Source organism: Lactuca virosa, chromosome 8, assembly GCF_052849685.1.
Source record: "Lactuca virosa cultivar CGN04683 chromosome 8, Lactuca_virosa_CGN04683_v6, whole genome shotgun sequence".
Classification (NCBI taxonomy): domain Eukaryota; kingdom Viridiplantae; phylum Streptophyta; class Magnoliopsida; order Asterales; family Asteraceae; genus Lactuca; species Lactuca virosa.
The window spans coordinates 202,231,681-202,303,769 of record NC_136433.1 but is presented as its reverse complement, the minus strand read 5'-3'; the positions used below and the strand labels follow the sequence as shown (position 1 = coordinate 202,303,769).

General features: G+C 38.6%; 2 protein-coding genes across 2 annotated transcripts; both read left to right on the top strand.

Annotated features, from left to right (window-relative positions):
* The first annotated feature begins 40,346 nt into the window (after positions 1-40,346).
* LOC145131205 (zinc finger BED domain-containing protein RICESLEEPER 2-like) lies at positions 40,347-41,038 on the top strand. Its single transcript, XM_079065929.1, has 2 exons — positions 40,347-40,706; positions 40,814-41,038. The coding sequence occupies exons 1-2, from the start codon at positions 40,347-40,349 to the stop codon at positions 41,036-41,038; spliced, it is 585 nt and encodes a 194-aa protein (XP_078922055.1).
* A 33-nt stretch (positions 41,039-41,071) lies between these two features.
* On the top strand, positions 41,072-41,665 carry LOC145131204 (zinc finger BED domain-containing protein RICESLEEPER 2-like). The gene is made up of 3 exons (XM_079065928.1): positions 41,072-41,420; positions 41,489-41,550; positions 41,636-41,665. Exons 1-3 carry the CDS (start codon positions 41,072-41,074, stop codon positions 41,663-41,665), a joined length of 441 nt encoding a protein of 146 aa, XP_078922054.1.
* The last annotated feature ends 30,424 nt before the right edge of the window (positions 41,666-72,089 follow it).

The following is a 72,089-nucleotide window of genomic DNA, read 5'->3' as shown; positions in this document are numbered from 1 at the left end:
GGAGGTGTCAATTGTGAGACAATCCCACATTCCTTAAGATAGTCAAGGAACTCAGTACTAAGATACTCACCACCACGATCGGATCGAAGCATCTTAATGTTCCTGCCCAACTGATTCTCCACTTCTTGCTTAAACTCTTTGAATTTCTCAAAGGTTTCTGAATTATGCTTGATTAGGTAGACATATCCATATCTACTAAAATCATCAGTAAAAGTCACATAGAACCGATTAGCATCTCTTGTGGTGGTTCTGAAGGGTCCACACACATCCATGTGTATGAGGTCCAACAAACCTTCACCCCTAGCACAAGTGCCAGTAAAAGGTGACTTTGTCATTTTACCAAGCAAACAAGATTCACAACTATCATCTGACTTTAGGTCAAATGACTCCAAGACTCCATCCTTATGGAGTTGGCCTATGCGTTTCTTGCTTACATGTCCAAGACGACAATGCCATAAGGATGCTTTATCTAAGCTAGTGGAAGAGTTAATACACAATACATTATTTCCTAGATTATCTACAACACATACAGTTTCATACACGCCATCACAAGGTAATGCTTTAAAATAAAGAACATTATTAAAGAAAGCATCAATACTACCCTTATTATTATCAAAATAAAAGGTAAAACCTTGTTTATACAATGCATGAAAGGAAATAACATTTCTTGCCATTTCTGGCGAATAATAACATTTATTCAAATCTAATGTAAACCCACTATTTAGCACTAAGGAATAAACTCCTATCTTGGTGACATGTGAAGCTTTCCTGTTTCCCATGATCAAGTTTATCTTTCCCTGCTCCACATTCTCACTTCTTTTTAGTCCCTGCAAATCACAACATGTGTGAATACCGAAACTTGTATCAAGGACCCAAGAATTAGAATGAGGTGAGTTATTAGACAATATAGTGTATATACCTGCATGGTTGGGTTTTACTTTCCCATCCTTCAAATATTGCTGGTACTTCGGGCAGTGTCGCTTCCAGTGCGACTTTTCATGGCAATAGAAGCATTCAGCCTCATTAGGGTTAGCAGAAGGAGTGATAAAACCTTTCTTGGTTTTGCTTGAAGAGGAGCCTTCAAGGGTCTTACCCTTGGTACCCTTAGAAGGGTTCTTTCTCTTCTTCCCTTTGCCATGTCCGATTGCCAAGACATTGGCCGCAGTTGGAGTAGGAGTAGGAGTAGTAACAACCGACTTACCCTTTAGACCACTTTCGGCAGTCTTCAAGAGTCCTTGAAGTTTGTTGAGGGTGACTTCTTCCTTGTTCATGTGATATGTCATGCGGAATTGATCATAACATGATGGCAAGGAGTGCAAAATGATGTCTATTGCTAACTCCTCAGGGAAGTTCACATTCAGCTTCATTAAACGGTCCACATACCTTTGCATTTTCTGCATGTGGCCAGTGATGGGTTCACCATCCTTCATTCGGGTTGTTATCATGGAGGAGATTATTTCATATCGCTCTTGACGAGCACTTTGATGGTAGCGGTCCATCAAGTCCTGGTGCATCTCAAAAGGATAATAGTCCTTATAGGACTTTTGGAGCTCGGCTGTCATGGTGGCCATCATGATGCATGCAACTTTTGTAGCATCTCTTTCATGTACCTCATATTCAACAAGCTCTTTAGGAGTAGCAGTTGGCTCGGGTACCTTCAGCTCCTTGTCGAGAACATATTCTTTGTTCTCATACCGAGTGACCATCCTGATGTTTCTGGTCCAATCTGTAAAGTTGGACCCATCAAAGATGACTCTCCCACAAAGATTCATGAGAGAGAAGGAGCTAGTAGGGTTTGAGCCAGAAGCATTGTTATTGGAAGACATTTGAAAAGAAGAGGGAATAGATTAGATTAGATATAGAGATAGTCCTTAACAAAACACCCAAATGTAATATTAAGGCTAGGACCCAACACAATATTTTATAACTTAGAAGAGGGATGCCGTAATCTAAGCTATAAGATATTTGAAGGTAGGTGAATGACGATTCACCAATTTCCACCATGAAAAATGAAATATTTAATTAGGTTTTAATTGGTTTAGAAACTCCTAGATTCTTTGAGATTCATTGAACTTTCTTCAATGGCATGTTTCAATCTCGAGTGTGCCCTTCAAGTTTTGTGACTGGGATGCCGAGGATCACAAAACAAGGTGTGAAGTAACCATGCAAATTACTTGGTACCCTTAATGTATTACCCCTCAATCGATGTGCCGGTTAACCACACACGCTCCATCGATACTATGATAAACATTAAGTCACCCTTTACCTACCTTGTTAAGTTCAAGTTAGTGTGCCGGTTAACCACACACGCTCCACTAACGACTTAAACAAAGTGTAAAGTGTAATTTCATGGATTAGCACCTTATTCACATTTTCCTAAAATAACTAAGATTGGGAATTCAATAAAGTTTAGTTACTTTAGTATTATCATTATACTTTTAATGAGAATTTATAAGTCCTTGTCCTACCCGTTCGGCTAACGACCCTCCACCGATCAAGGAAGCGGTGGGTGAGAGTGGACACCCATTAAGTTGCCATTTTATAGGCAACAACCTTATACCCCCCTTATAGACCGGCTTCGTGAATGAGGCGTACTAGCGGTAAGACGACTTGAACTTATACATATATAAATATTATTAAACTTATAATATTATAAAGTATAAGGGTTGAATTTTAACTTTTTAAAATTCTAGGGGTTGGAACTAAAGTTTTTAATATGACTTTACATGTTCCAAAACTTGAGGGCAAGTTTTGTAAACTTTCCAAACTTTTCATTTCTCATAACTTATGAGTTAATGGTTATTAAAAATGAAGACTCTTCATTTTTTGTAGCCTATGTGTTCTTTTAATGGTTATTTATAAATGTGACTTTTGGTTATCCATAACTTAAGAACTAGTTATGGACTCCATTAAAACACATAAAGATCAAGAATTAATCTAATCAATTATTAGCACATAATTTCTATGATATTCTAAACTCATATGTTTATGAATGTTCATATCAAAAATTTCAAGAATCGTAAGTACATATACAAAACTTGAAATTTTGATACGAGCTTTTGAACAAAACTTCGATTTTCAAGTTTTTTTTTTCATCAAGTATCAAATAAACAAACCTGTCTCTGATACCACTGATGGGTTTTGAGCATTCTAACACTCCTATGGTGTACATGCAACCCTATAAACCTTGGATCTATGTTTGACTAAGATACATGCAAATAATTATTTTTCCAAGGTTGTTATCCTAACTAGCATGGCATGGGATACTTGAATCAAATAAAACTAGTAGAATTACTTACCTTGTAGTAGTAGTTGATTGCTTGGAGTTTGAGAGCCTAGCACCAATAATGTGGAGGCCTCAAATGGAAGTCACAAATCACCACAAACTTGGAAACTTGAGAGAATAGTCACAAACTTCTTGAAATCGGCCCTCTTGGTTTACACACATCAACTAGTACAATTTCAAGAACCAAAGCCTCCTTTATATAGTGTGGTGGATTAGGGTTACATCCATGTAAACCCTAATACCCATGTCTTTTCATTTCCATGAGATCCATGGGTTAAAGCTCCATGGAGTATCCATGGACTTTCCATGCAAGCCTAGCCCATTCCAAATAAGCATTAGCCCACACTATATAAATACAATAGCCCATATTTAATTAGTCATACTTTTGATCTCTAAATTAATTCTAAATTAATTATAGATCAATACTAATTAAATAATATGATTTTATATTAATATATTAGGACTTATAATATATTAATAAATCATAACTTATACTATTCTCAAACGATTATCCATAAATTGTTCGGGTGAAGTGCAACCCAAATGGACCATGCCGGGTCGGGTCAAGTACATACAAAATATAGTTATGGACTTAGACACTATATCCAACAGTAACTTCAGATCTGGACTCCTCCAAGTTATCATAGTCATAAAGTTATTGAATTTATCAAGATTTGGCCCTTCTCTTTGGCTTGAACCTCTTCCTTAGCTTGGTTTTGGCATTTAAGGCCTTGCATGCATGTAAATTTTGCAACTTTATGTGGTAACCATGCCCTAGGAGGCCAGATCTACAATTTGGAGCCTTGGTCTTGCTTAAAAGCGTCTGAATAAGGAAAGGATTGAAGGGACTCGACGAGTTGCATGGTTAACTCGACGAGTCGGATGAAGATTGCCTGTTTTTGGTTCTGCATGGACTCGGCGAGTCAGTGAGATGACTCGACAAGTTGGTTAGTGTTTTCTTGTCATTCTGGACACTGCATGGACTTGCCGAGTTGTCTGGAATCTCGGCCAGTTGACTAGGGTTTTCACGACTTCTTGAGTTCTGAAGGAACTCAAAGAGTCAGTGAATTGCACTCGATGAGTTGGGTCAACATGGACTGTTGACCTTGACCGTTGACTTTGACTTAGACTAAGGGTTGACCAGTTGGACCTTTGAGGGTATTTTGGTAATTTTGGAATTTATGGAATTGGATCATTGGTGGTTATAGGTGTTGGTGTTTGGATCCGTGTTCCGGGAGTTTGATATTTTAGTTCCGATTGACATTGTGAGGTGAGTTTTCCTCACTATACACAAGGGTCGAAGGCACCAAGGCCAACCCTTTGGATTGTTATCCTGCTTTATTGCTAGTGTGATCTGTTAGATCGGTATCCTAGTAGATAGGATGTTCTGTGTGGTTAGGATCAGTTAGATCGGTATCCTGGTAGATAGGATGTTGTTATGCTTAGTGATCTGTAGGCAGGTTTGTCTGTCTGTAGATTGTTATGTGATTATTTGATATATCTGCACGTGATTGATTGATGGTTGAGGGTTATTTGCTTTGAGCGAGAGCCAACAGACCAGGGCATTCCAACCTGGTGGTTGTGGGCCAAGAGTATTCCATCCCAAGGATGATTAGACTCATAGTATGTGGGCATTCCAACCCGATGATTGTGGGCCGAGGGTATACCATCCCGAGGATGATTGGACCCGTAGTATGTGGGCATTCCAACCCGATGGTTGAGGACCTGGGGCATTCCAACCCGATGGTTGATTGGGCCCATAGTATGTTGTTATTATATGTGTGTTACTTGTTGTGTGGGTATTTTAGGGAAACTCACTAAGCTTCAGGCTTACAGGTTTGAATTTTTTTTCAGGTACTTCAGATGATCGCGGGAAGGCGAAGGCGTGATAGTGCACTTCCTCACATTTTTATGATCTTGATTTCTGGGATACTCTTATATGAAACTATTTTGAAAACATTTTGTAATAATTAAAGATGTTTGAATGCTTGAAAAAGTTTTAAATTGGCTTGAATTTTGTGGATGTTACATTCTATTTGAATATCTATAGTGTAATATTTTATTAAAATATATTTTTCTTGTATTTAAGGAAAACGGTAATTTTATTTATTCATTATTATTTTTTTTTTTTTTGGATAAAATAAATGACAAAAATAATATATATATATATATATATATATATATATATATATATATATATATATATATATATATATATATATATATATATATATATATATGTTGGATTAGGTGTCTAAGCCCATATTGGTATGTTCTTGACCCAATTATGAGCATGGTCCTTTTGAGTTGCCTTCACTCATTCAACTTGATAGGATGACGAGAAGAGAAAGAGAGTAGAATTTATTATATGAATAATAAATTCCTACTCAAAAGTGTTTTATTACTATACTACAAGATTAATATATTATTTGGAAATCATATTATTTAATTAGTATTGATCAGAAATTAATTTAGTGGTCAAAAGAGACTGACTAAATAATTGAGGGACTGTTATGCAAATCATTGATAGTTGCATAAATGAGCTAATGGACTCCATAGAGTGGAGTGGACGAATTTCTATAAGGAAGCCTTATAGAATTCGTCCATGGGCTCTAAGGAAAGGAGTTCATGGGCTGCTTGTTACCTAAGTCAGGTATTAGGGTTTCCACCTGAAAACCCTAGTAGCCACAGCCATATAAGGAACCCTCTACTAAGGATTTTCGGCCACTGATGCTTCTTGGAGTTGCCCTAGCCGATTTCCTCTCCTCTCCTAAGTCATTTTGTTGCAAGAGTGTTTGTCACTCCATTAGAGGTGCAACACTTGGAGCACTAAGGTTTCAAAGGTCAAGGAGTTCTTGTTATTACTACATAACCAATTGAGGTAATCATTCTAACTTGTTTATTATGTCAATTTACCAAATAAGCATGTGTTAGGTCATAATTATGTGGTTTGGACTAGGCAATTATCTATGTATAGGTTTTGGTTATAGGTTCGTGTTTGTAGGCTTGCGATCTTGTGTTCACGGTTAAACAGGTGTTCACGGCCGTGAACTTGTTCACGACCGTGAACCCTTTTGCGGTTGGTTGGTCCCTATAAATAGTGTCAAAGGAAACGAGTGGGTAAGTCCGTTCACGGCCTAGTGTGTGTATCCAAGGTGTACTACACGTTTTTGCGATATAAACGTATGCATGCTTGGTTTAATCCTTCTTCTACTCTATTCTTACTTTGTTTGATTGCTATTTGTTTGATCACTGGTTTGGATCCTCAGATTTAAGGACCTTACAATTGGTATCAGAGCCAATCCGGTGTCAAAACATATTCAAGGATTGTATCAAGCAATTTTTCCAGATCTGGAGCTTATTTGATCTTATTTTTGAAGGATTTATGCGTTTTTGGATAGATCTTAGCAAAATAGGGGGTTTGTTCTTTGCATTTTTCCTAAAAACGAGTTTTGGATCGAGTTTTGGAGCAAAAAAGGTGAAAAACATCGTTTTTTTCGCGATCTGAAGCAGGGTTCACGGCTATTGAAGGGTTTACGGCCGAAGGAGGGTTCTCGGCCGAAGAAGCATTTGCGGCTAGGGTTTCTCGGCGGCGGTGTTTGCGGCTAGGGTTTCTCGGAGTTTACAGCTCAAGGTTTGCGGTCCGCGGTTCACGGCCAACCTCGCCTCGGGTTCACGGCTCAACGGCTTCGGACGATCACGGCCAGCATCCTCGCACGCGTGCACGTCCTCGCATCAGCTTCGTATTAAAAAAACGTTTTGGGGTTGCCAGGGATCGAACTCGGGTCCCTTGTGTCATCAACCAATGCCTCTTCCACTTGATCTAGCAAGGAACTCGTTAATCAGCTTCCGTTTTTAAATCTTAAGGCTTCGCTGCTTCTTCTTAATTTCGCAATCTCGACATATTTTGCCCAAAAATCAAATTTTCAAAATTTTCAAATCCATTTTCAACCAAAAATATTAGTTTATAATTTTTTACTTTTATTTTGACTTTTTCCTTAAAATTTTTTTTGACTTTTAACTTTAAAGTTTGACCTTTGACTTTAAACTTTCACTTTTTCGTTTAACTTTTAAATTTTCAAATTTAGCTTTTCAGTTTAACTTTTTAAATTTGACTTTTAAGTTTGATTTTTTAAATTTGACTTTTAAGTTTGATTTTTTAAATTTGACTTTTAAGGTTGACTTTCTTGGTTTCAAGTTAAAAGGCATTTTTGGTAAACAATGAGTTCTTCAAAAATCAAACTCAATGAAATTTCCTTGGAGAATTTACATGAACATTACGAATTACTACGTAGAGAAAACGAAGAACTAAAATATGAGGGGTATCAACTGAGAAAAGGTCTGAAACCATTGAAAGACCAATTAGAGGCCAAGACAAATGACTATAAGAAATTACAAGCAAACTATAGTGACAAGTGTGTTCACTATAGATATCTTAAAAAGGATTTTGATGCTGTAACTGCGGAACTTGACACATTGAAGACTCGTTTTGCAAATACTGAATTTAACTTCAAAAAATTCGATATGTCAAGTGAAAGAGTTGCAACAATAATTGAACACCAAATGAAATGGAGGGACCAGAAGCAAGTAGGAATATATTATGAGAGTGTCCCTCCCCCATTTAATCATAATTACACTGCAATTCCTTTGACTCAAGCTGAGATTGACCGTGAACCATCTATGGTTTATGGTAAACCAGCTACTGAACAGGGAACAAAATGTAGTGCAAGGGAGTTAGATACTAACGTTTCTTCTTCCCATGTAGATACATCTTTAAGTCAAGGAAAGCAGGAGTCTGGAGAGAATTGTGCTAATAATAATTCTGTTTTGAAAAATAATGTTTCTGTTTCAGATAATATTGTTTCTAAAATTGATGATTTGATTGGTGATGATTCTGTTACTAGCACACCCACTGCACCTACACCTGTCACACAACCTGAGTCATGCAATTGCACATGTGGGAAGGTTAAAAAGTTCCATAAGAGCATGAAATTTGACAATGGCGGTACTAGGTCTAAAGATAATAAGAAAATTTGTTTCAACTGTGGTACTGCCGGCCACATTGCTCGAAATTGTTCCAATAGAGCATTTGTGCATTTTTCAACACCGAGGAAAGAAAACGAGTCTCGAGGAAGGTCTCTAACGAGAAAGTCCTCAAGATCTCGTCTTCGTGAAAATGATCGAAAAATTCATAATAATAAAAAGGGCCGATGTTAAACCGAACAAACAGGTTTTCTCTAAACCAGCCACAGGTCCTTTTCCGAAATCGACTACGGGTGAGCCAAGGTCAATTTCATCAAAAGGTGCGTCTGGATCTTCGACTAATTATAGCCGAAAATCTAAACGCTCAAAGAAAAAGAAAAATGTTTCTAAATCACATGTGAATATTTTAAAACATAACTACCAATGGGTGTCGAAATCTCAAATTGTCCGGTCATCTTCATCTTCTGTGAGTGCATCTGATAGTAAAGAAAAATAAAAAAGTCAAAAGGAAAATTATGTGAATGTCAAGGGTAAACCCAGTGTTGTAATGACCTGGATTCCAAAATCTAAATAATCTCGCGCATTGTGTAGGAACAACTGCGGAGGAATGTCGTCAGACCTTGGTACGTCGACAATGGTAGTTCCAGGCACATGACAAGAGACATCTCCCAACTGCACGTCATTCAGACTCTTAATGGGGGATATGTTTCCTTCGTGGGAGTAGATGGAGGGAAGATCACACAGAAAGGAACAGTTATAAATGGAGTGCTGAGTTTTGAGAACGTCATCTACGCTCCTGAGTTAAAGTGTAGCATGTTGAGTGTCTCACAGATCAGCTTATGGACTACGGTTTGAATTTTCTTGACCCCTATTTTCTGAAAATGATTCGTTTTGAGGACTAATTTTTGTTTTAGGTTGTTTAAATTTGCGCATTCACTTTTCTTTTCTCTCATATGCATAAATTTAGGGGGAGAAATAAAACAAAACAAAAATTAGAAAATTTTCAAAAATCCCAAAAACATTAGAAAATCAGAAAACAAAAAAAATATGTTGCTAATGATATGTGCTTGCAGGTGATGTGTTAGGAAGTGATATCAATACGTGATAACATGAAATTTTGATATGTGTAAGGTACAAAAGTTGAATTATCTAGGCTTTGTGTTCAATGCGCTGGTAGGCACGAAAGATTTAAATTGGACTTGACTAGGTGTAGATGAACTTAAGGAATCTAGAGATTTGAGAAATCTTAACCTAGATAGTTCTATTTAGCCTGACAATATGACGCTTGGGTAGATTGAGCAGGGAGATATACATGAGAATCCGTCGGTCACACTAAAGTAATATGTATCTAGAACCGTGGTTTAACTCTTCCTCGATGTACGGACTCTGTCCTTAATTCCGGTATTGATGGGGCGTGTCACACCCCCGGACCAGACGGCGGAAACGTCCGGAGGCGGGTGACTACATTGTGCAGTATCATAACAATTGAATATAAATGAAACAGAGCAATCCAAACATCATACATTGAGATAACAAACTTACATTGTTTACAAATTGAATTTGTTCTTTGAGTTACACAAAAGAGACATAAGCAGAAAAATTCCAAACTACATCTAAAAAGTCCTGCATCCGCGTCCCTTGATACCTGCTTACTAGATCCCTGAGAATACAAGTCGTTTTGAAAAGCGTCAACTAAAAAGTTGGTGAGTTCATAAGCATTTTTGTATAAGATAGTTTTTCACTTGTTTAGAATCGTTCTTATTGTACTTTCAGAAAATCCAATATTTTCTATGAAATCGTTTTGAAGCCTTTCTTTGAAAATCATGGATATATGTGTGCATGTCATTACTTTTGTTCATCCTTATAAGGAGTGATTTTGAAAATTAGTGTAATTTGTAAAAGCGAGTTGTGTTGGAGAATAGTTCTTTTGTATAGTAATAGCCAACCGTTTCCAGAAAATCCCCTATTTTCAAAAGGAGAATATAGTTGTAAATATTGTTTCTCTTATCGAGTAAAATTGAGTGAGCGTTCTAGGTTATCGTTATTGAAATCGTATAAAATCGTTACCTCCAGAAAATCCTATATTTTCTGCTATAAAATATTCGTAAGTTCTGTTTCCAACTGTGTAAACTTGCATATGTGTTTGTTAGTTTATCCCTTTCAAAAAGAATCGTTTATAACGTTTTCCATAAAGTCCTACGTTTTCTGATTCGTAAAATAGCAGTATTAGGACTCCATACTTGTTAGATGAAAGAATTAACATGGCAATTGTGGGCATTCTATGCGGTGAAAAAGGACAGTCAACACAACAAATGCGGACCATCACTTATCATGTATAGGACGGTCAACACAATGTGTCAAAATTTATTTATGAGTTTTTCCTTACATAAATTTCTAGATAACATAACATATTCTATTGAGTCGTTATAACCATACTAATCTTGACGGAATGCCTGTTTTGGCGTTTGTCAGGCGCCCTCGGTTTGGTAAAGACGTTTGTCACCCTAGACTGGCCTGTCTAGCTGTAGTGAACAGCGAAGGTGTGGGGTATCAACCATAGATCTGTACACAAATTTCCGCTCTCCCTCCAGGAGACTCTGGCTATAACTCCTTACAGGACTTTAGACGTACACTAATATTTTTATATTTAGGTACTTTTGAGATTTGTCTGACTAGAATATTAACAACCCTTTGAGTAATCGTTAGAGGTCCATTGTTTGTTAGATAAATAACGAGATTTGTACTCATTGAATAGAATTATCGTTCTCGTTCCATATCGTTATTTGTGCGTGTTAGTTAGGTATTTCGTGTTCGTTCCGTTTCGTTCATTGAAAAATAAGCCATTTTGAACGCTTATCAAAATGACCCAACATTATCGAAATTGGCAAAATGGTCTCTCCTTTATATAAATTGTCGGCTCAGACCCATATTAGTCGAAAGAAAATTCATAATTTGTGTAAATTTATGACTGCGGGTTATGACACACATTTTCTGTTTTATGACATATAAAACCTTACTTATGTTCCTAAAGCTTTTACGACAGCAGTTTATGACATGCAAATATTTTTGTCATGAAAACTCTATTTTCGTATATTTTTCTTGATAAACTATTTTTATTAAATTTATCTAAATAATCACAAATAGTTTGTAAATCTGGTAAACAAAAGACATGAGTAAGAAATAATATTCCAAGATAGCCCTTGTATTTAGGTTTGGCCAAAAATGATCCAAAATATTATTATTTCCATACTTTAATCATTTTCAAAATATCTTGTCCAACAACTTGTTTAAGCAAATATTGAAGCAAATCCTTATAGTTGTTGTTATAAAAATTTTGTGACTCATACTTGGTAACATACTAGCTCTTGATTCCAAATGTGATTTGTGAGATATAATCCAAACTCTTGAAACTTAACCAAAATCTCGAGTTTTTGGACTATTTATAAGAGTTTTCATAGTTAAACATATGCAAGATGGCATGCATACACAATAAGCAAATAAATCATGACTTACACAAGACTTTGACTTGAATTCTCCCCCCAAAAACAATAGGAATCTCGAAAAAGTGGGGGTATGAAGCTCACCTTGGTTAGCTTGCTGGGTGATTTGAAGGGATGTGAGGAAGTTTCCAAGCTCCAAAACTTGGGAGGTTCTTTAATCTTTAGAATATTCTAAGAATAATTTTATGTGTAAATATAATGAAATCTTAGGAATAATGTGGAGAATTGTTATTCAAAGAAGATAAAATACTTACAAAAAGAAATCTGGAAATTTCTTTGGAGGAGTGAGATTGGAGCTTGAATGCTCTTGGGAGCATCTTAGGAGTTCGCAGAACGTGGCTGAGTTTTTGATGGAGAATAAAGAATGAGTTTACCCACATAGAGGATAAGGGAGTGATAAGGTGTGCTTGGTTACCTGGTGGATATTGTATGTTTAACTGGGATGCATGGGAAATGAAAAATTGCATCACATCATAAAGTCAAACCTCTTTCTTTTCTTAGAATCCCCTAAAAAATCTTAGGTATTATTTTACATAAATATATATTTAAAATAATGAATTTTGGCATAAAATAGGGGTCTAAGGGGTCTAAGATATGAAAAATACGAGTTTGGAAGAATTCCCGACGTCAAAATGTCTTAAAATGACGAAAAAGTCCGAAATGGACAAAAATCTGGAGTCAAAAGGTGAATTTCGGAGCCATATAACCATTTCCGAAGTTCCTCTTAGAATTCCGGAGTGGAGGGTTAGGTATACGAGGGTCCGAAGTGGAACCCAAGGAGTTTCGGAGGCGCTGGCGAGTTCCGAAGTCACGAGCGAAGTCCGGAGTCAGGTGCGAATTTGGTCGGTCCGGACCGAGGGTTGCGAAGCTGACTTGGATTTCCGAATGGGCCTAGTCCTTCCGGATGAGAGGCTTATTCCGAAGCGAGATGGTCCGAAGCATGCTGCATTCCAGAATGAAAATCTTTTTGGCTCCTTAGAAGGTATCCGGACCAAGAGGGTTCCGGACCAATAGGGTCCTTTTGGGTTTTCTACTCCGGTTTTGAGCTGTTTTCGACTGAGGATGGTACATAGAGAGATTTGGGAGAGATTTCACATACTTATAGAGATTTGGGAGAGATTTCACATACTTAGAGAGATTTTTATATACTTAGAGAGAGTTGGGAGTGATTTCACATACTTGGAGAGATTTCATATACTTGGAGAGAGTTGGGAGAGATTTCACATACTTGGAGAGATTTGGGAGAGATTTCACATACTTGGAGAGATTTCACATACTTAGAGATATTTGGGAGAGATTCGACATACTTGGAGAGATTTAGGAGAGATTTCACATACTTGGAGAGATTTCATATACTTGGAGAGATTCGGGAGAGATATCACATACTTGGAAAGATTTGGAAAAGATTTCACATACTTGGAGACATTTGGGAGAGATTCGATATACTTGGAGAGATTTGCATTTTAACTTTACATGGTCCATTAGGAACCATAATGTACACTTTTAATGTGTTAGCACAAGTCTGACAATAGTTATTGCTTACATAAGGACGGAAGTTCCCTAGCTAAAATGCTAGTTGTGACATCATCCCCCCGTTAGAGGGAATTTCGTTCCGAAATTCTTTCGAAAGATAGGGTCATGAATAAGGGAATAGTGAAGGTACTTTTGATTTATCTGGTCTTCGCGTTCTCAAGTGAATTCCAGCTCACGCCTAGTGATCTCTCGAACCTTCACAATCGGGATGCGACTTTGTTTGGTGTGCTTAACTTTTCCGTTCATTGTCTCGATAGGCTGATCATTGATTAGGAGTTTCTAGTTTACTTTAGTCTTGCCGAGTAGAACTAGAAGGGTTTTGCCCGATAAATACTGATGGGGTTTCGAGCATTCTAACACTCCTATGGTGTACATGCAACCCTAGAAACCTTGGATCTATGTTTGACTATGATACATGCAAATAATTATTTTTCCAAGGTTCTTATCCTATCTAGCATGGCATGGGGAACTTGAATCAAATAAAGCTAGTAGAATTACTTACCTTGTAGTTGTAGTTGATTGCTTGGAGTTTTAGAGCCTAGCACCAATAGTGTGGATGCCTCAAATGGAAATCACAAATCACCACAAACTTGGAACTTTGAGAGAATAGTAATCACCTTCTCGAAATCGGCCCTCTTACTTTACTCACCACAACTCATGTGATTTCAAGAACCAAAGCCTCCTTTATATAGTGTGGTGGATTAGGGTTACATTCATGTAAACCCTAATACCCATGTCTTTTCATTTCCATGAGATCCATGGGTTAAAGCTCCATGGAGTATCCATAGACTTTCCATGCAAGCCTAACCCATTCAAAATAAGCATTAGCCCACACTATATAAATACAAGAGCCCATATTTAATTAGTCATACTTTTGATCTCTAAATTAATTCTAGATTAATTATAGATCAATACTAATTAAATAATATGATTTTATATTAATATATTAGGACTTATAATATATTAATAAATCATAACTTATACTATTCTCAAACGATTATCCATAAATTGTTCGGGTGAAGTGCAACCCAAATGGACCATGCCGGGTCGGGTCAAGTACATACCAAATATAGTTATGGACTTAGACACTATATCCAACAGTCTCCCACTTGGATAAGTCTAATAACTATAGTTGCAAGTATGACTTCAGGAACCGAGCAACAATCGTAGCTCTTTAAACTCTGTTGAACTATGAAGCGCCATTTTAGATAAGTGATCATAGAATCCTCTGTTCTAGATATCAGCCGGACAAATACATGGAACATGGTCTTGCTTATTGTCCAGCATTTGTTTCCTGATTTCCGATTTGTTTGACATAGAACTTAACTGAACACATCAATTTAGTTCTGACCGGGCCCGATACATAGGTCAAAACAAAATCATCGAGGGGCCCAGATATTGCTTCTAATCCTAGAAGGAACAGATAAACTTCGACTCATATGTTTGCTCTACTACTTGTTGAACTACACACAAAAGCACGGTTTATAACATCGAGTTACCAATGCGTTTTCGTGCAATCAATGCATAACCAACTCATAGGCAACAAATCATATCTCTAGGTTTGAAGACTTATATGATATTACCGTCTCACGATCACTCGAGATAAATTCCATGAAGTGATACAAGTGAGCGTGGGTTGAATCCAATACTCAGAACTTATGAGCACTCATGAGTGTTGTAGCCCCGCTTTGTCTAACATCTTAGACCTCTACAAGCCAACCCATGACAGTCTTGATTCATATCTACTTCCAACATATGACCGACTGTGGAGAGTTTGAATAATATGATATAAACCATAAGATAAATATTCTGGAAGTCAAAACATGCAAAAAGAAATAATAGTAAACGATTGACAAGAGATAACAACACTTTACTCATAAATAACAGCTTTTATTTATCATCAAATGTCAATTACATTTTATAAATTTCAAGATTATCTAACTACTAAAACTAATATCATCCTTCAGCCCTATGCTCCGAGCATGCTGGAGATGCTTAGCCCGAGTCAGTCCTTTCGTGAGGGGATCTGCTGGGTTCTCATCCGATGATACCCTCTTTGCCACGAGGATTCCTTCTTCTATTCGATGTCTGATGAAGTGATATTTTCTGTCAATGTGTCTGGATCTCCCATGATCTCTTGGTTCCTTGGCTAAGGCAACCGCACTATTGCTGTCACAGAAAATCTCCATTGGCTCCTTTATAGCTGGTACAACTCCAAGGTCTCCGATGAAGTTCTTTAGCCATATAGCCTCCTTTGCTACCTCGCTTGCTGCTATATACTCTGATTCACAAGTGGAATCAGCCACTGTCTCCTGGTTGGAACTTTTCCAAGTAATTGCCCCTCCGTTTAGAGTAAAGACCCAGCCCGACTGAGAGCGGAAATTATCCCTGTCAGTATGAAAGCTAGCATCACTGTACCCTACAACTCTCAAGTCCTCACTGCCACCGAGGGTAAGGACCCAGTCCTTAGTCCTCCGTAGGTACTTGAGGATATTCTTTACCGCAGTCCAGTGTGCCTTGCCAGGGATCCCCTGATACCTGCTAACCATGCTCAAAGCAAAGGCTACATCAGGTCGAGTACACGTCATAGCATACATGATCGATCCTACAGCTGAAGCATAAGGTATTCGACTCATTTCTGCTATCTCAGCCTCAGTACTAGGGCTTTGTGTCTTACTCAATCTGGCGTTACTCTGGATGGGTAACTCTCCTTTCTTGGAGTTATGCATGTTGAACCTTTTCAACACTTTGTCCACATAGGTGCTTTGACTAAGTCCAATTAGTCTTTTACTCCTGTTTCTCAAAATCCTTATCCCTAGGATATAGGCAGCTTCTCCAAGGTCCTTCATAGCGAAACACTTCCCAAGCCAGGACTTTACTTCCTGCAGGGTTGGGATGTCATTTCCTATGAGTAGTATGTCATCCACATACAGTACCAAAAAGCTGACTATACTCCCACTAGCCTTGATATAGACACAAGATTCATCTTCACTCCTTGAAAGCCAAATTCTTTGATTTTCTCATCAAAGCAAAGATTCCATCTGCGAGGTGCCTGTTTTAATCCATAAATGGATTTCTCGAGCTTACACACTCTACTGGGGTACTCTGTACTGACAAAACCCTCTGGCTGAACCATGTAAACATCTTCAGCCAACTTTCCATTAAGGAAAGCGGTTTTGACATCCATTTGTCATATTTCATAATCATGAAATGCAGCAATGGCTAATAGAACCCTAATAGACTTAATCTTGGCCACTGGTGAAAAGGTCTCATCATAATCAACTCCCGGAGTTTGAGAATAACCCTTTGCAACCAGTCGTGCCTTATAAGTGTGTACATTACCATCCATGTCGGTCTTCTTCTTAAAGATCCATTTGCACCCAACTATCTTACGATCAGGTACATTGTCAACCAAGTTCCAAACTTGATTATCATACATGGACTGTATCTCGCTATCCATAGCCTCTTTCCATTTAGCAGCCTCAGGGCCTGCCATGGCTTCCGTGTAGCTGTTAGGCTCATCTACATTTACCAGTGTGTTATCACTGATAAGTGTCTCACCTTCTGCAGTAATATGAAAACCATAATAATGCTCAGGTGCATTCCTAACTCTGGTGGAACGCCTCAGAGGTATAGATTCTTCAGTCGTCTCAACAGGAGTTCCCTCCTCAGGTTGAGGGCTAGGGTTTGAGGTTCCTTCACCACATGACTCTTGAATTTCCTCAAGGTCAATTTGCCTCCCACTATCTCCTTGGCTCATGAATTCTCTCTCTCGAAAGAATCCTCTTCTTGCTACAAAGACCACATTATCACTGGGTCTGTAGAAGATGTAACCAAAGGATTTCTGTGGGTAGCAGATGAAAATACACCTTTCGCTTCGGGGTTCGAGCTTATCGTGAGTCTCACGTCTCACAAAAGCCTCGCAACCCCAAATCTTGATGTGGTCTTGATTGGGAACTTTTCCAGTCCACACCTCGTGAGGTGTTTTGGCAACCTTCTTTGTAGGGACTAGATTAAGGCTATGGGCGACAGTCTCTAAGGCATACCCCCAAAATGAGATTGGTAGCGAAGCTCGACTCATCATGGAACGAACCATGTCCAACAAGGTCCGATTGCGCCTCTCAGCTACACCATTCTACTGTGGTGTCCTAGGAGGTGTCAATTGTGAGACAATCCCACATTCCTTAAGATAGTCAAGGAACTCAGTACTAAGATACTCACCACCACGATCGGATCGAAGAATCTTAATGTTCCTGCCCAACTGATTCTCCACTTCTTGCTTAAACTCTTTGAATTTCTCAAAGGTTTCTGACTTATGCTTGATTAGGTAGACATATCCATATCTACTAAAATCATCAGTAAAAGTCACATAGAACCGATTAGCATCTCTTGTGGCGGTTCTGAAGGGTCCACACACATCCGTGTGTATAAGGTCCAACAAACCTTCACCCCTAGCACAAGTGCCAGTAAAAGGTGACTTTGTCATTTTACCAAGCAAACAAGATTCACAACTATCATCTGACTTTAGGTTAAATGAATCCACGACTCCATCCTTTTGGAGTTGGCCTATGCATTTCTTGCTTACATGTCCAAGACGACAATGCCATAAGGATGCTTTATCTAAGCTAGTGGAAGAGTTAATACACAATACATTATTTCCTAGATTATCTACAACAGATACAGTTTCATACACGCCATCACAAGGTAATGCTTTAAAATAAAGAACATTATTAAAGAAAGCATCAATACTACCATTATTATTATCAAAATAAAAGGTAAAACCTTGTTTATACAACGCATGAAAGGAAATAACATTTCTTGCCATTTCTGGCGAATAATAACATTTATTCAAATCTAATGTAAACCCACTATTTAGCACTAAGGAATAAACTCCTATCTTGGTGACAGGTGAAGCTTTCCTATTTCCCATGATCAAGTTTATCTTTCCCTGCTCCACATTCTCACTTCTTTTTAGTCCCTGCAAATCACAACATATGTGAATACCACAACCTGTATCAAGGACCCAAGACTTAGAATGAGGTGAGTTATTAGACAATATAGTGTATATACCTGCATGGTTGGGTTTTACTTTCCCATCATTCAAATCTTGTAGGTACTTCGGGCAGTTTCGCTTCCTGTGCGACTTTTCATGGCAATAGAAGCATTCAGCCTCATTAGGGTTAGCAGAAGGAGTGACAAAACCTTTCTTGGTTTTGCTTGAAGAGGAGCCTTCAAGGGTCTTACCCTTGGTACCCTTACAAGGGTTCTTTCTCTTCTTCCCTTTGCCATGCCCGATTGCCAAGATATTGGCCGCAGTTGGAGTAGGAGTAGGAGTAGTAACAAACAACTTACCCTTTAGACAAGTTTCGGCGGTCTTCAAGTGTCGTTGAAGTTTGCTGAGGGTGACTTCTTCCCTGTTCATGTGATATGTCATGCGAAATTGATCATAACACGATGGCAAGGAGTGCAAAATGATGTCTATTGCTAACTCCTCAGGGAAGTTCACATTCAGCTTCAGTAAACGGTCCACATACCTTTGCATTTTCTGCATGTGGCCCGTGATGGGTTCACCATCCTTCATTCGGGTTGTTATAATGGAGGAGATTATTTCATATCGCTCTTGACGAGCACTTTGATGGTAGCGGTCCATCAAGTCCTGGTGCATCTCAAACGGATAATAGTCCTCATAGGACTTTTGGAGCTCGGCTGTTATGGTGGCCATCATGATGCGTGCCACTTTTGTAGCATCTCTTTCATGTACCTCATATTCAGCAAGCTCTTCAGGAGTAGCAGTTGGCTCGGGTACCTTCAGCTCCTTGTCGAGAACATATTCTTTGTTCTCATACCGAGTGACCATCCTGATGTTTCTCATCCAATCTGTAAAGTTGGACCCATCAAAGATGACTCTCCCACAAAGATTCATGAGAGAGAATGAGCTAGTAGGGTTTGAGCCAGAAGCATTGTTATTGGAAGACATCTGAAAAGAAGAGGGAATAGATTAGATTAGATATAGAGATAGTCCTTAACAAAACACCCAAATGTAATATTAAGGCTAGGACCCAACACAATATTTTATAACTTAGAAGAGGGACGCCGTAATCTAAGCTATAAGATATTTGAAGGTAGGTGAATGACGATTCACCAATTTCCACCATGAAAAACGAAATATTTAATTAGGTTTTAATTGGTTTAGAAAATCCTAGATTCTTTGAGATTCATTGAACTTTCTTCAATGGCATGTTTCAATCTCGAGTGTGCCCGTCAAGTTTTGTGACTGGGATGCCGAGGATCACAAAACAAGGTGTGAAGTAACCATGCAAATTACTTGGTACCCTTAATGTATTACCCCTCAATCGATGTGCCGGTTAACCACACACGCTCCATCGATACTATGATAATAATTAAGTCACCCTTTACCTACTTTGTTAAGTTCAAGTTAGTGTGCCGGTTAACCACACACGCTCCACTAACGACTTAAACAAAGTGTATAGTGTAATTTCATGGATTAGCACCTTATTCACATTTTCCTAAAATAACTAAGATTGGGAATTCAATAAAGTTTAGTTACTTTAGTATTATCATTATACTTTTAATGAGAATTTATAAGTCCTTGCCCTACCCGTTCGGCTAACGATCCTCCACCGATCAAGGAAGCGGTGGGTGAGAGTGCACAACCCATTAAGTTGCCATTTTATAGGCAACAACCTTATACCCCCCTTATTGACCGGCCTCGTGAATGAGGCGTACTAGCGGTAAGACGACTTGATCTTATACATATATAAATATTATTAAACTTATAATATTATAAAGTATAAGGGTTGAATTTTAACTTTTAAAATTCTAGGGGTTGGAACTAAAGTTTTTAATATGACTTTACATGTTCCAAAACTTGAGGGCAAGTTTTGTAAACTTTCAAAACTTTTCATTTCTCATAACTTATGAGTTAATGGTTATTAAAAATGAGGACTCTTCATTTTTTGTAACCTATGTGTTCTTTTAATGGTTATTTATAAATGTGACTTTTGGTTATCCATAACTTAAGAACAAGTTATGGACTCCATTAAAACACATAAAGATCAAGAATTAATCTAATCAATTATTAGCACATAATTTCTATGATCTTCTAAACTCATATGTTTATGAATGTTCATATCAAAAATTTCAAGAATCGTAAGTACATATACAAAACTTGAAATTTTGATACGAGCTTTTGAACAAAACTTCGATTTTCAAGTTTTTTTTTTGCATCAAGTATCAAATAAACAAACCAGGCTTTGATACCATTGATGAGTTTTTGAGCATTCTAACACTCCTATGGTGTACATGCAACCCTAGAAACCTTGGATCTATGTTTGACTATGATACATGCAAATAATTATTTTTCCAAGGTTCTTATCCTATCTAGCATGGAATGGGGAACTCGAATCAAATAAAGCTAGTAGAATTACTTACCTTGTAGTTGTAGTTGATTGCTTGGAGTTTTAGAGCCTAGCACCAATAGTGTGGATGCCTCAAATGGAAATCACAAATCACCACAAACTTGGAACTTTGAGAGAATAGTAATCACCTTCTTGAAATCGGCCCTCTTACTTTACTCACCACAACTCATGTGATTTCAAGAACCAAAGCCTCCTTTATATAGTGTGGTGGATTAGGGTTACATTCATGTAAACCCTAATACCCATGTCTTTTCATTTCCATGAGATCTATGGGTTAAAGCTCCATGGAGTATCCATGGACTTTCCATGCAAGCCTAGCCCATTCCAAATAAGCATTAGCCCACGCTATATAAATACAAGAGCCCATATTTAATTAGTCATACTTTTGATCTCTAAATTAATTCTAGATTAATTATAGATCAATACTAATTAAACAATATGATTTTATATTAATATATTAGGACTTATAATATATTAATAAATCATAACTTATACTATTCTCAAACGATTATTCATAAATTGTTCCGGTGAAGTGCAACCCAAATGGACCATGCCGGGTCGGGTCAAGTACATACCAAATATAGTTATGGACTTAGACACTATATCCAATAAATACACCCTAGGTTTGACACATGGAACACATGGCGTACCCCACTAAGCTCGGAGGGTAGTTGGAGTTTGTAGGCTGCCGGGTCGATTCATGTAAGGATTTTGAAGGATCTAATGCATTGGGGATTTAGTTTACCTTTCCTTTCAAATCGTGTAATCCTTCCTCGAGGGAAGATCCTCAGTAATACCCTGATTCCCTACATGGTATCCCACAGCTTTAACCTGCTATCTGCATAGCTCTATTGCCAGCCTTACGATGTTTGGAGTCATGTTCGGGTTTTGACTATCCTTTTTGTAGTTTCTCGAATACTCTTGGGTCTAGGGAGTGTGTTATTGGATGTTTGTCCTCTTGTCAGTTGGGTGTCTCTCACCTCAACCCAACGGAGGATGATCTGCACTTCCGGCCATGCAGGGCCTCGAAGGATGCAACTTCTATGCTCGAGTGTTAGTTGTTGTTATATGAGTACTCGGGTAGGGGCAGATGGGTATCCCAATCTTTGTCAATGTCCATTACACATGCTTTTCTTCGGGGTACGGGTTCTTGTTTACCTTGACCTCGACAGGTGGGATTTCTAGAGTTTTGGTGGTCTAACACTTATGAGTGCTGAACACATGGAAGGTAAAATGTCAGAACCTGGGTCCTTTGATTAATCGAAGACTATAAGTTATCAGCCCTATCTTTGCGAGGACTTTTGAATGGCCTTCTAGGGATCGGGATCCTGGTCTCCTAGAAGTAGAGTTTTCTGGGCCTTAGTACTATGGTCACCAAGGTTGAGTTTTGCATGTGGTGTAGATAATCTTATCAGTCTTACATTATCTTGGGAGTTTTCTTCCTGTAGCTTTTCGAGCTAATGGTTGGTCAGCCTCTGCCAGTTCTTTGCTGTTGGTTGAACATCTCTCCAATTCGGGGTAGGGAGTATCGATCCTTGAGGATGGATTTGTTTGGCTTATTCGTAGTTGGTGGTGCCTATGGTAGTTTCATCTTTCTTCCTTATGAGTTAGATAGGTGCTTCCTTTGGTTCGGGGATGGGTATGATGTTTCCTTTATCTATTATTTCTATCTTTTGATCAGATACTATTTGTTCTTGTGATTGTGCTAGGTAGTATCGGGTGTTCGGTCATTGGGGTGGTTCCAGGAGTCGGGGTGATTCTATTCTTGTTTAGCACTTGGTTGAGATTTCCAAGGGAATGCTTGGGAATCTCCGGAGAAAGGTTGGAAGCCTTTCGGATTCCCTTGATGCCTTTTGTTTATTGATTTTCCATCTTTATTGGGGCTAGGGAAAGGGTGTGGTATTTCTTACACCAAGACTTAGGTGTCTGGTTGCTAGGGATTCGTCGTTATTGGCTGAAAGAGTTTAGCTATCTGATTGAGTAAGAAGAAAGTCTGTCTGCAGGGCTCGAAGGTTGTAAGGTGAGAATCAAGTCTGTCTGTGCCAATTGATGACATTGGATTCCTTGCTGTTACGTCGATTTGAGGAGTATTGGTTGCCAGGAACGACATGGTGTTCTATGTTCATGTTCTTATTGTTGCTAGTTTTGTTTTCGTTGTTACCATTGGGTCTATCTTGTTTCTGCTTGTTAGGTGTTCTGGCGACACGAGGGCGCTGTTATAAGGCAAGGGAATTCGTAATTCTTATTCTGCCAGGTTCTTTACTATATATGGATGTGAGCTAACCGTACATACTTACGATTTTTAGAGATGGTTGGTTGCGGGGTTCTGTCCTAATCGCTGTTCAGCCCAGGGACAGAAAATAAGGCGGAATTGCACGATCTTAGTTTGCGGAATCCTAACTATATATGATACTAACGTTCATATGGGACCATCATGGTCCATTCGTAAGGATACCTAACTTCCCGTGATTTACAAGATTTGTTCTAACGAGAAAATAGTTTTTGGATTATGTTTTAATTGATAAAAACTTTTTGTGTTAATTTGATGCTTAAAGCTTATCGTGGAACGTACCAAAAAATGCAATAGGGTTCCTTGTCGCCTTTTCCTAACTAGTTGTCGACTGCTTCGTTAGTCATCTCTGTTGGACAATCTCTCTTGAAATGTCCTGTTGCACCGCACTTGTGACAAACTGGACTTACTTCTGGGTTAAGGGTTGGAGTGACACATGGGGCCGGGGCCCTACAGTAGCGGGAGGTGTGTCCCATCTTGTTGCACCTTTTGCAACAAAATGTCTGGCAGACTCCCCAATGATGGTATTTGCACTTATTGCAGGGTGGATTGTTCCCAAGGTATGATTGTCTCGATGGGGGAGGAGTAGGGTTAGTATGGGTAGGGACTGATCCTATTTGTTGTCTTTTAGTAAGCCTCTGAGTCGAACTGCATCCTTTTTCATTTCTGAACTTTCGTTTCTTGAGCTTAGGTTTAGGTTTTTGGGTGCATTGGTGAGTTCTCCTTTGTTGGTTTTCCTCGTTGTTGTTACGGTTGAATTTATCGATACCGTTTCCATTTTCGTTCGTGCTGTTGGCATTGAAGTATGCCATGACAGCTACCACGACAGCTGCAACAGTGGCTTGGAACGTGGTGGAGTCTATTCGTAGGACCGGTGCATCGTCAGGGTACTGGTTATCTCCATGGGAAGACATGACCCTATTGCACACGAAAAGTGAGCTCGTAAGTACTTGTATTTAGTTTCAAGTGAGTTTATTCGTACAATCTTAACGTACTGGTACTAATTGTGTCAACCTACATCCCCATGATGCAGTTATGGTATAGGGTGGAAACATATATTGCATGACGTTAAGCCTGTCAAAATAGCACATAGTTAGTGGTATAGTTGGTGGATTGGGTTGCATGGATTCTTGGAGGGCGTACTCCTCTTGGTTTACCACTACGGGTTGCGATTAAAGGCATTATGAACCTAAGGCGAGTAGTGAGGTAATCCACTTTTTGGCACACAAAGTGCTTGGCCATTTCACTTATACTATGAGTGCCCTTTTTGTGTTCCTTACACTGCTAAGGCTGTCCTAGCCTTGATTGCTATGAGTTGTGGTCTCCAAATGACCATTTCCTCGTCCGAGGAGTGTATATGGTCCGCATAGTTTTCTAGTCCTACTTGTGGGTTTCTTAAGGCATATGGAATGGTGTTCTTGTTACTTGTGGGGGATCAGATTTACACTGTTGCATACAGGGCTTTGCTTACGGTCTCTACTACTCCATGACGGAGAGTTGGAAATCGGGAGTCAATTCGGGTTACTTGTGGCCCAAACGGAGGTGGTGCTTGATTTGTAAGGGTGTTGGCTATCGGAGTTCGGTGCACGTCGATTGTGGATCTGGGTGTCTTTCGTGAAGGTGCGCCTTAAATTGAATAGGAGTTAATTTCTCAACTTGTTTTTGCGTGGGTATCGTTTTGTTTCTAGGTATGTCTATTCTAGGAGTACCGTGAAAGGGTCTCTGATCTACTATCAATTGGGTAGAGCTTCGCCAAGGGTTTTCCTCGGCGCTTTTATCCTTGTTGGGTTCTTAGCCGAAATCCTCCCTTTCATAATTCATCTCTTGGTATTCCTTAGGTTCCACCTCTGGGTTTTCCTCTTGGACTTCTTTTGGTCTCTCCTTGCCCTACCCGCAATTCACCGATGATAGGGTAGTAAAGGTCTTGGCGAGGAATTTCAACCATGTTATTTGTGCGTGAAATCGAGATACGAGGTATACAGAGAAACTTTCAGGTGTGGGAGGGGTTTATAGTATCCTAAAATACTCCTATAGTATTTTAAACTTGATGTTCGATTCTAGTATTCTCTTGTACTCAGAGTTTGTAGGTTTTAGGTTTGTTGCAACACCACCATCACTCCCAAACACATGTTGGTCATATCTCAAATAAATATAGTTGATCAGGCTATATTTATCCTAGATATTATTACATACTGCCTAGGTTTGACTATAGCGTTCAACCTTTAGTTACTTTTATTTTCTTCTCGTTATGATACTGTGTTAGTAGGTATGTATACTTTTATAAAATACTTATCTTTTTAAAGTATACTTTCAGGCAGAGTGTGTTTTAGTCCGATTGTATTTATAGTTGTATATCTTGTTTGGCTAGATATACCAGTTCACTATAAACAATGCTCTGATACCAATCTGTCACACCCCCGGACTAGACGGCGGAAACGTCCGAAGGCGGGTGACTACATTGTGCAGTATCATAACAATTAAATATAAATAAAACAAAGCAATCCTACATTGGCGTTCCTCAGGCGCCCTCGGTTTGGAAAAGACATTTGTCACCCTAGACTGGCCTGTCTAGCTGTAGCGAACAGCGAAGGTGCGGGGTGTCAAACCCGTATAGGTCTATACACAAATTCCCGCTCTCCCTCCAGGAGACTCTGGCTATAACTCCTTACAGGACTTTAGACGTACACTAATATTTTTATATTTAGGTACTTTTGAGATTTGTCTGACTAGAATATTAACAACCCTTTGAGCAATCCTTAGAGATCCATTATTTGTTAGATAAATAATGAGATTCGTACTCATTGAATAGAATTATCGTTCTCGTTCCATATCGTTATTTGTGCTTGTTAACTAGGTATTTCGTGTTCGTTCTGTTTCGTTCATTGAAAAATAAGCCATTTTGAACGCTTATCAAAATGACCCAACATTATCGAAATTGGCAAAATGGTCATTCCTTTATATAAATTGTCGGCTCAGGCCCATATTAGTCGAAAGAAAATTCATAATTTGTGTAAATTTATGACTGCGGGTTATGACACACATTTTCTGTTTTATGACATATAGAACCTTACTTATGTTCCTAAAGGTTTTACGACAGCAGTTTATGACATGCAAATATTTTTGTCATGAAAACTCTATTTTCGTATATTTTTCTTGATAAACTATTTATATTAAATATTTCTAAATAATCACAAATAGTTTATAAATCTGGTAAACAAAAGACATGAGTAAGAAATAATATTCCAAGATAGCCCTTGTATTTAGGTTTGGCCAAAAATGATCCAAAATATTATTATTTCCATACTTTAATCATTTTCAAAATATCTTGTCCAACAACTTGTTTAAGAAAATATTGAAGCAAATCCTTATAGTTTTTTTTATAAAAATTTCGTGACTCATACTTGGTAACATACTAGCTCTTGATTCCAAATGTGATTTGTGAGATATAATCCAAACTCTTGAAACTTAACCAAAATCTCGAGTTTTTGGATTATTTATAAGAGTTTTCATAGTTAAACATATGTAAGATGGCATGCATACACAATAAGCAAATAAATCATGATTTACACAAGACTTTGACGTGAATTCTCCCCCCAAAAACAATAGAAATCTCGAAAAAGTGGGGGTATGAAGCTCACCTTGGTTAGCTTGCTGGGTGATCTGAATGGACGTGACGAAGTTTCTAAGCTCAAAAATTTGGGAGGTTCTTTAATCTTTAGAATATTCTAAGAATAATTTTATGTGTAAATATAATGAAATCTTTGGAATAATTTGGAGAATTATTATTCAAAGAAGATAAAATACTTACAAAAAGAAATCTGGAAATTTCTTTGGAGGAGTGAGATTGGAGCTTGAATGCTCTTGGGAGCATCTTAGGAGTTCACAGAACATGGCTGAGTTTTTGTTGGAGAATAAAGAATGAGTTTACCCCATAGAGGATAAGGGAGTGATAAGGTGTGCTTGGTTACCTGGTGGATATTGTATGTTTAACTGGGATTGCATGGGAAATGAAAATTTGCATCACATCATAAAGTCAAACCTCTTTATTTTCTTAGAATCCCTTAAAAAATCTTGGGTATTCTTTTATATAAATATATTTTAAATAATTAATTTTGCCATAAAATAGGAGTTTAAGGGGTCTAAGATATGAAAAAATACGAGTTTGGAAGAATTCCCCACTTCAAAATGTCTTAAAATGACGAAAAAGTCCGAAATGGACAAAAATCCGGAGTCAATAGGTGAATTTCGGAGCCACATAACCATTTCCGAAGCTCCTCTTAGAATTCTGGAGTGGAGGGTTAGGTATACGAGGGTCCGAAGTGGAACCCAAGGAGTTCCGTAGGCGCTGGCGAGTTCCGAAGTCACGAGCGAAGTCCGTAGTCAGGTGCGAATTTGGTCGGTCCAGAGCGAGGGTTCCGAAGCTGACTTGGATTTCCGAACGGGGCTAGTCCTTCCGGATGTGAGGCTTATTCCGAAGCGAGATGGTCCGAAGCATGCTGCATTCCGAAATGAGAATCTTCTTGGCTCCTTAGAAGGTATCCGGACCAAGAGGGTTCCGGACCAAGAGGGTCCTTTTGGGTTTTCTACTCCGGTTTTGAGCTGTTTTCGACTGAGGAAGGTACATAGAGAGATTTGGGAGAGATTTCACATACTTAAAGAGATTTGGGAGAGATTTCACATACTTGGAGAGATTTCATATACTTGAAGAGATTTGGGAGAGATTCCACATACTTGGAGAGATTTCATATACTTGGAGAGAGTTGGGAGAGATTTCACATACTTGGAGAGATTTGGGAGAGATTTCACATACTTGGAGAGATTTGGGAGATATTTCACATACTTGGAGATATTTGAGAGAGATTCCCCATACTTGGAGAGATTTGAGAGAGATTTCACATACTTAGAGAGATTTGGGAGAGATTTCATATACTTGGAGAGATTTCATATACTTGGAGAGATTTCATATACTTGGTGAGATTTCATATACTTGGAAAGATTTGGAAATGATTTTACATACTTGGAGAGATTTGGGAGAGATTCGATATACGTGGAGAGATTTGCATTTTAACTTTACATGGTCCATTAGGAACCACAATGTACACTTTTAATGTGTTAGCACAAGTCTCACAATAGTTATTGCTTACATAAGGACGGAAGTTCCCTAGCCAAAATGCTAGTTGTGACATCATCCCCCCGTTAGAGGGAATTTCGTCCCAAAATTCTTTCGAAAGATAGGGCCATGAATATGGGAATAGGTGAAGGTACTTTTGATTTATATGGTCTTCGCGTTCTCAAGTGAATTCCGACTCACGCCTAGTGTTCTCTCGAACCTTCACAATCGGGATGCGACTTTTTTTGGTGTGCTTAACTTTTCCGTTCATTGTATCGATAGGCTGATCAATGATTAGGAGGTTCTAGTTCACTTTAGTCTTCCCGAGTGGAACTAGAAGGGTCTTGTTTACCTTGACCTCGACAAGTGGGATTTCTAGAGTTTTGGTGGTCTGACCCTTATGAGTGCTGAACACATGGAAGGTAAAATGTCCGAACGTGGGTCCTTTGATTAGCGGAGACTATAAGTTATCGGGCCTATCTTGGCGAGGACTTTTGAATGGTGTTCTAGGGATTGGGATCCTGGTGTCCTAGAAGTAGAGTTTTCCGGGCCTTAGTATTATGGTCACCTAGGTTGAGTTTTCCGTGTGGTGTAGATAATCTTATGAGTCTTACATTATCTTGGGAGTTTTCTTCCTGTAGCTTTTCGAGCTAATGGTTGGTCGGCCTCTGCCAATGCATTGCTGTTGGTTGAACATGTCTCCGATTCGGGGTAGGGGTATCGATCCTTGAGGATGGATTTGTTTGGCTTATTCGTAGTCGGTGGTTCCTATGGTAGTTTTGTCTTTCTTCCTTATGAGTTAGATAAGTGCTTCCTTTGGTTAGGGGCTGGGTCTGATGTTTCCTTTATCTATTATGTCTATCTTGTGATCAGATACTATCTATTCTTGTGACCGTGCTAGGTAGTATCGGGTGTTCGGTCATTGGGGTGGTTCTAGGAGTCGGGGTGATTCTATCCCTGTTTACCACTTGGTTGAGGTTTCCAAGGGAATCCTTGGGAATCTCTGGAGAATGGTTGGAAGCCTTTCGGATTCCCTTGATGCCTTTTGTTTCTTGATTTTCCATCTTTATTGGGGCTAGGGAAAGGGTGTGGTATTTCTTACACCAGGACTTAGGTGTCTGGTTGCTAGGGATTCGTCGTTACTGGCTGAAAGAGTTTAGCTATCTGATTGAGTAAGATGAAAGTCTGTCTGCAGGGCTCGAAGGTTGTAAGGTGAGAATCAAGTCTGTCCGTGCCAATTGATGACATTGGACTCCTTGATGTTACATCGATTTGAGGAGTATTGGTTGCCAGGAACGACAGGGTGTTCTATGTTCATGTTCTTATTGTTGCTAGTTTTGTTTTCGTTGTTACCATTGGGTCTATCTTGTTTCTGTTTGTTAGGTGTTCTGGCGACACGAGGGTGCTGTTATGAGGCAAGGGAATTCGAAATCCGAATTCTGCCAGGTTCTTTACTGTAGATGGATGGGACCTAACCGTACATACTTAGGATTTTTAGAGATGGTTGGTTGCGGGTTTATGTCCTAATCGCTATTCAGCCCAGAGATAGAAAATAAGGCGGAATCGCACGCTCTTAGTTTGCGGAATCCAAACTATATATGATACTAACGTTCATACGGGACCATCATGGTCCATTCGTAAGGATCCCTAGCTTCCCGTGATTTACAGTATTTGTTCTAACGAGAAAATAGTTTTTGGATTATGTTTTTAATTGACAAAAACGTTTTGTGATAATTTGATGCCTAAAGCTTATCGTGGAACGTACCAAAAACTACGGTAGGGTTCCTTGTCGCCTCTTCCTAACTAGTTCTTGACTCCTTCGTTAGTCATCTCTGTTGGAGAATCTCTCTTGAAATGTCCTGTTGCACCGCACTTGTGACAAACTGGACTTACTTCTGGGTTAAGGGTTGGAGTGACACATAGGGCCGGGGCCCTATAGTAGCGGGAGGTGTGTCCCATCTTGTTGCACCTTTTGCAACAAAATGTCTGGCAGACTCCCCAATGATGGTATTTGCACTTATTGTAGGGTGGATTGTGTTGGATTAATGTCTAAGTCCATACTATATTTGGTATGTACTTGACCCGACCCGGCATGGTCCATTTGGGTTGCACTTCACCGACACAATTTATATGGATAGTCTTTTGAGAATAGTATATTTATGATTTATATTAATATATTATAAGTTCTAATATATTAATATGGAATCATATTATTTAATTAGTATTGATCAAGAATTAATTTAGAATTAATTAAGTGATCAAAAAGAACTAATTAAATATGGACTCCTATATATATGGAATGAGCCAAGTTTATTTAGGTTGGGCTAAGCTTTCATGGATGGTCCATGGAGCTTTTAACCCATGGATCCTATGTAAATGAAAGGTCATGGGTATTAGGGTTTACATGGATGTAACCCTAATCCTCCATAATATATAAAGGGGTCCTTGGCTCACAAAATTGGGAACAAGTGTGTGAAAATAAGAGTGGGCCGATTTTAGTGTGCATACATATTCTCTCAAGTTCTTCCAAGGTGTTTTGGTGATTTGTGATTCCATTTGAGGCTTCCACACTATTGGGGCTAAGCTCTTAAAGCTTGAAGACATCAAGCTACATCAAAAGGTGTGTCATCTAACTAGAACTTTGTAGTATAGGTGCTTCATAATATGCTAGTTAGGATGAAACCTTGGAATAGTTAATATTTGCATGTATAATAGAGAACACATAGATCCAAGGTTTATAGGGTTGCATGTACACCATAGGAGTGTTAGAATGCTCAAAACCCAACAGTGGTATCAGAGCCATAGGTTGTTTTCTGTTATATTGATGCAAATGTTTTATTTTCAAGTTGAAAAAAAAAGGAAAAAAACATGACGTTTGTCAAATTTTAAGATAATTACTTGTTTTGTGAAAAACGAATTATTTGTAAAATTTGAATCATTTGTTATATGAGTTGAATTAGGTCAAATTTAGTAAAAGATAAAATGATATGATTATTTTATTAGTTTTAAAAGTTTGATCTAAATGTTTTAAGGAGTTACATATTTTGTCATAAAATTTTGGAGCTCAAAAGTTTTTTTTAAAGCTGTGATCTTAAGGGTTTTTGAAACTTCCATAAGTTATGGATATGAAAGTTTTTTTTAAAAAAAAAAAAATTTGATTCAAAGTTTTTATGGAGTTACAAAATTTGGTGTTAATGTTTTAAAGAATTCCATAACTTGTTCTTAAGTTATGGAACATGGAAAGTTTCATCATAAAACACCATTAATTCCATAAGTTATGGAATCCAAAGGTTTTCAAGAATTACAAAACTTGCCCTCAAGTTTTGGAATTTGAGAAAAGTTTTTTATGAAAAAAAGAATTGAATTCTAAAACTCTTGGGTTCATAACTTAAACAATTAATTAAATGGTTTTAATTTTGAGTTTAATAATTGGAATTATGATGTTTTGTTGAATAGTTCAAATTAACTCTTATGAACTTTATTAATAGTTAATTAAAGCGTTTAATTAAAAGAGTATTATTAAATCCATAAATATATGGTTTGAGTTTAATTAAATTAAAAGTCAAGTTTAATTAATAGATTAAACCACCAAGTATTTTAAATGTCTAAAATACACCCTTATACTATTATAATATTAAAAGTTTAATATATTATATGTATAAGAGCAAGTCGTCTTACCATTAGTAGGCCTCATTCACGAAGCCGATCTATAAGGGGGGTATAAGGTTACTGCCTATAAAATGGCAGTTTAATGGGTGTCCACTCTCACTCACCGCTTCCTTGACCGGTGGAGGGTCGTGAGCCGAACAGGTAGGACAAGGACTATAATTCTCCCTTTATTATAAGTATAATGATAAATACTAAGTAACTAAACACTTATAAATTCCCAATCTTAGTTACTTAGGAAAATGTGAATAAGGTGCTAATCCATGAAATTACACTTTTCACTTTGTTTAAGTTGTTAGTGGAGCGTGTGTGGTTAACCGACACACTAACCTGGACTTAACAAGGTAGGCAAAGGGTAACTTAATGTTTATCATAGTATCTTTGGAGCGTGTGTGGTTAACCGGCACATCGATTGAGGGGTAAATATTAAGGGTACCAAGTATATTTGCATGGTTACTTCACACCTTGTTTTGTGATCCTCGGCATCCCAGTCACAAAACCTGAAGGGCACACTCGAGATTGAAACATGCCATTGAAAAGTTCAATGAATCTCAAAAGAATCTAGGAGTTTCAAAACCAATTAAAACCTAATAATACATTTCGTTTATCTTGGTGGAAATTGGTGAATCGTCATTCACCTACCTTCAAATATTTTATAGCTTGGATTACGGCATCCCTCTTCCAAGTTATAAAATAGTTTGTTGGGTCCTAGCCTTAATATATCATATTGGGTGTTATATTAAGGACTTAAATCAACTTTACGTGAATTTCTCCCATTGTTGATGTCTGGTTTAGACAACAATGATCTTCCCAAACCAAGCTTTCCTAATGAATATGACTTCCCGAGTTTGGCTTATGGAAGTCATACTTCTCTTCCTCCACCTCCTCCAATTATTCTCCCTAACCCACAAGTTCAAGGTCACTCAAGCCCTAATGGCAAGCAAGGTCTATGTATGATCACATCTTAGAGATGAAGTCACATATTGACAAGCCGGGAGAGTTGGGTGTCAAAGTCTTGAGAAAGTTGGATGTTCAATCACTTTCTAAGTCACATAGTGAGTTCCTTTGGGACTACTATGAAACAGACTATGACATGAACCTTAATGATCATATCTATTTGCTTAGAAGATCAACTTCCCAAAAACTTTATGGACAGTGACAATGGTGACACTAGAAATCCAGAAAAAGCATTCTCTTCCCAATGGAAAGGGATTGGCCATAGTCAACCCGGTTGAACAAATGGTAAAGAGAAAGGCTAAGTCTGAGATAGTCCCATTACCAAAGGGTCCATATGTTTATTTTGCCAAAGGAAGGGGCGTTGATTGCAAAGCTGCCAAATTTACCTAAGGATGTTAAAGTCAATAAGTTTGACTCTACATCAGGTAGAGCCCATTATCTAACTCTGTTAAGTTCTATTCTGAGATCCTCATTACATGATGTGACTGGGTCATATGTTGATGTTTTAAGAATCAAAGAATAGAGAGAAATCTTAAAGGAACTATATGCTGATTCTGATCGCGAAGGTGGATTTCGATCGCATCAGAATTTTGAGCAGTTGCTTAAGAAGTTATGATATATTGCTAAGGAATAGATAACAATAATTTTCCATGTGGATTGTAAGGATAAGTTTTTCCGCAAAGTTTTAAAATAAAAGAAAATTGTTTAATTTTATTTATTTGAAGTATCCTTACAATGGCATTTGTGGAAAATTGTTGCTTATATGATTCCACTGACAACAATATTGGAAAATGGATTTGATTCTTTCATTTGTGGTAGTGTCTAAATTTACCAAATCAGGAAAGTTCCTCATCGCCCAAGTTTCAATTGGACCGAAACTTGGAATCATGCAAGTTGAATAGTATGATGAATGAGAACTTTCAAGCATTGGAAAATCAAGACTAATTACTTGTTCACATGGATGTGTGAGTCAAGTGAAGGACTAAAGGGATCGAGTACACATTCTTGTTCACTGTTCATGTCCACCACAAAGCTCGTTAAGACTATTTGATTTAATAAAGTTTAGTAAATATGGTTATACTTACAAGTTTAAGTATAATTCTGAAACATTGGAAAAGTCTCAATGTATGGCAGAACGAATGGGAAGAATCAAATTAGGTAGAAAGATAAAAGTTTCTCAAATCTGAAAAGATGGGAGAGTACTTTAGTATCATGTTTGTGATCATCCTAATGATTTAGAAATCATATCACATATAGTCCTCTAAAGGTCATCTTAGTGCCTTCTTATGACTAAGAAGAGGAGTCATGAATTGTTGAAATGCTTAGATCAGGAAGATGAGTCATACTTCGTTCCAAAACAATTCTTAGAGTCATACTCCAAGATTGTAACTTGAGTGACATATCTTAAAGAAAGGTTTAAAACACTTGTCAAATGTAAGAGTAAAAGTGTCCTACTCTTGTACATTTGAAATTGGTAAGTTGTGATGTTTTGGATAAAACAAAGACCAACTAAGGCCAATTGTGTGAAGTGTTTGTCTTGATAAAGAATCCGCACTATCTCTTGAATATTTGGCAAGATAGTCTTATATGTCAAGAGGATAGTGGGAGTCTTAAAGATCCTAAAAAGAATTTCAAGAACTAATCAAGAATAAAACCTGAGGTTCTTCACTAGCACACGACTTGAGGTTTATAACCTATCGTGTTGACATATTCTATGCCCATTCCAGTTAAAGTTGGCTTTGCATAGGAGTTCTTAAAGTTCTCAATTGGTTGCATAACAACTTGGAAGCAATGGCAGGCCCTGTACTGCCAGGTAGCAAGAAGTTAAGATTGCATAAGTTCAGTCCATATGAGTTTGGATTTGTCATTATCCTTGTCTTGTGACTATGGTTTTGACGATTCACATGGATAAGAACACATACACCATAAAATCTAAGGGTCATAAGGTTTCTCTCTGATTCATGAAAATGATGGTGAGGAAACACTTCCACCAAGTAGATTTGAAGCAGATGGCAAAAGGTCTAAACAATTGAGACTATGAATATGGCATCCCTTTTCATAGTTCTGAAATTGTTTAGAATCACATGCATGCTATCTAAGGAAAGGTGTATGATTTTGATAAAGTTTTATCAAAGCATCTCGTATCAGAAATCTGAACTTTGGGAAGAAAGTCAATAAAGTATTGATTTCTAGAAGTCGAGCTGATTTCTAAGTACATGTCAAAGCTAGTGGGAGCATAAGTGTTATGCTAATAATCATCATGTTAGTGGGAGCATGATAATTATTGTTAGTGTTGCAAGTTAGCAATGTTAATTATAGAAAACAAAAGTTTCAATTCGTGAGGCTGCAGAGATTGAAAAAGTTGTTTTGCTATAATTAAGGGAGAGGATATACTTCATTTCAGTTCTAAAGGCTTAGATTGAGACCTTAATCATCTTTAGTCAAGAATATATATATGAATTTCATGTTGGATTGGTTCAACTTAAGGAAATTCTATATATTGCGTTCTCAAAATTCGATTATGATTACGTCATCCCTCTTCATAGTCAAAATTTGAAAACATGGCAAATAAAAATATTGTAGCAAAAGACTGGTCTAGAATCATGTCTTTATGTGAGACATCATGAATCGTGTACCATTTGCTTTGGGTACAGGATGGATTGCATGCGCTATAATATTTGTCATTTCTAAATTTTTCCAAATGCCCAGAGGCATTAAGAAGGGAAAAGGTCTAGAATTGGATATGACTAAAATGATTAAGCAATTGTCGAGGACAATCTGAGGTTTACCAAAGATTGGTTGCTCAAGGACAGTTGGAAGTATAGTGCTAATTTTGGAAGGACCATATTGACATATTCTAAAAAGAGGCATCTCTTATTCAGAAGTGATAGTCAAAATGAGAATATGGAGTTGTCTCCATAGGTGGAAGTTATCTGTGTAAGATTAGAAAACTTAATGCAAGAAGCATGTCCAAAGCAATGTACTTTGAATATGAGACTTAGTTTCCATGGAGTTGATCTCCATTGGAATACCTTATAATGACTGTTGACAAGTCTTTGTGACTTTGTACATATTCATTACAGGAGGGTCAGTGCATATAAGTTTAAAATCTAAACAGATTTCGATAAATGATAGGAATTTGAAATTCTCACATTTTTCGATAAGGATTTGGGAGTGTGAAATTAGAATCATTGAAATTATGTTCAATTGGTTTATTTCACAAAGTAAGGATCATAGACAAACATAGAGTGCACACTTGGTGTATGGCAAAGCTATTGTTTAAGAAAAACATAGTGTACATGCTTGGAGCATGGGACAACTAGTGTTTTTAATTCAAGTATAAAGTTGATAAAACCGAAACAATGAATAATGAGTAATCAGTATGGTGATAAATAAAAGTGTTTATTTATATTCATAGGGTTTGATACCATATTTGATTCATTTATTCTTGTGTTTCACTTTGCATGTTTTGACTTCCAGAATAACTAAGTCGCTCTTCCTGAATGATTAAGTTATTCAAACCATCCACAGTCGGTCATATGTTGGAAGTAGATATGAATCAAGACTGTCATGGGTTGGTTTTTAGAGGTCCAAGTTGGTGGACAAACTGGTGCTACAACACTCATGAGTGCTCACAAGTTCTGAGTATTGGATTCAACCCGCGCTCATTTGAATCACTTCATGGATTTTATCACGAGTGATCATGAGACGATAATATCTTATATTCTTCAAACCTAGAGATATGAGTTGTTACTATGAGTTGGTTATACATTGATTGCACGAAAACGCATTTGGTAACTCGATATTATAAAACGTGCCTTTGTGTATGATTCAACAAGTAGTAGAACAAGCCATATGAGTCGAAGTTTATCAATTCCTTTTACCTTCGGGATAAAAGCGATATCTGTGGGCCCCTCGATGATTTAGCGATGACACATGTGAGTGCTTGGCCAAGCCAGGACTGATTTGATTTGTTCAATCAGTCAGTCATCATAAATCGAAAATCGGGAAACAACAAATGGACAGAGAGAATGATTATAATCCATGTCTCAGTCCATATGATGTCTAGAATGGAGGAATATATGATCCCTTATCTAATGGATAAGTCATTGACAAGGTCAGAGTTCGACAGCGGCTTTAAGAGCTACGATTGCCATTTAGGTTTTGAAGTCATACTCAATAATAGTTTTAGACTTATCCAAGTGGGAGACTGTTGGATTAATGTCTAAGTCCATAACTATATTTGGTATGTACTTGACCCGACCCGGCATGGTCCATTTGGGTTGCACTTCACCGACACAATTTATATGGATAGTCTTTTGATAATAGTATATTTATGATTTATATTAATATATTATAAGTTCTAATATATTAATATGGAATCATATTATTTAATTAGTATTGATCAAGAATTAATTTAGAATTAATTAAGTGATCAAAAAGAACTAATTAAATATGGACTCTTATATATATATGGAATGGGCCAAGTTCATTTAGGTTGGGCTAAGCTTTCATGGATGGTCCATGGAGCTTTTAACCCATGGATCCTATGTAAATGAAAGGTCATGGGTATTAGGGTTTACATGGATGTAACCCTAATCCTCCATAATATATAAAGGGGTCCTTGGCTCACAAAATTGGGAACAAGTGTGTGAAAATAAGAGTGGGCCGATTTTAGTGTGCATACATATTCTCTCAAGTTCTTCCAAGGTGTTTTGGTGATTTGTGATTCCATTTGAGGCTTCCACACTATTGGGGCTAAGCTCTTAAAGCTTGAAGACATCAAGCTACATCAAAAGGTATGTTATCTAACTAGAACTTTGTAGTATAGGTGCTTCATAATATGCTAGTTAGGATGAAACCTTGGAATAGTTAATATTTGCATGTATAATAGAGAAAACATAGATCCAAGGTTTATAGGGTTGCATGTACACCATAGGAGTGTTAGAATGCTCAAAAGCCAACAGATTGACCCGTGGGTTCGGGTACCCACGGGTACCCGCCTCGACGGGATCGGGTATTCCTCGTTCTAACGGGTAACGGGTCGGGGATGGGTCTCACATGTTGTACCCGAAGCGGGGATGGGTCGGGGTCGGGTTTGGCACTATCCGCCCCGCTAAGACCCGATATATATATATATATATATATATATATATATATATATATATATATATATATATATATATATATATATATATATATATATATATATATATATATATATATATATATATATATATATATATAGATATTGGTATTCCCTTTTCATTCATCGATTTATTGTACTGTCTTTTCGATTTACAAGACATGGAGTACTCAACAGTCGTGTATCTCTTCGAGACTGCACTCTGTATGCATCTCTTCGATTACGAGACTGCAATCAAGTTCATACCATACCAGTTATGGCGTATATTAAAAGGGGAACATTGCATCTGCATTCAACATGCTTCTCATCAGTCATTCTCCAGTTCGTTCGATAAGAGACAAGAGTTCGTCTTCAACGTCATTCTCATTCTCCTTCTCTCCTGATGAACATGAATGATTCTCCTGTTCTACCATAAGATCCCCCCATCAAGTAAGTTTCTTTTTCCATTTTCTAAACTTATTTTCTGAACTCGTCTGCAACCTCCTTCTCCTTCTCATTTTTTTGTTGTTGTAATCGATTTAGCCTTAATAGCCCTAATCTTTTGTATGCTGTAATAAATTCATGTCGCAAACTCGCAATCAGTATGCTCTAATTTTCTTTTCATGTAATCGGTTGCTGCTATAATTGGTTCCTGCCCTAATTTCATCTAATTTTTGTTGTTATCTATTGTTGCTATAATCAACCATCTATGAACTCGTTTATCTTCTATAATCATGGTTATTTGTTGTTATTTGATGAAATTTATGAAATCAACCATGTATGAAGCTTATGGATCTGAAATTGATTCCTGGACATTTATTTGAACTTGAATAAAATCTTTAGTTGGACCTAAATCAATTGATTTTCTGAACTCATCTTCAACCTGCTTCTCCTTCTCATTTTTTTGTTGATGTAATCGATTTAGCCTTAATAGCCCTAATCTTTTGTTTGCTGTAATAAATTAATGTCACAAACTCGCAATCAGTATGCTCTATTTTTCTTTTCATGTAATCGGTTGCTGCTATAATTGGTTCATACCCTAATTTCATCTAATTTTTGTTGTTATCTACTGTTGCTATAATCAACCATCTATGAACTTGTTTATCTTCTGTAATCATGGTTATTTGTTGTTATTTGATGAAATTTATGAAATCAACCATGTATGAAGCTTATGGACCTGAAATTGATTCCTGAACATTTATTTGAACTTGAATAAAATCATTACTTGGACCTGAATCAATTTATTTTCTGAACTCATCTTCAACCTGCTTCTCCTTCTCATTTTTTGGTTGATGTACTCGATTTAGCCTTAATAGCCCTAATCTTTTGTTTACTGTAATCAATTCCTGATGTAATCAGTATGCTCTGTTTTTTTATGTAATCGGTTGTTTACTTGAACCTGACTTTGCATAATCTTTTTAATTTCTGTAATCAATTCCTAATCTTTTGTTCACGTTAACCTGACTTTGCCATGCTTTTTAGTGAGACTCATGATCAACAGCCTCCACAATCAAGTTGTGAGGCTTTTGCTATAACTGATGAACAAGGGGCTGCTGTAACTAATGCGCAAGATGTTCCTACAACTGTTGGTCAAGCTGATGAAAATACAAGAAGATTGACTTCTCCTGTTTGGGCACATTTCGTAAAACGAAAGATTGGTGGACTAGATAAGGCTGAATGCAACTATTGCGGGAAAACGTTGAGTGGAAAAAGCAAGAACGGAACCAAACACCTTCATAAACATTACAAAAATTGTAATGCAAGAAACAATAAAGACATCAGACAGTCGATTTTGAATTCACGCCAAGAGAAAAAAGAAGGACCCATTTCACTTGGTGCACATACGTTTGATCAGAGTGTTTCAAGAGATGAGCTTGCAAAGATGATAATTCTACATGAGTATCCACTCAACATGGTTGAACATGTTGGATTTCGAAGCTTTGTCAACTCTGTCAATCCGTTATTTAAGCATCTGTCAAGAAAAACCATTAAGAGTGATATAAAAGACATTTTTGAAAGTGAAAAAACAAAGATAAAAAGGGTTCTAAGTTCTAACAAAGGTAGAGTTGCGGTGACAACTGATATGTGGACAACTTCTAACCAAAAAAGAGGCTACATGGTTGTCACTGCACATTATATTGATGATTCTTGGAATCTTTGCAATAAAATTCTAAGGTAATCAACTACATCTTTTTTTCTTTTATATTGATTTAATCTTTGAATATTTGTGTTCTAATCTGATAGTTTTTTTTAACTTGTAGGTTCATGTATGTTCCAGCCCCTCATAATGCTAAAACACTATCTAAAGAGTTAATGGGGTGTTTAGTTGCATGGTCCATTGAATGCAAGCTATCCACTTTGACTTTAGATAACTGCAGTGTTAACTTTTCTATGATAGACAAAATGAAAGAAAAGTTGAGGCCCGATAATCTCCTTCTAAGAGGAGATTTGCTTCACATGAAATGTTGTGCGCATATATTGAACTTGATAGTTCAACAAGGATTAAGTTCAATTCAAAGTGCTGTAGACTCTATCCGTGAGAGTGTTGTTTATTGGACTGCAACTCCTAAAAGAGTGGAAGATTTTGAGGATGCGAAGGATGGGTTCTCTCTTTCAACGAATAGAAAGTTAGCTTTAGATTGCAAAACAAGATGGAACTCGACTTATCTCATGCTTATGAGTGCAATTGTGTATAAGGATGTCTTCAATCGCCTTGTACACACTGATAAGAACTACAAACAAGCACCAAGTGATCAAGATTGGCTTTTGGCAAAAGTGATGAGTGAGAAGCTCAAATTGTTTAATAGTGTGACTGAGGTGTTTTTCTGGGATTAAATATCCTACTGCCAATGATTGTATGTGAGATTCGAATATGTGAGATTCGAATGTTGCTTAATGATTGTATTATATCACCTTATTTGGAGATTAAGACAATGGCTACCAGTATGATTGAGAAGTTTGACAAATATTGGTCTGTCATACATGGAGTTTTAGCAGTTGCCACAATTTTAGACCCAAGATTCAAAATGAAACTCATTGAGTATTACTTCCCTAAACTTTATGGTGATGAGTCCTCAAAAGAAGTAGAGCGAATTAGAAAGTTGACATATGATTTGGTAAAAGAATACAAACCACATGATGCCAAATAAACATGTTGTTCCTTCAATAATTTTGATTTTGGCATGGATGTTGATGATGGTGGAGATTGTTTGGGTGGTTATGATCTATTTGTGAGTTCCACTTCAACTGTTTATACTTACAAATCTGAGTTAGATTATTATTTAGAGGAGAATGTATTACCCAGGACAGGAGATTTTGATATTTTAGCATGGTGGAAGACCAATGGTCTTAAATATCCTACTTTGCAACAAGTTGTAAGAGATATTTTGGCTATACCGGTGTCTATAGTTGCTTCTGAATCGGCGTTTAGCAGTGGTGGAAGACATGTCACTCCTTATCGTAACATGCTTCATCCTGATACATTAGAAGCATTAATTTGCACCCAAGATTGGCTGTGGGATGACAAATTGGGTATTAGTTTTATATTCAAACCCTTTTTTATAATGTAGAAATACTAATGCTTATTTATTTATTTCCAGGTACACATTCCAATAAAGAGAAACATCTTGCAAAGTTTGAAGTTATGAAAGATGTTGAGTCTGTAAGTTTGTTGTTTTTAACTTTTTGTTTTTTTTTATTTTGTGTTTGTATAACAATTGCCTTCAATTTTGTTGTTGTTGGTTTAGGGACCAAGCTATGTGGATTTTGATGCTTAGTTTTTGAAGATTGGAAGATGATTGACAACAATGAAGACCAAACTTTTTTTTTGGAACAAGAACAATAGAGTGAAATTGTTTGGTTGATTTTAATGTTTGGTTATTATTTTTGTTGCTTGTGACTGTTTCATGGATTTTTATGTTTGGTTTAGTTTGTTGTTTTTGAGAATTAAGTATGAACAAGTGATATTTTATTATTATTATGATAAGTAATGTTTTTTTTTCTTTCTAATTGTTGGGTTGTGAAAAATTATACTTTATATAAATGGGTATCCAATAGGTTCCCCATATCTATCAGATATTTCTTCACCCGAACCCGTTGGGTATTTCGCGGGGCGGGGGTGGGGATGGGTTTGGGGTTAGAAGTTGGATATGGGGATGGGATTTGTGGTCCCCGTCACTACCCGCCCCCGCTTGCATCCCTAATTGTTCCCAAGGTATGATTGTCTCGATGGGGGAGGAGTAGGGTTAGAAGGGGTAGGGACTGACCCTGCTTTTTGTCTTTTAGTAAGCCTCTGAGTCGAACTGCCTCCTTTTTCAGTCTGAACTTTCGTTTCTTGAGCTTAGGTTTAGGTTTTTGGGTGCATTGGCGAGTTGTCCTTCGTTGGTTTTCCTGGTTGTTGTTACAGTTGAATTTATCGATACTGTTTCCATTTTCGTTCGTGCTGTTGGCATTGAAGTATGCCATGACAGCTGCCACGATAGCTGTAACAGTGGCTTGGAATGTGGTGGAGTCTATTCGTAGGACCGGTGCATCGTCAGGGTACTGGTTATCTCCATGGGAAGACATGACCCTGTTGCACACGAAAAGTGAGCTCGCAAGTACTTGTAGCTAGTTTCAAGTGAGTTTACTCGTATAATCTTAACGTACTGGTGCTAATTGTGTCAACCTACATCCCCATGATGCAGTTATGGTATAGGGTGGAAACATATATTGCATGATGTTAAGCCCGTCAAAATAGCACATAGTTAGTGGTATAGTTGGTGGATTGGGTTGCATGGATTCTTGGAGGGCGTACTCCTCTTGGTTTACCACTACGGGTTGCGATTAAAGGCATTATGAACCTAAGGCGAGTAGTGAGGTAATCCTCTTTTTGGCACACAAAGTGCTTGGCCATTTCACTTATACTATGAGTGCCCTTTTTGTGTTCCTTACACTACTAAGGCTGTCCTAGCCTTGATTGCTATGAGTTGTGGTCTCCAAATGACCATTTCCTCGTCCGAGGAGTGTAGATGGTCCGCATAGTTTTCTGGTCCTACTTGTGGGTTTCGTAAGGCATTTGGAATGGTGTTCTTGTTACTTGTGGGGGATCGGATTTATACTGTTGCATACTGGGCTTTGCTTACGGTCTCCACTACTCCATGACCGAGAGTTGGAAACTGGGAGTTAATTCGGGTTACTTGTGGCCCAAACGGAGGTGGTGCTTGATTTGTAAGGGTGTTGGCTATCGGATTTCGGTGCACGTCGATTGTGGATCGGGGTGTCTTTCGTATAGGTGCACCTTAAATTGAAAAGGAGTCAATTTCTCAACTTGTTTTTGTGTGGATATCGTTTTGTTTCTAGCTATGTCTATTCCAGGAATACCTATACGGGGTGTTTATGTATCTGGGAAGAGAAAGGTGAAAGGGTCTCTGATCTACTATCAATTGGGTAGAGCTTCGCCAAGGGTTTTCCTCGGCGCTTTTATCCTTGTTGGGTTCTTAGCCGAAATCCTCCCTTTCACAATTCAACTCTTGGTATTCCTTAGGTTCCACCTCTGGGTTTTCCTCTTGGACTTCTTTTGGTCTCTCCTTGCCATACCCGCAATTCACCGATGATAGGGTAGTAGAAGTCTTGGCGAGGAATTTCAACCATGTTGTTTGTGCGAGAAATCGAGATACGAGGTATACGGGGAAAGTTTCAGGTCTGGGAGGGGTTTATAGTATCCTAAAATACTCCTATAGTTTTTTAAACTTCATTTTCGATTCTAGTATTTTCATGTACTCAGAGTTGGTAGGTTTTAGGTTTGTTGCAACACCACCATCACTCCCAAGCACATGTTGGTCATATCTCAAATAAATATAGTTGATCACGCTATATTTATCCCAAATATGATTACATACTGCCTAGGTTTGACTGTAGCATTCAACCTTTAGTAACTTTTGTTTTCTTCTCGTTATGATACTGTGTTAGTAGGTATGTATACTTTTATAAAATACTTATCTTTTTAAAGTATACTTATAGGCAGAGTGTGTTTTAGTCCGATTGTATTTATAGTTGTATATCTTGTATGCCTAGATATACCAGTTCACTATAAACAATGCTCTGATACCAATCTGTCACACCCCCGGACCAGACGACAGAAACGTCCGGAGGCGGGTGACTACATTGTGCAGTATCATAACAATTAAATATAAATGAAACAGAGCAATCCAAACATCATACATTGAGATAACAAACTTACATTGTTTACAAATTGCATTTGTTCTTCGAGTTACACAAAAGAGACATAAGCAGAAAAATTCCAAACTATAGCTAAAAAGTCCTGCATCCGCGTCCCTTGATACCTTCTTACTAGATCCCTGAGAATACAAGTCGTTTTGAAAGCGTCAAGTAAAAAGTTGGTGAGTTCATAAGAATTTTTGTATAAGATAGTTTTTCACTTGTTTAAAATCGTTCTTATTGTACTTTCAGAAAATCTATTATTTTATATGAAATCGTTTTGAAGCCTTGCTTTGAAAATCATGGATATATGTGTGCATGTCGTTACTTTTGTTCGTCTTTATAAGGAGTGATTTTGAAAAGTAGTGTAATTTGTAAAAGCGAGTTGTGTTCGAGAATAGTTATTTTGTATAGTAATAGCCAACCGTTTCCAGAAAATCCCCTATTTTCAAAAAGAGAATATAGTTGTAAATCTTGTTTTTCTTATCGAGTAAAATTGAGGGAGCGTTCTAGGTTATCGTTATTGAAATCGTCTAAAATCGTTACCTACAGAAAATCCTATATTTTCTGCTATAAAATATTCGTAAGTTCTGTTTCTAACTGTGTAAACTTGCATATGTGTGTGTGAGTTTATCCCTTTCAAAAAGAATCGTCTATAAACGTTTTCCATAAAGTCCTATGTTTTTTGATTCGTAAAATAGCAGTATTAGGACTCCATACTTGTTAGATGAAAGAATTAACATGGCAATTGTGGGCATTCTACGCGATGAAAAAGGACAGTCAACGCAATAAATGCGGACCATCACTTATCATGTTTAGGATGGTCAACACAATGTGCCAAAATTTATTTATGAGGTTTTCCTTACATAAATTTCTAGATAACATAACATATTCTAGTGAGTCGTTATAACCATACTAATCTTGACGGAATGCCTGTTTTAGCGTTTCTCAGGCACCCTCGTCTTGGAAAAGACATTTGTCACCCTAGACTGGCATGTCTAGCTATAGTGAACAACAAAGGTGCGAGGTGTCAACCCCGTATAGATCTATACACAAATTCCCGCTCTCCCTCCAGGAGACTCTGGCTATAACTCCTTACAGGACTTTAGACGTACACTAATATTTTTATATTTAGGTACTTTTGAGATTTTTCTGACTAGAATATTAACAACCCTTTGAGCAATCGTTAGAGATCCATTATTTGTTAGATAAATAATGAGATTCGTACTCATTGAATAGAATTATCGTTCTCGTTCCATATCGTTATTTGTGCTTCTTAACTAGGTATTTCGTGTTCGTTCCATTTCATTCATTGAAAAATAAGCCATTTTCAACGCTTATAAAAATGACCCAACATTATCGAAATTGGAAAAATGGTCTTTCCTTTCTATAAATTGTCGGCTCAAGCCCATATTAGTCGAAAAAAAATTCATAATTTGTGTAAATTTATGACTGCGGGTTACGACACACATTTTCTGTTTTATGACATATAGAACCTTACTTATGTTCCTAAAGGTTTTACGACAGCAGTTTATGACATGCAAATATTTTTGTCATGAAAACTCTATTTTCGTATATTTTTCTTGATAAACTATTTAAATTAAATATTTCTAAATAATCACAAATAGTTTGTAAATCTGGTAAACAAAAGACATAATATTCGAAGATAGCCCTTGTATTTAGGTTTGGCCAAAAATGATCAAAAACATTATTATTTCCATACTTTAATCATTTTCAAAATATCTTGTCCAACAACTTGTTTAAGCAAATATTGAACCAAATACTTATAGTTGTTGTTATAAAAATTTCGCGACTCATACTTGGTAACATACTAGCTCTTGATTCCAAATGTGATTTGTGAGATATAATCCAAACTCTTGAGACTTAACCAAAATCTCGAGTTTTTGGACTATTTATAAGAGTTTTCATACTTAAACATATGTAAGATGGCATGCATACACAATAAGTAAATAAATCATGATTTACACAAGACTTTGACTTGAATTCTCCCCCCAAAAACAATAGAAATCTCGAAAAAGTGGGGGTATGAAGCTCACCTTGGTTAGCTTGCTGGGTGATTTGAAGGGATGTGAGGAAGTTTCCAAGCTCCAAAACTTGGGAGGTTCTTTAATCTTTAGAATATTCTAAGAATAATTTTATGTCTAAATATAATGAAATCTTAGGAATAATGTGGAGAATTATTATTCAAAGAAGATAAAATACTTACAAAAAGAAATCTGGAAATTTCTGTGGAGGAGTGAGATTGGAGCTTGAATGCTCTTGGGAGCATCTTAGGAGTTCATAGAACGTGGCTGAGTTTTTGATGGAGAATAAAGAATGAGTTTACCCCCATAGAGGATAAGGGAGTGATAAGGTGTGCTTGGTTACCTGGTGGATATTGTATGTTTAACTGGGATTGCATGGGAAATGAAAAATTGCATCACATCATAAAGTCAAACCTCTTTATTTTCTTAGAATCCCCTAAAAAATCTTGGGTATTATTTTATATAAATATATATTTAAAATAATTAATTTTGGCATAAAATAGGGGTTTAAGGGGTCTAAGATATGAAAAATACGAGTTTGGAAGAATTCCCGACGTCAAAATGTCTTAAAATGACGAAAAAGTCCGAAATAGACAAAAATCTGTAGTCAAAAGGTGAATTCTGGAGCCACATAACCATTTCCAAAGCTCCTCTTAGAATTCCGGAGTGGAAGGTTAGGTATACGAGGGTCCTAAGTGGAACCCAAGGACCGAACCGAGTTCCGAAGTCACGAGCAAAGTCCAGAGTCAGGTGCGAATTTGGTCGGTCCAGACCGAGGGTTCCGAAGCTGACTTGGATTTCCGAACGGGGCTAGTCCTTCCGGATGAGAGGCTTATTCCGAAGCGAGATGGTCCGAAGCATGCTGCATTCCGGAATGAGAATCTTCTTGGCTCCTTAGAAGGTATCCGGACTAAGAGGGTTCCGGACCAAGAGGGTCCTTTTGGGTTTTCTACTCCGCTTTTGAGTTGTTTTCGACTGAGGAAGGTACATAGAGACATTTGGGAGAGATTTCACATACTTAGAGAGATTTGGGAGAGATTTCACATACTTGGAGAGATTTGGGAGATATTTCATATACTTGGAGAGATTTCATATACTTGGAGAGATTTGGGAGAGATTTCACATACTTGCAAAGATTTGGAAAAGATTTCACATACTTGGAGAGATTTGGGAGAGATTCGATATACTTGGAGAGATTTGCATTTTAACTTTAGATGGTCCATTAGGAACCATAATGTACACTTTTAATGTGTTAGCACAAGTCTCAAAATAGTTATTGCTTACATAAGGACGGAAGTTCCCTAGACAAAATGCTAGTTGTGACATGGCGGCTGGGGAATTCCGATAAAGTAGGTCTGTTGGAAATTATTTTCTTGATTTTTTTCTGTTACTCATATGTTGCCTCCTCTGCGTGATTGAAATACATCCGACCTGGACTGCAACATATGCAATTCTATTTCTCTGCATCTTCTATCTATGCAATTCTTCCTGTCTGTTAGTCATATGATGTCGCCTTTGCGTGATTGAAATACATCCGACCTGGTACACAACATATGCACCATTCTACTTCTCAGTCCCTCTAAAGCTGGTTAGTCATATGTTTCACCCTTTGCGAGATTGGAAGAGATCCGACCTGGGTGTATAGCATATACATTCTAAATCTGACTTCTCCCATAATAATTGTCTGCTCAACTAAAGTAAGGAGTACTTTGGCAGTTCCTGATTATTGGGGTATGTAAGGAAGCCGGAAACATGTTCTAGTATATTTAAAATTGAACAATCACTAGGTTGTCTGATGAATGGTCCTTAGGAATTCTATCTAGGAACATAGGGTCACAATGTCTTTTCACTCATAGCATGTCCTTGATTTGTCACAAATCTTTCATGTTTAAGTGGACCACAATACCAGCGATTGGCCAGATCTATTCATGAAAAGGGAAGTACTGATAAACGAATTAAGGTTGTCTAATAACTTTGATCCCAAAATAACAAAAATATTATTGGCGTTAGTAAAAGTGAAATTAGTGTTAATTCATTTTAATTTCAATTTTATTTTATTTTTATTTTTATTTTTATTTTTACTTTGCTAAAAATCATATATATATATATATATATATACATATATTTATTTTTGTTTTAATTTTTAGATTTTATTTTATTTTATTTTTTTAGTCTTCAAAATGTTTTATTTAAAAAAAATGGATGTATTGGGCTTGCAACTCATGGGTTTTGAGCAGGATGATGATATAAGGTTAAGTTGTGAAGACCTCGATGCTTTATTTGACACTGTCCATGATGTTGTGCAACCTGCAACTGAGACAGAAGGAGTTAGTGGTGTTCTCAAAGTGATGTCTCCAACGTTTGATCAGATGGCCGACACCTTTCAACCGATATTGATACGACTTCAAGGATTTCTCCCCTTCCAGTTGTCACTCCAACTCCAGTGTCGTCTGAAAGTGATCTTGAATTAACACATGCTTCCAAGCCTCCGTTGAAAAGAAGGCGAGCTGACCCTAGGCTGGGAGTGCTTGCTAGAGATCAAGTCCAGCCAATGCAGCCAGCAACTACAGCCACCGCTACACCATCATAGTCAGCCAAGTTGATATTCAGGAAGGTTCAAGCACTGTTTTTGAAACAGGGAGTTCTTCAGCTCTTGGGGATTCCTCCCCTCTAAGGCTTATGCATGACGTTGCCTCTGAGAGGCTCGCCAGATTCTTGGAGGAACATGATGATGATCCTAATCCTCGCAGAAAAGGCATATCTATCGGGGAAGGCAGATCAGGGGGAGTGGACCTATCTATGACAGAGCTAAGAGAGGAGATCACTACTCTTAAACAGAAGATCATCGAGAAAGATGTTCTGATCGGAAACCTCGATATTCGAGTTTCCGAGCTTGGAGAAGAAAACTTTCAGAAGTCTAAACAGATCTCCGATCTCCAGCTTAATCTTGGTGCCCTATTAGCAGGCTACTTTGACTTGAAGAACAAGCTTATTGCAGAATTTGGTGACAAGTTCAAGACCACAGTCGAAGAGCCTTACGCCACTGCAGTGATCAAGTTTTGAGATAGAGATTGTGTTATTCGTCTTGTTGATGCTAAGGATCTTCTGCAGTTCAGGAAGCGAGACATACACACATTGGTGATGCTGATCCATAAGACCTGAGTACATGCTAGTCCCAAACTAAGGGGGGATTGTTAGGTCATAATTATGTGGTTTGGACTAGGCATCTATCTATGTATAGGTTTTGGTTATAGGTTGGTGTTTGTAGGCTTACGATCTTGTGTTCACGGTTGAACAGGTGTTCACGGCCGTGAACATGTTCACGGTCGTGAACCCTTTTGCGGTTGGTTGGTCCCTATAAATAGTTTCAAAGGTAGCGAGTTGGTCAATCCGATCACGGCCTAGTGTGTGTATCCAAGGTGTACTAGACGTTTTTACGATATAAACGTGTGCATGTTTGGTTTAATCCTTCTTCTACTCCATTCTTACTTTGTTTGATTGCTATTTGTTTGATCACTGGTTTGGATCCTTAGATTTAGGACCTTACAACATGCTAGATTAGGGTTTGTTGCTTTGGTATTCAATGTTGTATGTTCAAATTATAAAAACCTAGATCAAAGCAATTAGGGTTTCATGTACACCATAGGAATGATGTTATGCTCAAAACCCAACAGTGGTATCAAAGCCTAGGTCATTTTTCTAGTTGAATAGATGCAAAAGTGAACTGCCAAAAGATCAAAAAGTCGAAATATTTGTTGTCTGACAGCCTGACTCGACGAGTCCATGTATGGACTCGACGAGTTGCATGAACTCGATGAGTTGGAGGGTCTGGTGCCAGGATTTTCGATCTTTTGACCAGATTTTGATTAGGATAACTACCAAAACTCGTTTTTATAGCCTTAAATACCAAAACTCGTTTTTATAGCCTTAAATCGATTTTTCAGTTTGGTATGTGATATACTTATCAAATTAGGTGGATTTGGTTAAATATGGATGATATGGGATTAGTTTGATTTAAATATTTAACCTACTAAGTTTGAAAAGTTTCAATTTACACCCTTTAGGTTTTATAGTTTAAATTTGAACTTAAAAATTTTAGTTTTTGAAATTTAAAAGGTTAAACCCTAAAATTTTGAAAGGTTTCAAAATTTGTCCTCAATTTTGGAATTTAAAATTTGATTAAATGTTTGATTTTGAAATGTTAAATTCTAAAACCCTAGTATTTGAATTGTTCAAATTATACCCTTATGGTTTTTTTTTAAATTAATTAAGAGTTTAATTAAAAGATATAATTAATAAATCCATAATAATATGGTTTAACATTAATCAAATTAAAAGTCTAATATATTAATAGTTTAAACCACCTAGTATTTTAAAAAGTGTAAAATACACCCTTATACTATATAAAATTAAAAGATTAATATATTATATATGTATAAGTAAAGAGTCAGTCTTACCGTTAGTAGGCCTCATTCACGAAGCTGGTCTATAAGAGGTGTTTAAGGAAGCGGCCTGTAAAATGAGTCATTGGGTATCCACTCTTATCCACCGCACCCTTGACTAGTGGAGGGTCGTTAGCCGAACGGCTAGGATAGGACACAACCTTCCATTATAAGTATAATGAAATACGAAGTAACTAAACACTTTTATAAATTCCCAAATCTTAGTTACTTTAGGAAAAATATGGAGTTGGTGCTAATCCATGAAATTGTACATTGCGCCTTGTTGTTCGTTAATGGAGCGTGTGTGGTTAACCGACACACTAATATGGGACCAATGAAGGATGGTAATGGGTAGCTCGTAGATTATCATAGATCAATGTAGTGTGTGTGGTTAACCGTCACATTGAGTAGGTGATGGACATCTTCAAGAGTACCAATGTAATTTGCATGGTTATCCACACCTTCTTTGTGATCATCGGCATCCCAGTCACAAACATGAAGAGAATAATCGAGATTAAACATGCCATTGAAAAGTTCAATGAATCTCTAAAGATCTAGGAGTTTCAATGCATTTAAAACCTAATTTTCATTTTCGTTTTTCACGGTGGAAATTGGTAAATCGTCATTTACCTACCTACAAATATTCTGCAACTGGATTACGGCATCCCTCTTCCGAGTTGTAGAATATTGTTGGGTCCTAGCCTTAATATTTCATTTGGGAGCTATATTAAGGATTGAATCAACTAACTTGAATTTCTCCCGTTTTGTAGATGTCAAATTCTAACATCTATGGTATTCCTGAATCCTTTGGGAAAAGCTTTCCACATGAAGGTGATGTTCCACGATTGGATCATGGAAATGGAAATTATTCTTCACTTCCTCCACCTCACCCAAATAATTCTCCTTGACCCACATGTTCGAAGACTCGAAAAGTTCAAGGTCACTCAAGCCCTGTTGCCAAGCAAACATGGAAATGGAAGGTCTGTGTGTACACGTCTTGGAGATGAAGTCACACATTGACAATATGGGAATGTTGGGTGTTGATGTCTTACGGAAGCTAGCTGTTGACTTGGTTCTTCAATCACTTCCTGACTCATATAGTGAGTTTATTAAAGATTACTATATGATGGACCGCGATGTGACCCTTATTGATCTTCCCTATTTGCTTATTGCTGCTGAATTAGAAATGATTTTGCGCACTGGTCAAGCAAGTTTGACTGGTAGATCAACCTCCTAAACTTCCATAGACATCGACAATGGAAACATTAGAAGTCGAGAAAAGTTTTCTCTTCCCAATGGAAAAGGATTGGCCAAGGTAAAACCGTTTAACTGGATGGTAAAGAGAAAGGCTGAATCTGAGATTGTCTCATGTGCTATTCCAAAAGAGTCTGTTTGCTTCTACTGCCAAGAGAAGGGGCATTGGTTGTGAAGCTGTCATACTTACCTGGAAGATCGCAAGGATGGGAGAGTCAAGATGTATGGCTCTGCTTCAGGTAAAACCACTATCTAACTCTATTAAGTTCCTATTTGTATATTCTTAAAACATGATGTGATAAGATTGCATTTTGATGTTTTGTAGAATTGAAGAAAAGAAAGGAAGCTTAAAGGAAGAGCGAGCTGAGTCTGATCACGAAGAAATGGATTTCGATCACATGGTTCGAATATCGAATTTTTGAGCTGCTATTTAAGTGTTAGGATAGATTGCTTAGAAATATTTAGTAACATAGTTTTCATTTGTAATTGCGTTGTAAGGACAAGTTTTTCCGCGTTTTTATAAATCAACTAAATTTTGTTTTTTGTATTTTATATATATATATATATATATATATATATATATATATATATATATATATATATATATATATATATATATATCCTTGCAATGATATTTGTGAAAATTGATGTTTGTATGTTTCTATTGTTAGCAATATTGAAATGGATGTGATTCTTTATTATGTTATTTGTGATAGTGTCGGAAATTTACTAAATAATGAAAGATTCTCATCGCCCAAGTTTCAATTGGACAGAAACTTGGAATCATACAACTTGTTTTGTGTGATGAATGAGAACCTTCGTATTTGGAAAATTAAGACTAATTCCTTGACAAAGAGTCAAGTGAAGTACTAGGAGATCTAGTATACATTGTTGTGTATTGGTCAGGTCCACCACAAATAACAATGAAGGCTATTCGCCATGTTTTACTGAAGGTTTAGTAAATATGGTTATGCTTACAAGATTAGGTGTAATTCGAAACATTGGAAAAGTTTCAATGAATGGCAGAACGAATAAGAAGAATCAATGAGGCAGAGAGATAAAAAGTTTCTCCAATCTGAAAAGAAGGGAGAGTACTTAAGTATCATGTTTTATGATTAACTTAATGATTATGAAACTGTGTCACAATTGATGCTCTAAGGACACCTTAGTGCACTAGTATGACTAAGAAGAGGAATCGTAAATTGTCGAAATGGTTAAATCAAAAGGTGAATCATACTTCGTTACAAAATCGAGTCTTAGAGTTGAACTCCAAGATTATACCTTGAGTGACATAATATTTAGTAGGAATTTTCTTGCTCCTGCACATTTGAAATTGGTAAGTTGTGATGTCTTGGATAAGACAAAGACCAACTAAGACCAATTGTGTGAAGTGTTTGTCTTGATAAGAATCCGCACTATCTCTTGTAACGACGTGAATTTTCAAAACAATATTTCATTTTTAAAACATAACATATCTCATAAAGTAATCTCAAAATCCAATGTATCAATTGTTATCTCAGTAAAACATATCCCAAAATCTCAAATACATAACACATAATACTCTATCAGTGTGTACAGATCATGCCGACGCCTTCCCGCGATCCTCGCTGGTACCTGAAACACATATCACATAACACGGTAAGCATAAACGCTTAATGAGTTCCCTAAATACCACTCGAGGCTATAACTCGGTATGACCCTCCAGCCAGTGTGTCTCAGCGGGACCCTCCTTTCCTGTAGCTCGTTGGACCCTCCGGTCCGGTCTAGCTCGTTGGACCCTCCGGTCCGGTCTAAATCGTTGGACCCTCCGATCCGGTCTAATCGAGGACCCTCTGGCCTCATAAGTCGTTGGACCCTCTGGTCCGGTCTATATAACACATAGCATACATTTAACACAATGCACATAATCTTATACACATAACACATAAGACCCTCTGGTCTGCATATAGATACCACTCTAGGTAATGTATAGTGAGAAGACTCACCTCGTATGATGTCTAGTATACTCTCATTCTCGATATCCCCGATCTAGCCTCCTCCTATCAAAATGATAATATCTCTAATCAATACTCTCTTTATGTTCTCATCTCTAAAGAATAGGTAGAAGACCGTTCTACCCCTCCATGGCCTCTCTTGAATCAGTTTGACCAAAAACCCTAAGGTCAACGGAAGTCAACTCTAGTCAATGGTCCAACTTTGACCAGACTCGTCGAGTGCACTCGGGTGACTCGGCGAGTCCATGTGTGTCCTCTGAATCCTTTTAAGGCCTCACTCGACTCGTCGAGTTAACCTTTCACTCGACGCGTTACCACCGATCGCGAGTCGTGGGGCAACCCGATCCGACTCGTCGAGTACTCTTATGGACTCGACGAGTTTCCTCCATGGCAACACTCATTTGACCTTCTGAGGTCAGATCTATTTCTCGAACTTATAGATATGACCTTCTAACACCCAAAAGTCACGTAAAGGTATGAACTTGGTGTCCATGCATGGTGTATCTTGCATTATATACCATAGAAACCCCATTAATGCTTCCTAGCTTCAAAACCCTATGATTACTCGACTAAAGCTTCATACTTTCTGGCTCTCTGGACCTAGAAAGGTCCAGATCTATAACACAACTAGGAAGAGGGATTTGATGCATTCAAATCCCCAAAAATGAAGTGATTCAAGCCCTAAACCCAAAAATGAAATCTACACAATAGGGAAGAAGAAGGGTTCGATTTGGTACCTCAGAATTAAGCCCCTTGCTTGACTAACTCAGAACAACAACTCCCTCTAGTCCTTCTTGCTGGAACTCTTCTCCTCCTTTGCAAAATCACACCAAAAAGCTCAAGATAGCTCTTCCTCTCACTCTACACACTCAAACTCGCTAGGGTTCTCTCTTCTGGAAAGGTAGTCGTAATTGAAGGCCATATGTGCTTTTAAATAGGGTTGATGCCCAAAGATTTAGGGTTTCTGCCAACAGCGCGGACTCGTCGAGTCGACTCGCTGACTCGTCGAGTCCCTTCATTAATCCGAGTCATCAGTCACGATCCTACTCGACGAGTTTAGGCATTAACTCGTCGAGTCCCTCAAAAATAAATACATAAATTAGGATACCTGGAAATCCGGATGTTACAATTCTCCCCTACTAGAATCAGACTTCGCCCTCGAAGTCTCACTCTGCAAACAACTCTGGATGTTGCTCCCGCATCTCCGTCTCCGGCTCCCAAGTCAGATCGGACCCTCTCTGATGTTGCCACTGGACCTGAACCAAGGGCACCTCTTTGTTCCTCAGAACCTTGATCTTCCAATCCAAGATCGCGATCGAGCTCTCAATGTAATTCAGGCTCGCATCCACCTGAATATCCTCTAGCGGCACTACCGCCATCTCGGCGGCTACATACTTCCTCAACTGGGATACATGGAAGGTGTCATGGATCTGACCCAACTCCTCGGGTAGCTCTAAACGGTATGCTAGCTTGCCCACTCTGGCGATCTCCCTGAAAGGACCAATGTATCGGGGCCCTAGCTTGCCCCTCTTCCTGAATCGGATCACTCCTTTTCCAAGGAGATACCTTCAGGAGTACAAAGTCTCCAGCCTGGAACTCGAGCTCGGATCGCCGCCTATCCGCATAACTCTTGTGGCGGCTCTGGGCTGTCAGTAACCTCTGTCTGACCTGCTGTATCTGCTCAGTCGTCTTAAGCACTATCTCAGTGCTACCCATCACTCGCTGCCCTACCTCTCCCCAACAGACGGGAGTCCGACACCTCCTCCCATATAAAAGCTCGAAGGGAGGCATACCGATACTCGAATGGTGGCTGTTGCTGTAAGAAAACTCAGCCAAAGGTAGGTATGTGTCCCAACTTCCCTCGAAGTCCATAACACATGCTCGAAGCATGTCCTCGAGTGTCTGTATCGTTCGCTCACTCTGGCCATCCGTCTGTGGGTGGTAAGCGGTACTGAAGTGAAATCTCGTACCCAACTCCTCATGGAACTTCTTCCAGAACCTGGAAGTGAAACGTACATCTCGGCCTGACACAATCGAGATCGGCACTCCATGCCGCGACACCACCTCTCTCACATATGTGTCTGCCAGCCTCTTCGCAGAAGAGCTCTCATTGATAGCAAGGAAGTGAGCGCTCTTCGTCAGCTGATCCACAATCACCCAAATTGCATCAACACCCCTTGCGGTCCTCGGCAATTTGGTGATAAAATCCATAGAAATATGTTCCCACTTCCACTAGGGAACCTCTAATGGCTGCAATTTGCCATGCGGACGCTGGTGTTCGGCCTTAACCCGACGACAGGTCAAGCATCTCTCTACTACCCATGCCACATCCCTCTTCATACAGGGCCGCCAGTAGTCTATTTTCAGGTCCAAATACATCTTAGTGGCCCCGGGATGGATCGAAAATCTCGATCTATGCGCCTCCTCCATCAGATTGCTACATGCCCCGCCCGCATACGACACCCAAATCCGACCACGAAAGGTCATAAGCCCTCGGCTATCTGTCACAAACTCGGATACCTGTCCAGTCACCCGCTCCCTCTTGCGGTTCTCAAGTCTCACAGCCTCTGTCTGGGCCTCTCGAATGGTATCCAATACCGGAGTCATCATCGTCATCCTCATACATATATCACGAATCGGGGCACTCTCCGCCCTGCGGCTCAGAGCATCGGCTACTACGTTAGCCTTGCCCGGGTGGTACAGGATCTCACAGTCGTAATCCTTTACCACATCCAACCATCCCCTCTGGCGCATATTCAGGTTGGGATGATCCATCAGATACTTCAAACTCTTGTGGTCCGTGTATATGGTACACCGAACCCCATACAAATAATGGCGCCATATCTTGAGGGCGAACACCACTGCCCCCAACTCCAAATCGTGGGTGGGATACCTCATCTCATAAGGCTTCAGCTGCCTCGATGCGTATGCTATCACGTGCCCTCTCTACATAAGCACTGCACCCAACCCCGATATAAACGCATCACAATACACCACGAAATCCCCTATTCCCTCCGGATGGGCCAACACCGGGGCTTCACATAATCTCTGGCGAAGAGTCTCGAACGAGGTCTGCTGCTCGGGACCCCAAATAAAAACAACACCCTTCCGGGTCAATCTGGTGAGAGGAACGACAATCTTGGGGAAATCTCTGATAAATCTCCGATAGTACCCGACCAACCCCAGAAAACTCCTGATCTCTGTGGGGAATCTCGGCACCTCCCAACTCATGACAGCCTCAATCTTGGCTGGATCGACCAATATCCCATTCTGATTAACGAGATGTCCTAAGAACTGGACCTCTCGTAACCAGAAATCGCACTTGGAGAATTTGGCATAAAGCCTCTCCGATCTCAACACTCCAAGGATCTCCCTCAGATGCTCCTCATGCTGCTCTCTGGATCTCGAATACACTAGAATATCGTTGATGAACACAATCACCGATCGATCCAACATCGGCCTGCATACTCGGTTCATGAGATCCATTAACATTTTTGGTGCATTGGTGAGCCCAAAAGGCATCACCACGAACTCGTAATGCCCATAACGAGTCCTGGACGCCGTCTTCTGGATATCCTCATCACGCACCCTCATCGGGTGATATCCAGACCTCAAGTCTATCTTGGAAAACCAAGACGCTCCCTACAACTGATCAAACAGATCGTCGATCATCGGTAGTGGATAACGGTTCTTGACCGTCAACTTGTTCAACTCTCGGTAATCAATGCACATCCGGTGTGAACCATCCTTTTTCTTGACGAAAAGGATCGGCGCTCACCACGGCGAGCTACTCGGTCGGATGAATCCCTTCCCCAACAGCTCCTGAAGCTGTGAGGATAACTCCTTCATCTCCGGTGGCGCAAGGCGATAGGGTGCCTTGGCAATAGGCGTTGCTCCCAGAAACAAATCAATATGGAACTCCACCTGCCTCTCCAGAGGCACACCCGACAACTCCTCGGGGAAAACGTCCGGGAACTCACGCACTATCGAAACCTCATCGACAGAACTCGGCCTCTCTGCGGCAACTCGTGTATCCATGACATAGGCTACAAACCCCCTACATCCCTGCTGTAAACTCTGCCTTGACCTGGCAGCCGAGCAAAATGTTGACCCAGATTTGGTACCCTCGCCATGCACCGTAAGTTCTCCCCCACTAGGGTCTCGTATGGTCACCAACTGACGCTCGCAGTCGATAACAGCTCCAAATCGGCTCAACCAGTCCTTGCCACGATGACGCAAACATCCCCCATCGCAATCGGTACCAGGTCTATCGGGAACTCAACACCAAAAATCTTGAGTACACATCCTCGAACCACATCAGTAGCATACACCGCTCGCTCGTCAGCTATAGAAACTCGTAGAGGTCGACTCAAAGCCTCTCGTCGGATACTGAGGTGCTGACTAAATGCTAATGACACGAAAGATCGACTCGCACCCGAGTCAAATAACACCAAAGCAGGTACAGAACTCACAAGAAAAGTACCTATGCATATGTGACATCCCCATTTTCACGGCCAAGAAAGACCGATTTTGTTTATGCTTGTTTGAAAATCAGAGTAACATTTTGAATAAAAGTGTTGCGGAATTTGTCCCAAAACAAAATATGATAAAGATTTATCAAAAGCATTTCCAAAGAAATGTATTTCATTAAAAGACTCGGGATGTCATGTTCCATACATATCAAAAGCATAAACGGTACAACATAAGCCTTACTACATTATTTCGTATTTACAGACCTATAATCCCTTATCTCTCATCCAAACATCTATGCTCATGCGCCACTACCTGTAATACAAGAAACTGAGTGGGTCAGGCTTGGGAGCCTGGTGAGCACATAGGGTTTTCAACCCACAATAAATAAGTTTATTAACTTTATCAAACCAAACAAACCCGATTACCCATTCCCGTTATCCTCACTTTACGTCCCTAAAACATCTAACACAAGGGACCTAGCCAAAGGACTTTCATCGGGGTGACAACACATACTTCGGGGGTTCCTCAGCACTTCATGTCAAATAAGGCAACCATGTGGGGGATGGAGTACTACTGGTAAACACACAGTTCAAAAAAACACCTACAAGTTGCGAGCCTGCTAGCGTTCCACTGGACTGTCTAGAATATTTCGTAGTCGTCATCTATACTCCGCTAGATGACTGGATCATAAATAACATCTATAACGAGGCCTGTCATTATTTTATTGTGTCACACAACAACTATTACATCTACCCATGTTTTACCCAACACATTTTGTAGATATAAAATACATATACAGTTTAAATCATTTAAAACATGTATAAAATCGTTCATCCAGCATAGATAGCAAGTATACAGATAATATGCACACGTAGCACGTAATTTATACAAAATACTTCATATCTATGTGTAAGATGAAAGTAACTATGCACTCACCTGAAAGGTGGTGACTCTGCACTCGAACAACGCTTCGTTGTCTCAAAATAAGTTTCCCTCGACAAAACCTAGTATCAATACAACTAGGGTTTAGTCTAACGTTAACCTCGACTAATTAATAGACTAGCTATTATTATTATTATATAAGCGTTAAACGACACTCTATATAACTCATAACAATAGCCCAAATAATTATTTTAAGGACCTAATAACATTACTATAATTATTTAAAAGCTATATTAAAAATTTTATAGGCGTAGCTCACTTACAACGGATTTTCTTAAAAACCGGACTTTGCTCGGAGCAGCGTTTCCGAACCGAAAGACCCTTTTTCTCGGGACTCCGGGAGCCTCAGGGCTTCCTTTGGGTGTTAGGGGTTTTTCCTAGGGTTTAGGGGGCTTAAAACCCTTAGAGAGAGAAAGTAGTTTAGAGAGAGAAGTGATTTGGTGTGAAAGTTTCGGAAGAACTCGCACCCTTTTATAGGGCCAGCAGCTCGGACGAACGCTGGGCGTTCAGCAAAGCTACACTGGGCGTAGCTTTGGATAAGGTCCAGCTGTGTCCAGCTGTCTCGCACACCGGAAGAGGATAACGACCGAAGGTACGTTGGGCGTACCAACCTTGGACGCGGGGGGTAGGGCGAAGCGAGGCGACGTGGCGTGATCCGAAGGGTGCTCTGCCATCAACGATGGACGACTGCGATGAGGCCACGTCATCCATCTCGCATCAGACTTCGTGATTTCGATTCCAAACTTTAAAAATTCGTATCTTCCTCATACGAGCTTCGTTTTTGACGTTATTTATACCCAAGCGTAGGCGGGAACGTACTCTACAACTTTTGTTTAGACTCCGTCGGCTAATTTTGAATTTATTTTAAAAGTTATATTTTTAACAGGCCGGGACAGGATTGGTCCGTTAAAAATTCATAACTTCTTCATCCGACGTCTGTTTTCGTCGGTCATTTTATTGTTATACTACTATTAACGAGATCTTCGGTTCTCATTTAGGTTGTGTCGGCCAAAAACCGCTCGGTCTAATATTCGAACTTTGGGCTGTATACCGCTAAGCCGAAACTTCTAAAAATCATAACTTCCTCATACGAAGTCATATTTGGGCGTTCTTTTTATGGACGCTCTCGGTTTAACATATTCTACGACTTTCATTTAGATTGCTAAGGCTAAAAGTCGCTCTTTCGTAAATTCACTATTTATGCTTCCCGGTATCGTGCCAGTTCCGTTGCGAAACTTCGACGGGTCATAACTTCTTCGTTATAACTCGGATTTCGGCATTCTTTATATCCCCAGAATCCTTGTTTCGACCACTACAACTTTATGTAAAGATATCGGGTTTATCTCATACTTTAATTTTGACGCTTATTTTTATCATTTATTTATTATACATTTATAAATAAGTAATAAGCATATAAATTCACATAATTCACATAATACTCAAATATTTCATCTTTATTACTTCAAAAAGAGTTACAATAGTTGACCTAGACTATTACATCGTCTAAAAATGCTTATCCCCGAAACCCGGGCGTTACAATTCTCTCCCATTTAGGATGATTCCGTCCCGGAATCATGCGTCAGCAAACAGATGCGGATAGCGACTCATCATGTCATCCTCTGTTTCCCAAGTGAGATTCGGCCCATTCGAATGTTTCCATTGGACTAGCACTAAGTCGACCATCTTGCGTCGTAACTTCTTAGTCTTACGGTCAACAATTGCCTCGGGCTCTTCAATCAGCCTCTTGTTTTCATCCATTCTTAACTCTGAGATTGGAATTACGTCGGGAACTTCTCCTGTGAACTTCCTCAAATAACATACATGGAAATTGTTATGAATACCATCTAGTTCTTCGGGTAATTCGAGCTTGTAGGCTTGGTTCCCAATCTTCTGAAGAACTTTGAACGGTCCAATAAACCTTTGACTCAACTTTCCTCGTTTTCTGAATCTTATAAGTCCCTTCCATGGTGAGACTTTAAGAAAAACCGAATCCCCAACTTCGAAGGTCATCGGTCGTCTTTTCTTGTCAGCATAGCTCTTCTGACAATCCTGGGCTACTAACATTCTTTCCCTAATTACCTTCATCTTCTCAGCAGTTTCATGGACTATCTCGTGGCCCATAAACTGATTTTCTCCAGCCTCAAGCCAACAAGACGGCGTACGACACTTTTGTCCGTAAAAAGCTTGATAGGGTGCCATCTTGATGCTCGAGTGGAAACTGTTGTTGTAGGAAAATTCTACCAAAGGTAAGTGCTCATCCCAGTTACCTTGGAACTCGAGGGTACATGCTCTCAACATATCTTCAAGCGTTTGTATCGTTCTTTCGCTCTGACCATCAGTCTGCGGAGGGTAAGCTGTACTCAGACACAACTTCGTACCCAGTCCTCTTGTAGACTCCTCCAAAACGTTGACGTGAAACGACTATCATGATCTGATACAATCGTTAGAGGAACACCGTGAAGTCTTACTATCTCCTTCACGTAAGCATTTGCGAGCTTATCCATAGACCACTTCTCATTCGCTGCTATGAAGTGTGCACTCTTAGTAAAACGATCCATGACTACCCAAATCATGTCGTGACCGTTCTTCGTCCTGGGCAGTTTAGTCACAAAATCCATGGTGATGTCTTCCCATTTACCCATGGGTACAGGTAAAGGTTCTAAACTCCTATACGGTTTCTGATGTTGTGCCTTAACTCTTGCACAAGTCACACACTTGGCCACATACTTTGCAACATCGAGCTTCATCGTCGGCTACTAGTAGTAGGGTTTTAGGTCCCTATACATTTTAGTGCTACCGGGATGAATCGAGTACATGGTCTTGTGAGCTTCTTCCATCAGAAGATCTCTTATTCCTCCCGTCTTAGGTACCCAAATCCGATCTTGGAATACCTTTAGCCCTTGACGGTTTGTACCGAATACCAACGTCTTTCACAAACGTTCTTCCTTTCGGTCATTCTTTTCTAAAGCTTCTTCTTGAGCTTTCTTGATACTTTCCAAAATTGTCGAGACAACTTCAATTCTCAATGCTCTTGGCCTTTTCCTTTCAAGATTGACTTTCCGACTGAGAGCATCAGCAACAACATTTTCTTTACCGGGGTGGTAAAGTATCTCACAGTCGTAGTCCTTGAGTAATTCTAGCCAGCGTCGTTGCCTCATGTTCAATTCTTTCTGATTAAAGAGATACTGTAGACTCTTATGATCAGTGAAAAGTTTGTACTTCGTGCCATATAGGTAATGCGTCCATATCTTTAGAGCAAAAACTACCGCTGCCAACTCCAAATCGTGAGTGGGGTAGTTCTTTTCATGCTCCTTCAATTGTCGAGACGCGTATGCTATCACCTTTTCTCTTTGAGTCAGAAATGTAACACCGTAAATTTTCAAGACAATTTTTCTTTTGAAAAACATATGATTCTCAATACACATTTTCATAAATTATCATTTGATTAGTTTATAAAACACAATCCCTTGTTAATTACTTAATAATCCAGGATCTTCGAAACATAATTCTTTCACTGGTGTGTACAATCAAGCCGGTGCCGTCCCGAGGTACTGAGAACACCTGAAACACATAACACATAACACGGTAAGCACGAAGCTTAGTGAGTTCCCCAAAATACCACATATAATACATATTAGCCACTCGAGGCTATAACTCTGTGGGCCCACTGGCCCTAACTCTGTGGACCCTCTGGTCCTAACTCTGTGGACCTTCCGGTCCTAACTCTGTAATCTCTGGAATAAACACAGCATAAATCACATAGAAATAATGCAGTGCAACACATCACATACATAGCATGCAAGATACTCTGTCACATAACTCTACTTACCACTCAAGGTAAAGTATAGTGAGAAGACTCACCTCGCATGCTGTCGGATACCCTCTCGTGCTCGACAATCCGACCTAGCCTCTTCCTATCAAAATGATAACATATCTAATCAAAATCCTCTCATGTTCTCATCCCTAATAATGGGTAGAAGACCATTCTACCCCTCTCTGACCTCTCTTGAATCAGCTTGACAACACCCCAAGGTCGACTGAAGTCAACTCTAGCCAACGGTCAAACTTTGACCAGACTCGTCGAGTGCACTCGAGTGACTCGGCGAGTCCGTGCGTGTCCTCTGAATCCTCAAAAGCCTCACTCGACTCATCGAGTTAACCTTTCACTCGACGGGTTACCACTGGTCAAGAATCACGGGGCAACCCGACTCGACTCGTCGAGTCCCCATATGGACTCGACGAGTTCCCTCCGTGGCAACCCTCAAAAGACCTTCTGAGGTCAGATCTGTTTCTCTAACTTATAGATCTGACCTTCTTACACCCAATAATCATGTAAAGGTTCAATCTTTAAGCTCATGCAACCCTCTTATGCCCTTATATGAAGAAATAGCTCCTAAAATGGCAACCTAGATCCATAACCCCAAAGGACTGCATAAAGCTGGAAGATTGGGACTCTCTGGACCTCTTAAGGTCCAGATCTAAAGCTTATTCCACATTGGGACCTCATATGCATCATATACTATCCAAGAAAGGGTAAAGAAAACCCTAGATTCAAGGAGTTACACAAAAACAGAAGGAAAGGGGCGAAATACTACCTCAAAATGGAGATCCTTGCTTAGATGTCTCAGAATAACAACCTCCTTTGGTCCTTCAAGCTGAATCCCTTCACTTCATTTGAAAAATCACACCAAAATTACTTGATTTCATCACAAGAACTCTTCCTTGTTTCCAATGGCGATTTAGGGTTTCTCACAGGAGATATGAGGTGCACCCAAGGTCATAAGTTCCTTTAAATAGGCTCCAACCCCGGAACTTAGGGTTTTCTCTGCCCAGCACCTACTCGGCGAGTCCATCCTTGGACTCGTCGAGTCCGCTCATTAAATCCACGCGGCAATCTCGACTCGACTCGGCGAGTTGGTCCCTCAACTCGTCGAGTCCCTCCTAAAATCTCAAGATTAACATACACAATCATATCCCTAGAAATCCGGTCGTTACAAGAACACAACCCAACCCGACTCCAGATGCGTCACTATAGACCGCGAAGTCTTCAACTCCATCGGGTAGAGAAATAATCGTTGTTTCACATAACTTCTTCTTTAGCTTCTCGAATGCTTCTTCGTGTTTCTCACTCCATGTATAAGTAGCTCCTTTGTGGGTCAAAGCTGTCAATGGAGCAGCTATCGAAGAAAAGCCTTGGATAAATCATCGGTAATATCCGGCTAATCCTAGAAAGCTTCGAATCTCTGTGGGACTCTTCGGACGTTCACACTTCATCACAGCTTCGATTTTTGTTGGGTCAACCATTATTCCCTCTTGGTTAACCACATGACCCAAGAATTGGACTTCTCGGATCCAAAAATCACATTTGGAGAACTTAGCGTAAAGCTTCTCCTTTTTCAAGACTTCCAACACTTCTCGTAGATGCTTGCCATGCTCCTCCTGGCTTTTCGAGTAGATCAGAATTTCGTCAATGAACACTATCACAGATTTATCGAGGAATGGTTTACAAACCCTATTCATTAAATCCATGAATGCTGCTGGAGCATTAGTTAGTCCAAACGACATAACCAAGAACTCATAGTGTCCATATCTCGTTCTGAACGCAGTCTTCTCGATATCCTGCTCTCTTACTTTTAGCTGATGATATCCTGACCTAAGATCGATCATTGAGAAATAGCTCGAACCTTGCAGCTGGTCGAATAGGTCATCAATCCTCGGCAATGGATATTTGTTCTTTACCGTTGCCTTGTTCACCTCTCTGTAGTCTATGAACATCCTCATGCTTCCGTCTTTCTTCTTTATGAATAGCACCGGAGCTCCCCAGGGTGATGAACTAGGTCGAATGAAACCATTGTCCAACAACTCCTGAAGTTGCGTCATGAGCTCCTTCATCTCCGTCGGTGCCAATCGGTATGGTGCCTTTGCTATCAGTGTTGTACCTGATAACAAGTCTATCCGAAACTCCACTTATCTATCAGGTGGTAATCCGGGAAGATCTTCGGGAAAGACTTCCGGATAATCACACATGACCGGTATATTCTTCACCTCTTTCTTTTCCTTCTTAGCATCGATCACAAATGCCAAGTATGATTCACATCCCTTGGACAAACATTTTCTGGCTTTCATCAGGGAGATGATTCCAGAATTCACTCTGCGTTTGTCCCCGTACACCATAAATGACTCTTTTCCGGGTTGGTTTTCTCTTACTATCTTCTTTCGGCATAGTATCTCGGCATCATTGGCACTGAGGCAATCCATTCCCAGAACGATGTCGAAACCGTTCAACTCTATGGGCAACAACTCTTCATGGAATTCGTTTCCGTTTAGGTCGATGACGATGTTCTTAATACGATTACTAACAGGTACGAACTTGCCACTGGCAACTTCTACAATCAGGGCATTATCAAGTTTTTCTTTAGGCAATGCTAATTTCCCACCAAATTTATGCGACACAAAGGAGTAGTTGGCTCCAGAATCAAATAGTATATTAGCAGGCAAACCATTTACAAGAAAGGTACCTGAAGCGACGTCTGATGCCTCCTTCGCAGCCTCGAGCGTCATCTGGAAGGCTCTCGCCTTCGGCTTTGGTGGAATGTTGGGCCTTGCCGCATCTTTCTTCTTTGGGCAATCCTTAGCAATGTGCCCTTCTTCACGACACTCGTAGCACACCCTTTTGTTGATGGTGCACTCATTTGCATAGTGCCCTGTTTTCCCACACTTGTAGCAGGTCACTTCCTCGCTGCATTTTCCCGAGTGCTTATTCTTGCACTTCTCGCACCATTTTGCTTCGTTCCCTCCTCCACCAAACTTCTTGGAACTGAACTTGCTATTCTTATTGTTGGGTTTAGCAGACCCTTCAAATTTTCTCTTCTCGCCAACCTCAACCTTACTGGCAGCTCTTCCCTTGATCATTTCCTCCACAGACTTGGCATCCCAGATAGCCGCCTCCAGAGTATGTGCCTGACGTACCGGCACTGCATACTCCCATGGGAGTCCCTTAGCGTACTTGTCAATATTTGTCAACTCATCCGGAACAAGACGCAAGGCAAACTCCATTTTCTCCGTGAAGTTGTTAGTGTACTCATCAATGGACATGCTTCCTTTCTTCAAGGTTAGGAACTGGTTCTCTAGCTCGATAAGGTTTTGGGTTGAGCAGTACTTGCGTTTGAACTGCACCAAAAATTATGCCCATGTTAGTTGCAGGGGCTCATTGGGGCTCAAGGTCTTCCCCAGGGTATTCCACCAACGCACAGCGCCTCCTCGGAACTGACGCACTGCAAATGTGGTATGTAGTTTTCCTCTGCAACCACATGTCATGAAAGCTAACTCCATTTCCGAGATCCAATCCATGACCCCGATCGGATCTTCCTTTCCAATGAAGGGCGATGGCTTGCAAGTCAGAAAATCCTTGTACTTGCATCCATTCCTCTCGACTCCGTCATCCTGGTTGTTTTGTCGAACTATTGGTGGGTTGGCTTGAACAATGGTCCCACTGTAGTTTTCCTCCTCAGTCTGCCCTTCGTTCAACTCGGGCTGTTCGATCTGTATGGTAGCTTCCTCTCGATTATGTTGGAGCAAACGTCTGGTTTCCTCCATTTGACGATCTAACATCGCCTGGATCATCGCTTGCACTCCGGCCATCGTTATTGGCTCAGCAGCGGCTACCACAACCGGTATTTGCTCAATCACTGGGGGTTGGTTTATGTTCCCATTTGCATTCCCGGCTCCACTGCGGGTTCTTTCCATTTTGATCTATACACCGAATAAGGTGAATTTAGATCTTTATTTAGGATAGTCGTTTAAACCGTCCTTATCACTCCGAAACGTTTACATGTTAGTTCTAATATCGTAATCGTACGTTTAGAATCCTAAACACATAAGGTTTATGTTGGGTTTTGAGCATTCTAACACTCCTATGGTGTACATGCAATCCTATAAACCTTGGATCTATGTTTTCTTTATTATACATGCAAATATTAACTATTCCAAGGTTTCATCCTAACTAGCATATTATGAAGCACCTATACTACAAAGTTCTAATTAGATGACATACCTTTTGATGTAGCTTGATGTCTTCAAGCTTTAAGAGCTTAGCCCCAATAGTATGGAAGCCTCAAATCGAATCACAAATCACCAAAACACCTTGGAAGAACTTGAGAGAATATGTATGCACACTAAAATCGGCCCACTCTTATTTTCACACACTTGTGCCAATTTTGTGAGCCAAGGACCCCTTTATATATTATGGAGGATTAGGGTTACATCCATGTAAACCCTAATACCCATGACCTTTCATTTACATAGGATCCATGGGTTAAAAGCTTCATGGACCATCCATGAAAGCTTAGACCAACCTAAATGAACTTGGCCCATTCCATATATATAAGAGTCCATATTTAATTAGTTCTTTTTGATCACTTAATTAATTCTAAATTAATTCTTGATCAATAATAATTAAATAATATGATTCCATATTAATATATTAGAACTTATAATATATTAATATAAATCATAAATATACTATTCTCAAAAGACTATCCATATAAATTGTGCCGGTGAAGTGCAACCCAAATGGACCATGCCGGGTCGGGTCAAGTACATACCAAATATAGTTATGGACTTAGACATCAATCCAACAGTTTCCACATCCGGTCGGCAACAGACCATAGATCCGAACAAATAACAGCATCTCAGGCACAAAGCATTTAGCACATAAAAGCATTTTAGGCATAATCCCTAAAATAAGCTAGTGCTCACATCTCATACTAAATTTGACCTAATTCAACTCATATAACAAATGATTCAAATTTTACAAATAATTTGTTTTTCACAAAACAAGTAATTATCTTAAAATTTGACAAACGTCATGTTTTTTTTTTCCTTTTTTTGCCAACTTGAAAATAAAACATTTGCATCAATATAACAGAAAACAACCCATGGCTTTGATACCACTGTTGGGTTTTGAGCATTCTAACACTCCTATGGTGTACATGCAACCCTATAAACCTTGGATCTATGTTTTCTCTATTATACATGCAAATATTAACTATTCCAAGGTTTCATCCTAACTAGCATATTATGAAGCACCTATACTACAAAGTTCTAATTAGATGACATACCTTTTGATGTAGCTTGATGTCTTCAAGCTTTAAGAGCTTAGCCCCAATAGTATGGAAGCCTCAAATGGAATCACAAATCACCAAAACACCTTGGAAGAACATGAGAGAATATGTATGCACACTAAAATCGGCCCACTCTTATTTTCACACACTTGTGCCAATTTTGTGAGCCAAGGACCCCTTTATATATTATGGAGGATTAGGGTTACATCCATGTAAACCCTAATACCCATGACCTTTCATTTACATAGGATCCATGGGTTAAAAGCTCCATGGACCATCCATGAAAGCTTAGCCCAACCTAAATGAACCTGGCCCATTCCATATATATAAGAGTCCATATTTAATTAGTTCTTTTTCATCACTTAATTAATTCTAAATTAATTCTAGATCAATACTAATTAAATAATATGATTCCATATTAATATATTAGAACTTATAATATATTAATATAAATCATAAATATACTATTCTCAAAAGACTATCCATATAAATTGTGCCGATGAAGTGCAACCCAAATGGACCATGCCGGGTCGGGTCAAGTACATACGAAATATAGTTATGGACTTAGACATTAATCCAACAGTCTCCCACTTGGATAAGTCTAAAACTATTATTGAGTATGACTTCAAAACCTAACTGGCAATCGTAGCTCTTAAAGCCGCTGTCGAACTCTGACCTTGTCAATAACTTGTCCATTAGATAAGGGATCATATATTCCACCATTCTAGATATCATATGGACTGAGACATGGATTATAATCATTCTCTCTGTCCATTTGTTGTTTCCCGATTTTCGATTTATGATTACTGACTGATTGAACAAATCAAATCAGTCCTGGCTTGGCCAAGCACTCACATGTGTAATCGCTAAATCATCGAGGGGCCCACAGATATCAATTTTATCCCGAAGGTAAAAGGAATGGATAAACTTCGACTCATATGGCTTGTTCTACTACTTGTTGAATCATACACAAAGGCACGTTTTATAACATCGAGTTACCAAATGCGTTTTCGTGCAATCAATGTATAACCAACTCATAGTAACAACTCATATCTCTAGGTTTGAAGAATATAAGATTTTATCGTCTCATGATCACTCGTGATAAAATCCACGAAGTGATTTAAATGAGCGCGGGTTGAATCCAATACTCAGAACTTATGAGCACTCATGAGTGTTGTAGCACCACTTTGTCCACCAACTTGGACCTCTACAAACCAACCCATGACAGTCTTGATTCATATCTACTTCCAACATATGACCGACTGTGGATGGTTTGAATAACTTAATCATTCAGGAAGAGCAACTTAGTTATTCTGGAAGTCAAAACATGCAAAGTGAAACACAAGAATAAATGAATCAAATATGGTATCAAACCCTATGAATATAAATAAACACTTTTATTTATCACCATACTGATTACTCATTATTCATTATTTCGGTTTTATCAACTTTATACTTGAATTAAAAACACTAGTTGTCCCATGCTCCAAGCATGTACACTATGTTTTTCTTAAACAATAGCTTTGCCATACACCAAGTATGCACTCTATGTTTGTCTATGATCCTTACTTTGTGAAATAAACCAATTGAACATAATTTCAATGATTCTAATTTCACACTCCCAAATCCTTATCGAAAAATGTGAGAATTTCAAATTCCTATCATTTATCGAAATCTGTTTAGATTTTAAACTTATATGCACTGACCCTCCTGTAATGAATATGTACAAAGTCACAAAGACTTGTCAACAGTCATTATAAGGTATTCCAATGGAGATCAACTCCATGGAAACTAAGTCTCATATTCAAAGCACATTGCTTTGGACATGCTTCTTGCATTAAGTTTTCTAATCTTACACAGATAACTTCCACCTATGGAGACAACTCCATATTCTCATTTTGACTATCACTTCTGAATAAGAGATGCCTCTTTTCAGAATATGTCAATATGGTCCTTCCAAAATTAGCACTATACTTCCAACTGTCCCTGAGCAACCAATCTTTGGTAAACCTCAGATTGTCCTCGACAATTGCTTAATCATTTTAGTCATTTCCAATTCTAGACCTTTTCCCTTCTTAATGCCTCTGGGCATTTGGAAAAATTTAGAAATGACAAATATTATAGCATATGCAATCAATCATGTACCCAAAGCAAATGGTACACGATTCATGATGTCTCACACAAAGACATGATTCTAGACCAGTCTTTTGCTACAATATTTTTATTTGCCATGTTTTCAAAATTTGACTATGAAGAGGGATGCAGTAATCATAATCGAATTTTGAGAACGCAATATATAGAATTTCCTTAAGTTGAACTAATCCAACATGAAATTCATATATATATTCTTGACTAAAGATGATTAAGGTCTCAAGCTAAGCCTTTAGAACTGAAATGAAGTATATCCTCTCCCTTAATTATAGCAAAACAACTTTTTCAATCCCTGCAGCCTCACGAATTGAAACTTTTGTTTTCTATAATTAACATTGCTAACTTGCAACACTAACAATAATTATCATGATCCCACTAACATGATGATTATTAGCATAACACTTATGCTCCCACTATCTTTGACATGTACTCAGAAATCAGCTGGACTTCTAGAAATCAATACTTTATTGACTTTCTTACCAAAGTTCAAATTTGTGATACGATATGCTTTGATAAAACTTTATCAAAATCATACACCTTTCCTTAGATAGCATGCATGTGTGTCTAAACAATTTCAAAACTATGAAAAGGGATGCCGTAATCATAGTCTCAATTGTTTAGACCTTTTGCCATCTGCTTCAAATCTACTTGGTGGAAGTGTTTCTTCACCATCATTTTCATGAATCGGAGAGAAACCTTATGACCCTTAGATTTTATGGTGTATGTGTTCTTATCCATGTGAATCGTTAAAACCATAGTCACAAGACAAGGATAATGACAAAACCAAACTCATATGGACTGAACTTATGCAATCTTAACTTCTTGCCACCTGGTAGTACAGGGCCTGCCATTGCTTCCAAGTTGTTATGCAACCAATTGAGAACTTTCAGAACTCCTATGCAAAGCCAACTTTAACTGGAATGGGCACAGAATATGTCAACACGATAGGTTATAAACCTCAAGTCGTGTGCTAGTGAAGAACCTCAGGTTTTGTTCTTGATTAGTTCTTGAAGTTCTTTTTAGGATCTTTAAGACTCCCACTATCCTCTTGACATATAAGACTATCTTGCCAAATATTCAAGAGATAGTGCGGACACTTTTACTCTTACATTTGACAAGTGTTTTAAACCTTTCTTTAAGATATGTCACTCAACTTACAATCTTGGAGTATGACTCTAAGAATTATTTTGGAACGAAGTATGACTCATCTTCCTGATCTAACCATTTCAACAATTCATGACTCCTCTTCTTAGTCATAAGAATGCACTAAGATGACCTTTAGAGGACTAATTGTGATATGATTTCTAAATCATTAAGATGATCACAAACATGATACTAAAGTACTCTCCTATCTTTTCAGATTTGAGAAACTTTTATCTTTCTGCCTAATTTGATTCTTCCTATTCGTTCTGCCATACATTGAGACTTTTCCAATGTTTCAGAATTATACTTAAACTTGTAAGTATAACCATATTTACTAAACTTTAGTAAATCAAATAGTCTTAACGAGCTTTGTGGTGTACATGACCAGTGCACAAGAATGTGTACTCGATCCCTTTAGTCCTTCACTTGACTCACA

What these genes read in the sequence shown, in the direction of transcription:
- LOC145131205 (XM_079065929.1), top strand. Translation starts at nt 40,347, where the DNA reads ATGAAATGTTGTGCGCATATATTGAACTTGATAGTTCAACAAGGATTA. An exon ending in TGTTTAATAGTGTGACTGAG is followed by an intron (nt 40,707 to 40,813) that starts GTGTTTTTCTGG and finishes CCTTATTTGGAG; the next exon opens with ATTAAGACAATGGCTACCAG.
- LOC145131204 (XM_079065928.1), top strand. Translation starts at nt 41,072, where the DNA reads ATGGATGTTGATGATGGTGGAGATTGTTTGGGTGGTTATGATCTATTT. An exon ending in GCTGTGGGATGACAAATTGG is followed by an intron (nt 41,421 to 41,488) that starts GTATTAGTTTTA and finishes ATTTATTTCCAG; the next exon opens with GTACACATTCCAATAAAGAG. An exon ending in TTATGAAAGATGTTGAGTCT is followed by an intron (nt 41,551 to 41,635) that starts GTAAGTTTGTTG and finishes TTGTTGGTTTAG; the next exon opens with GGACCAAGCTATGTGGATTT.